Source organism: Pteropus medius, unplaced genomic scaffold (genome assembly GCF_902729225.1).
Source record: "Pteropus medius unplaced genomic scaffold, Ma_sr-lr_union100, whole genome shotgun sequence".
Classification (NCBI taxonomy): domain Eukaryota; kingdom Metazoa; phylum Chordata; class Mammalia; order Chiroptera; family Pteropodidae; genus Pteropus; species Pteropus medius.
Genome location: NW_024342471.1, coordinates 2,032,764 through 2,093,711, shown reverse-complemented (window position 1 = coordinate 2,093,711; position 60,948 = coordinate 2,032,764). Strand labels below are relative to the sequence as shown.

General features: G+C 35.6%; 1 protein-coding gene across 1 annotated transcript; it reads right to left on the bottom strand.

Annotated features, from left to right (window-relative positions):
- Positions 1-836: 836 nt before the first annotated feature.
- On the bottom strand, positions 837-47,804 carry GPCPD1 (glycerophosphocholine phosphodiesterase 1). Its single transcript, XM_039863773.1, has 20 exons — positions 47,736-47,804; positions 43,075-43,151; positions 40,097-40,193; positions 36,462-36,546; positions 30,642-30,717; positions 28,800-28,841; positions 27,000-27,123; positions 23,840-24,071; positions 22,186-22,348; positions 21,743-21,875; positions 20,618-20,672; positions 18,227-18,319; positions 16,001-16,078; positions 15,245-15,284; positions 13,827-13,888; positions 11,842-11,907; positions 10,241-10,377; positions 9,602-9,737; positions 9,050-9,210; positions 837-4,194 (listed from the first exon to the last, which is right to left on the bottom strand). The coding sequence occupies exons 2-20, from the start codon at positions 43,121-43,123 to the stop codon at positions 4,005-4,007; spliced, it is 2,019 nt and encodes a 672-aa protein (XP_039719707.1). The 5' UTR covers positions 43,124-43,151; positions 47,736-47,804; the 3' UTR covers positions 837-4,004.
- Positions 47,805-60,948: the final 13,144 nt, after the last annotated feature.

Below are 60,948 nucleotides of genomic sequence, written 5' to 3'. Positions count from 1 at the left end.
TCATGAGTGACTACCTTGGCCTGAGTTTACAAAGGCTATGCCCAAACTGGCTGCACACCCACTCTGACCTCCGTCTCCTTCTGTAAGAGCTTGAGAGCTTCATGAAGTCTTTGTTCCAACCCAGGATCTCTCCTTTTTACCTATAATACATACTCATATGGTCTTAATCACAGGCTCTTTTGCATTTAAACATTTCAAGTCTATTTCTCAAACTATATAAACCCACTAAGAGCTATTTGAATTTCTATTCATGAACACCAAAATAATGCAATATTTCTAATATACTTTGCTTTCTACCCAAAAAGTACATGACCCAAACCTAAAATGCAGATCAGCTGTATCCAAATCTAAATTCACAGGACTCTACTGTCAACCTAGAGTACCAACCTGGAGTGACAAAAGGAAGTAGTCAAGCTGTGAAGAGAAAGTGCCAAGGCACAAAGGGCAATGATGGTCCGTCAGGCCTAACGAGACAGCTACCCCACAGATCACACAAGTCCTATCCAAGGCAGCACATTTGCTACCAGCTGCGAGATTTGGGTGTACTGCCCCAGGAAGGAGCAACCAGGCCTGAGGGGAAAAACCACATCTTATCCCTATAATTGTCCCCACTTATTCCCACACTTGCCCTCATTCGGCATGAAAAAAATTGGTTTATAGCAACCCATCAGATATGTGACCCCAATGAACCAGGGCGCAGTGAGAACTCCATGTGTAAACATGCAACACATATGAACACACATGCACGTGAGCACACACATTCCAGACAATGTGGCCAAGCATGCCATACAAAATTGTATGCACACTGTGAAACAATCTGAATTAGGAAACTAGGATCATTGCCACCGCCATTTATTTATCTAGTTCATAACGAAGTATAGAACACTACAGTCGTGCTGGAAATGCACAGAAGTCCCTGCCCTTAAGGGGCTTACAATCTTATTAACAGGCACATAAAAAGTTGGACTATAAGAAAGCACATGCTAACAAATGCCACAAGAATTCAGAAGGCAGTATAGTTTAAGAACACAGCATGGTCACGAAACCCAGTTCTAGTCCCAACATGTCAGTCAGTTAACTTCTCTGGGTTTATTGCCTCAGCTGCAAAGTGAAGCAGTGAGATTTAGAGTGTCTGCATTCATTTGCATCATGATTCTAATCAAAAGGTGAGGAAAGTTTTATGGAGTAGGTGGCACCTGAGCTGGACACCGAAAGAAGACAGAAAAGCATTTCAGACAAGGAAAGCGGGACTGAGGTAGGCCTAAGCATGGGGTTTGGAGGGGAGAAGACGAGCATCATAAAGAACAATGGGAGTGAGGTAAAGGGGTGGCCGTGGTAACCCCCAGGCACTACTGACACAGCAATGAGCTGCATTCTTTGCACTTATATCCAGTCAACAGTACATAATTCCAGAGTGTAGAAAACACCATAGAAGAATGGCGGTATTTTATCAAGCATTTCACTCTGTTTCCAGAAGATACAAAATAATTTAACATTATACCTCTATGACACTGATAAACTATTCCAATTGTCAAAATGCAAACCATTTCAAAGTTTACATTCTTAGTAAACATTAACTAAATCATTTAATCCAAAAGGACATTTGATATAAATTATATTAGCTCAATAATTCTAACATTTATTTTCTACTGTTCTATTTACTGTGGAAATAAAAAAGAGTAAGACACTAAGTCCCTGCCCTTGAAGGGTTCTCATCCTCGTAGGCGAGATGAACATCAACTATGCCTACCTAGAATGTACTATGATGCATGGTATGACCAAGGTGTAACTATGTGGCCATGGAGTACAAAAGATGGATTCATCCCTTCCGAAGAAGTTTTGGCAAAGGCTCAGGGGAGAGAGGTCAACGGCTTGAAAATAAATGAGATGGGTGTAAGGAGGAAGTGTCTCCAGGGAGGAGAGGGCTTCTACACGGAGGGCGCCTGGTGACAGAGAGGGAGTAGTGTAGAGTATGGCATGGCCAGGGCCTAGCACAGATACAGCGTGGCCGGAGCAGAGTATGCAGGGCAACAACTAGTGATACGGACGCCGGAACTTAGTCCTATAAAAATGGGGAGCCACTGCTCGCTATGCTTTAATCATCTACTAACTCTGGTTTATAAGGTCAGGAAGAGACAGAAAAATAAAGTGAGGAGTGAGGTTCTGGCAACAGTCATATAAGAAGCTCCTCTTAGCAAATCGCACTGTTCAGGAAACCCACCTCCACCTCTCTTCTTTCCCTTTATGATCGGAAGTTTTCAAAATGGAGCTAAAACCTGAAAGGCATAGGGGTGGAGCAAATGAACAGACTATAAATGCACACATTTGGCTAATCAAGTTACCGTAAGATAATGGTAACTGCATTGTATAAGGTCTGCAAATGAAGAAAACTAATTATTTTTCAGTTTTCTTAAAGTACCTAATTCACACCAAAGTGTTAGAGAATCTCATTCAACATGGAAAAAATATACAGAACCCTTGCAGAAGACTCCATTTCAGAAACTATTTTCTATTAAATATCTGTGTTATAAACACAATACCACAGGATTTCAAAGCTGAGCCTCACACAATTAAGATCTGACCAAAACTGCACTGCTTGGCTTAAAAAATAAAAAAGCTACAAAGTATAATTCCAAGTCTTAGGTTCTCAGCTACTACCAAAATATGTCAATACATGAATAATCTATCTAATGAAGAACATGCAGTAAAAGGTAGATGAAAATAAGCCATCCCTTTAAGTTTGACCTTAAATTCCAATTTCTCATAGAACCCATTCTAGAAAAGTAACTTTCTTGAAATTTCATTTTATAATGAAGAAAATAAATGTGTATTTTATTTAACATTCATTCTTAAATTAGTTATGCCAAAATAATTTGCTTCTCATGAAAGAAACAGCATAACTCTAAAAAACGTGCATATACATTTAGTAGGATCGTCTACATTTCTAAATAAATTACATGCATGATATACATTAACCAATAAAGAATACCAATATGAGAATTCAGGACATTTATTTTTCTGCATGGAGGTTTAACTACTGTACAACACACACAAAACAAACCTCTAAAGCAACGGTGTGTAATAGGTAGTGAGAGATACTTAAAATAAGCGTATTTAAAATGCCAACAGGCTTTTTTTAGGCAACAAAATATTTTCAGTCCTTGACACCTTCTCACACTCACCTAGCACCACAGATGCAAGGACTTACAGTAAACGTGTACAATCTCATGCTTAAAACCTAAAGCATGCATTGAATAGAATTTATACATAATAATCTACTCTACTAAGTATGAAATACATACGTCTAATGTTTTATACATTAAATTACCCTGCAGCATTTTGAAATTTTAACATTTATGCAAAACAACTTTTGAAAGACTCATGAAACAAGTTTTCAAAGATCACCTCCAGGCTGTTTACACAGGCACTGGTTTGGTTAAGTGGGGAAATGGCAGCAGCCTCAAGGTTCATACTGAATGAGAATAGTAACGTGCATGTCAATCCATGTAAAAATACATATATACACAGATGGCACAAAGACCTGTGCAGTTGGAATCACCAGTGCAAATGCATGCATTTGAGGTACTTATTTTTTCCATGGTCAGGTATAATTATGCATAGTCATGTTCCTCAAGTGCTAAATATCAGACCTGATTGAATGAAAAGATGTAAGAAGTGTAAGTGTGAGATATTAATACAGTTAATTTCAAGGTGCTATACTTTCAATAAACATTTGTTTAACATTATATGTTTAACATATTAGTTTAAAATATTTACCAACCAATACATTTTCTCATTGTAATGACTGGTAATTATACCTGGCCAAGTGATTTAAATAGCATACTTGAAATTTTAGCAAGAACTGTAGTGAACAGTTAAATACTTCATTATTGCTTCATTGGACAGAGAAACCTAAAAGGCATAGACAGACAATGCTCAGTGATGAAAAGTGAATACCCAGAAGAGTGGTGCACGCCTCCAAAGTGGCCTCTGCCCAATAAAAACTAAGCACTCTCCATGTTATCGATGCCATTGGCATCCACGTGGATATCAGGCTCCCCACACAAAGCTGAGGGAACAAAGCGGCTAACAGTGGGACACAAACAGCTCTTAAGCTCTGGCAATTCTTGCTTCAGGCGTTCCAATTGCTCCACTTGGAATATATTTGGCTGTTCAGGCATCCAATCATAAATCCTACAATGAAACAAACAGAAAACATATAAAATAGGGTAACTTTATAATTTACTTAAGACCTGTCTGACTTAACCTTTTTAGAAAAATTTGTTTACAGAATCCCACATTACAAGAGTCTTTTCTAAAGATGTAAGCGTCAGTCCTATAAAAATATTTCTCTTCTCCCCAGTCTTTCCAATAATCCAGATTAACAGCATTACCTTTTGTACCTCTGATGCAAAAGAGGTGATTAGAAAGCAATTGAATCAGAAAATGAAATCTGCAGTATACTAGTGATTCTACATGTTTCTTCTTTCCAAGTCAATTAACCGATGTCTTATTTTACAGATAGGAAGCTATTTAGAGCAGAGCTGGAATTCATACCCAGTTCTGACTTCAAAGCACAAAAGGTCAAGATGAGAAGAACCTCTCACCCGTGTGAAAATTATCCGAAAGCTGTGTAGTATTGGAAGATGAACCCAGAGTCAAAAGCACAGAAAAAGTCCCATGTGACAATGGCAGCACTGGCACTGCAAATCTTAGCAAGGGAAGGATGACATTTCATGCCTAAATGTGGAAGTCGGGCAATTCATGTAAGGCACTACATGAAAATCTTTATGGCATCACAGTAGGGAAGAATTTCTTAAACAAGATAAAAACATGTATTGATTCTATTAAATATGTGACTATATTAAAACAAAGGCTTTCTGTTATGAAAAGTGATCTCTCTGGCCAAGGTATCAGACTTAACAGAAGCATCTAACTTCACTCTCCCCATATATCTCGTTAAAAATAAAGCGACGAGATTTTTAAAAATCCACGAGTATGGGAAAAATCAGAGACACGGCAACAAAGTTTTGGAAGCTAGAAAGTAGATGGATAAGTAGTAATGAAGTGTTTCAGTTAACAGAATAGAAAAGGCCAAACCACAAGCCAATAATAGAAAAGATGAAAAGGCAGAGTTAAAAGTAGCACCAAATTCCTCTAGAAATGGGAGTGAAAGGGAGAGAGGCTAAATCAGGGAGGGTAGGGTGAAGGCTTTGAGCAACTCTTCCTCCTAATTCCTTAATTTGGAGGCTGCCCTTCCCCACCCTGCCTGAGATTATTTTGAAAATTAAACAGGAAATCTCTTGGAATGGAGGACAAGACCAGGTGCCGGTCTGGGCATTAATGCAAAAGCACCACCAGCACCAGAGGAATTAGAGACTGTACATATATAACCAATGCTACATAGAGACGTGCCCTCCCTTCTCCAGCTCTCTTCCCTTACTTGATTCCAAGAACCCCGGCAGCCAGACCTGGATCCTCTACGTAGTTTATACAGATTCTTCTGAGCAATCTGAGCAGCCAAAAACTGAAGTTCTAAATTTACTGACCTCAGAGGTATGACCAAACAGGCCACCCAAATTATCCCATAGTGAAATTCAAGTTAACACTCAGAGCTTCCAACAAGCTTTTTAGATTCCAATTTCTTATCATGAGAAGCAGCTAAGGATTTCCAAACATCTGAGGAAAGCATCTAATATGTAAGAGAGTGAACAAAAGAGAAAAAAATTCCAAAATAATACAAAGTCATAAAGCCCTCAGAGAAACAGTACTTTCATTGAACAAAAACAGGATATTACATATACAGAAAAAAAGAGCACTAAGAGAGAAAAAAAGACAGTTCCTGGAAATTAAAAACACAATAGCAGATGTGAAAACCTCAATAAAATGGATGAAAAATAAAGTTGAGGAAATTTTTTGAAGTGGAGCAAAAAGACAAAGATAGAGAATAGGAGAAAAGATAAGAAAGAGAAGTCTGGTCCAAGAGTGTCTAATATGCAAAAAAAAAAAAGTAATTTTATACAGGAAAAAAAAACCAAACAGAAAAATGGAAGGGACGAAAATCAAAAACAGTTCATGAAATATTTCACATCTTCAAGGACATGTATCAACAGACTAAAAAGGTTACCAAGTGCCCAGCACAATAGCTGAAACCAGATCCCCAAGACCCATCTCTATAGAATTTTAGAACACTGGTCACAAAAAGAAGACTCCAAGCTTCCAGATAGGAAACAAATCACATATGAGGGAAGAGGAATCAGCGTGGTTTCACACTCCTTAACAGCAACCCTGAAATTGCGTAAGTGATGGAGAAATGCTTTTAAAATTATAAAAGTAAATGATTTCTCATATGGAATTTTATGCCCGGCCACAATGCTTATAGATATACTTATCTGTGTGCACTGGGTTGCAATATAAAATGCATTTCTAACTGGGTTGGGGTCAAAAAGATTTGAGAGTCATTGCCCTAGAGATACTTTACACATAAATTCTAAGGAACCAGGTCAACAATGTTTATAGAAAATGCTGTAACAGGAAAAATGTGGCAACCACTTAAATGTTCTCAAATAGGAGGATATATTGTGGTAAAGACATGCCAGCCATGAATATTATACAACCATGAAGATATACAGATTATAACTACATGCAACAGAAGTACAAATAAAGATTAAAGCCATGCAAAACTAGTTTGTTAAGCAACAGAAATTAGAATTTTAAAAATTTTAAAGAGAATAATAATTTGAGAAGCAATTATGTCTAAGGGAGGAGGATAAGGGAATAGAGTTAAGGAAAGGCATATGGGGGACTTCAAAATCTAATGATAATGTTCTTTAAATGTGGGTGTCTGTCATTGCATTTTTTAAAAATCATTTGAGCAGACACAGTAATTTCATAAAAGAGGGCAGATTGCCCAATTTACTCTATGAGACAAGTATTAGCCTCATACGAAAATCAAGCCATTCTGACAGGTAAATTAAAGGCCATCCAATTCATTATCATAAGTGCAAAAATCCCAAACATCAGCAAATCAAACATACCAGTATATATAATATACCACAAAACCATGATGAAATGGAAATCTACTGTTGTTAATAATGCCTTTGTAAAAAAAGAGAACAAATTAGTTTTTGATAAACTAAAACACGCAGCCTCATCACAATTCTTCCCAATGTAAAATGAATCAAAGGCTCTGAATCACTAATCATTCAAAACTGTCCATATGTCTAAATTTGATAACGAAAAAAGTATAGCATAAACACATTAAGGACAAGAAACAGCTGAAAAATTAAGGGCATAGGAACTCGACTAGAGACAATGAAAGAGACAGGTATAGGAGACTAATGGTTTTTATTATAAGCCTTAAAAGAACTATTTAAATTTAAGATATAGATATACACAAATATATATACACACACACACAGTTATGTGTATATATATGTACTTCTTTGATTAAAATTTAAAAACACTTTCAAGGGTAAAAATCAACTAAAATAACCCACCTCACCTGCTATTGGACCCTAGTAGGAGCCCAGTGCTGGGTGTCTCCTCAAAACCCTCCACACCTTCAACATAGTCCTGCCCTGATTCATGCTCTAGCCTTTGCCTAAAATGCAATTCCTGTCAAAGCAAATTTAACCAGACCCTCAAATCCATCTCAATGATTCCTCTTTAAAGTTATTCTTATTGATCCCAGGCCAGGAAGAACTCATACAGCACCATCACTTTCTCCATGACATGTCAGTACTTGGCTCCAACCAAGCTAAGGCCCTCAAGATGAAGGATCTGCCGAAAATCTGTACGCCCTACAAAGTTGTACATGGTATAACCTCAAAAAGCGGGCCTGGTAAGAATTTCATCACTTACTCTTCACATGATGCCACTCAAGTATTACCAGAGTAAATGGCATCCTTTCTAACCCCCAATTTCTTTATACTAAGCAACCTTTTCCTCTCTCAGTGGCTCTCAAGCTTATAAGCACCCAAAAAGCATACATATATATATAAAAAGATTTGTTCAACAAATATTAGAGCTCTTACTCTGTATCGCATATGGTTCTAACCTCTGGAGATACAGCAGTGAGAACAGGCAAAGAACCTTGCCCTCATGGAGCTTATGTTTGTGTAGGTGTATGGAGGGTGGTCAGGAGAAAATAAACAAGTAAAATATTACATGTATATGGATATATCAGATAGTGTAAATGCTATGGAGAAAAAAAACAAGTGAGTGCACTGTGGGTAGAGGTTGTTATCTGAATTAGGATATTCAGGGATGGCTTTACTGAGAAGTTGACATTGGGGTATGAAAGGGGGTGGTTAAGGACCTGGAATTTTATTCTAAGTGACACAGAAAATGGTGGGAGATTTTTAAGCAGTAACATGATCTGACTTCCATTTTAACAGGCTCACTCTGGCTGCTGTGCTGAGGACAGTCAGCAGGATGTAGGCAGTCACCAGTGAGCAGGCTACTTCAATAATCCACATGAGAAATGAGGTAGCTTAAGGGAGAATGACAATAATAAATGTGGTTAGGAGACAGATTCAGAATATATTTGTAGAATCAAAAAGATTTTGTTTGACTAGATTTGGAAATGAGATAAAGAACAGAGCCATGAAAGACTCCAAGGATTTAGCCCAAGAAACTGGAAAGACAGTTGTCAATTATATTGAAATCAGGAAGTCTGTAGGAAAAATAGGTACTGATAGCTGGATATAAAGTTTAGAGGTCAGGGGAAAGGTCTGAGTTGGAGATATAAAAATTTAGGAATATATAAAATTATAAAAAGCCATAGAATTAGATGAAATCACCAAGAAAGCTGGTTTAGACAGAGGAGAGGTCTGGGGCAGACAGCCACCCCCACCCCTACCCCCAAGATGGCGTATACATCTAGTTAGAGCCCAGTCGCCAGAATTTTTAACAAGCGTTTAAGATAAATCTCAGGAGGAACTACAGAATTTTAACTTAGCTAAGTTTAATATTATTTATAATTTTATAAGATGAAAGCTAGTTTTTTCCTAACAGTCCATGAAAATTCTTCATGAAGAACAAATACCTATCATAAATTAGGCCATTTACTCCAAATTCCTTCAATTTCTTCCTGTTTTCAGGATCATTGGTATCATCACCCCAGCAGAATATGACTAATCCCTTAGCTTTTGCCTCTTGAATGTAGGATGGGTTTCTGAGCAAGTCTTCAGTATGTGCATTTATCCCCTAAAAGAAGAAAAATAAGTTATTCATGAAAAAGTAACTTATTGACTGCAAACGGTCATACTCTAGATCAGTGCTCTCCAAAACGGAGTGCACAGGGAAATGCTACAACTTTTTCTTACACAACTAAACTTATCAAACAAGTTTACAGTCTAACCATTTTAGATGACTCACTAAATCCACTAGGAAAACAAAACTACAAAACTTACTTATCCTAGGCCTGCAAGAAAATATATATTTTTTTGTTCATGTAACTACTTTTCACTCTGAGATATAATACCTTCATTTTTAGGTTAAAACTAACCAATGAGATGTGTAATGTAACATGAAACTTTATTACTGCTCTGAAACATTTTTTAAAAAATGAAAGTTAAAAAATTCTAACAGAATTTACCAGTAGATTTTCAAACTGTGCAAAGCTCATTGCGATAGCAGTTGTCCGAGATCTGAGGTCCATGAGTTCAGGGTAAATATCAGACTTTCCTTGAGTCAAAAATAATATGGGATATTTGTTCTGCTTGTGCCGAACCCTAAAAAAGACAATTTAAAAAACACTTTTCATTGGGGAAATAATTATTATGCATTCTGTTTGGAAACTTTAGAAAACACTAAATATATAAAGAAAACAACTCCCCTCCCCCAAAGCATAATCCCATTACTGATATAACTACCACTGACATGTACATATTGTCTTTCAGTCAAAAAGGAAAAAAAAAATTGTTTACTCTATACAAGAGCTAAAATACATTCTCAGAAATGGGAAACAAGAAAGCCCATGAGGGCTTACAATTTGGTAAAGAAGATGGTATATGCAACACAGGCATGAGGTGCTCGGACCTAGTAGGTGTGGGGTTCATAGGAGTGGAGGGCACCCCAGCAGGTTCTCCTGAAGGGATGTGAGAATACACATAATCTGACTGTGAGGACCATTCAAGGTTAAAGTCTGGACACTTCCTCATCTCCAACCATAATCTTTGTATTCTAAGTTTAGCTACAATCTAAGAGTATAAGAGAAAAAAAAATGAATACTCACATTGTACAGATATCTGCATCAAATGAAGAAAACACTATTCTCCTCTTCCCAGAATTTTCTAAGACGGTTTTTAAAATGATATCCAAAAACAGATTCATGTCAAAATATGTTGATAAGTTACCATCCCACATGCCATCCTATGCGGAAGAGAAATAAATAGGAAAATGAAAGCCGTTAAATACCCTGGAATCACAGTGCTAGAAAAAAAAATCTTGTGAATATCTACTTCAACTCTTATTTTACAATAAGGAAAGCAAAATCCTGAAAAGATGAAATGCCTTGTCAAGGCCACACAGCTCCTTGGTGACAGTGCAACTATTATAATTCAGATATAGAGACACTTAAAGTAAATTACACCATCAATAGACTTGCTTTAATCAGTTAACAAAATGAAAACTAAAACTCTGGAAATTTGCAATCTGGAAATATTTAAAAATATTTTTATTTATATATTCTTGGTAAATAAATATGTAAATATTTATTTATATATACTATAGGACAAAAGGACTCCACTTCATTTGCTAACTCATTACTAAATTAAACCAACAACAACAACAACAAAAAATCCTAGTAATTATGAATTACCAGTTAAAAATCTCATTCTTTAGGCCTTGGGCGTATCAAGCACCCTTAATGAATAATATAAAGAATTGTATAAATATAGCTAAGATACCAAGAGCCCTGTTGATATTCAAATATTAAATATTTTAAATGTTAATTATTAATATAAATCTAAAAGCTCAGAAAACTAAAACTTACTTATTAAGAAAACCTTGGTTGAGCACTTATGTTAACTAGGACCAGCTTATCAGGAATAGTTACTTAGAAAGCATGGTTTGAGGACAGCTATAGATTATTCTGACCAAAACAAATTTCAGAATATCATTCTGATTGTCCAATCATTGTATCTCAATTAACTACTTCCAACGCCCACCCCACCTCAACCAACCCTCTTAACATGCATCCCCATCCATTTACACACGTCCCCATCTGATACACTCAACAGTTAACTGTTTTCCTTGACTAGAATATAAGTTCCAGAAAAGCAAGGCTTTATTTTGTTTTGTTCACTACTTGACCCCAGGAACCAGAAAATGTCTGGTCCATAGCAGCTTTTTTATATTTAATTATTGAACAAAAGAATGATAAAATCTGGGACTGATTTAAAACACATCTGTAGCAATTTCTTTTTCTGGTTAATTATTACTAGCTACTACCACTTAACAGAAAACTACTTAGGAAATTATTTAAAATATGTGCTTATATGGGGGATAAGAAAACAAAAACATATCAGTTACAGAATTCTGACTATCCAGAGTTCTCACTGTTCACTTTATAAGTATGCCCAGAAACCATGATATAAATGTGAAAAGACACTTATAAATGGAATTTCTACTATAATACATTCATCACAAAGTTTAAGTACTCACATATAAGTATAAAATATGCTTTATTTAAAAGATCTAACAAGCACTGCTTGCTAGAAAAAGCCACAATAAGTTTTCAGTTTTACTTATTCCATTAAAATAAAGATAGGATTGAATGCATTTAAAGAAATGTGGAGAAAGGAAGAAGAATGTCTTACATAGAGAATTACTTACCCTTTGTTGGCAGATCCACTTTATTTCTATGTTAAACCCTACCTCTTCTGGCAAAGACTCTAAAACCTAGAGTAGTTTTGTTGGTTGGTGGTGAATTGTGGTTTGTTTTCAGTGAGATGAATGGTAGAATAAGAGAAAAAAAGAAAAAATATTACAAAAAGCAATCTGTAAGAAAACATATTACTAGTAAGAATAAAATGTTTTGTGCCTTCAGCATAAACCATTATCTTTTCTCATACTCAGACTACCTGGTTGATTAAGTTAAATAAGAAAGACAAGAGAAATTAAAAGCATAGTAGTCTTAAGGCAATATCCATGATAACTGATCACTACTACTACAACGATGAATCTTTGACCCAAAATCCATTTCACCATTACTACTGGACATCCACAGTGAGTTGTAATAAGTTAGGCAACCTCATGTATTTAAGAAGATATTTATAGTATTTTCTGAACTGCATTCAGGTATCAATCCACTATGTGAAGATATGGTTATATGAAAAAACCATGATGTCTAGCTTGTTCTGAAGGTGGTGATGCTTAACAAATACTACATTGTTACTCCCGGAATAGATGTTACTCTCCAAGTGGAGGATCATAAATAAATAAGACTGATTAAGTAACTGAACAAGTAATATGGTGTCAACTTATCTAAACTAAATTATCTAGACACTTTGCAGTAAGACCATTTTGGCAACATAACTAGAAAATCAAACTGAAAATATAAGGCCTGGTTATTAACCTATAAAGAGCTGACTTTAGTCTTCAAACATGAAGGCCAGGCAAATACACAAACAAGCTCAAGGAAAAATAAATTTGAAACAGATATGTTTTAACTTTTTTTATTTCAAAAGTTTAAAAATCATTTAACATGTATAGTATATATAAATCTGATTTGGTAACAGCAAATAAAGCATACTAACAGAACAATATAATAGTAAGAATATAGCCTGGGAGCTAGCCCTGGGTCTACATTAACCAGTTGTATAAAAAGTGCAGTACCTGAAAGTGTACTCAGTTTCATGAGGGGCTTTGACTTTTTTTCTCTATCTTTAGCCACATTTAACATACCTGTCACATTTTTACTGAACTAACGAAAAATTAGAAAAATGAGAACAATGGTATATATTAGTGTTGAGGCAGCTAAATATCAAATCTGCAGATTCTCCTTTAGAGAGATTGTATTTGACCTCTTTTGGTTTTAAAATTTCTCTATGATTCAATTATATTTGATGGCAAAGTGAGTGAAATTATTCAAATCATTTTAAAAGTACTAAGACAATGTCCATTTTAGGAACTCTCTTGTAGCATTCTTTTTGTAGGGTGAATAATCATGATAAACTGAAATAACCTATTTTTCCCTAAGAAATCTACTCTACCTGATGTCACCAGAAAAAGACAATGGAGAAGAGTACAAGTTAGGAAATGGAAACAGTAAGAATAAAAGCCAAGGAGAGTGTCTGGTATCCAGGCAGGCTTGCCTGATGCTGTCAAAGGGATTCCTATATGAATTCTGTCTACTTTTTTTATCTTCATGCTAGTTTTTGTTATACTTTTTCAGAGTAAATTCTTACAATTTGTGTCTCATTTTAATTTCTTTATAGGCTCTCATTTTTCTTCAAAAGCTAAGAAACAGTTTAAAATATTGTAAAAATGCCTCCCAACATCACAGCTCCTTCCTACATCCTGTTCTGTGCTCTCTCCTTCCTGTTTATTATATACATGTGGGAATTTCCTAATTCTTATCAAACTAGCCCCTGGAAGTAGGAAATTTTATTCATATGAGCATATAAGTTACTCTTTTAAAAAAATAGCATAGAGATATCACATAAAAATTATATTTTCTGAAAAGTATTGATGATGACAAGTTTATATTAATATTGTCTTTGACACCTATCTAAAGCCATTTAAGAGACCAAAATTAATTATTCATATAAAACAGAATTAATGAGATAGCCTTGCCCTAGTTTTCCTAAGGAACTTACCATCTTAAGAGAAGGAAATGGCTGATTTTCAGAAAAAGAATTTTCTTCATCAACAACAGATTCTGAAATTTTAAATTACAAAAACTCAGTAGATAAAATACTATTTTATCACTAAAAACCTTTCCTAAATTCTTTGGGCAAAAAAAAGAGATAAATAATTATAAGATCCTTTTGTATGTAGGATTTTTTGAAGGCTCTTATATTTATTGCTTTTAACCATTAAACCCCCATTTTCATAAAGCATCCTTCACGAACTAGTTTGCAACATTCAATAGAAACACCATAGTCTGCAGTCCCTAGTGATTTTTTTTATAGAAGCTGTACTACTTTTCTAAAAGTAGTCACAAGCAGTGATTTCTTATTTCTCAACGAAATTAAGAGCTACGTTACCTGGCTAAGACTTCTACTTAAAAAATTAAAATTATCTAAAAAGTTAGGAATTAAGAGAATCTATAGCTACTAATGTTACCATTTGGTTACCATTACCAATTAAATCAAAATAGATTACATCTCGAGACACAAGAATTTTTTTCCAAAAGAGAAAAAAAAATACCAAGCTTTCCTTTTCTTTAAAAAAAAAAAAGCCCATGTAATATAAATTCAAAGAAAATCATGTAAAATTTTCTAGTTAAATAAGTTAAAGGTAAAATTCATTTTACTATGAATAGTCATGAAATATTTATAAGCCTATTAAATCACATTTATGCTCTGGGGATGGAGTCTTTAAGCACTTTATCATTTCTACATAAAGGCATCCCAACTATCTCATTATCACACTGCAGATGTAATACCTACTATATGCAGAGTACTGTAAATGTCTTGGGGAGTAAAAATTTTTCTCACCCTTGAGAGGTTTACATTTTCATTGAAGAGACAGGGCATATACAAAAATAAAGGGTTAAAAAAAGGACACACTAAGCTTCAAATGAATGGCACAGACTACTAAGTTCCATGGGAGTAGAAAATAAAATAAAATTACAAAGGGAGTTTGTAGGCAGACAAGCTTTGAAGAAACTGAGGCACAGAGTAGTCAAGTAAAGTAACTGCCCAAGGTCACAACTGGTAAATAAATGTTAGAGCTGGATTCAAACTCTTGGTTGTGGAGCCAGATTCTATGCTTGATATATTCTCGACTTTGTAATGGTAAGAATGTTGAAAAGATTGGTAGGTACAAAGTTATAAAGAACTTTGTTCATCAAGCTAAGAAAACTCATAAAAGTAACAAATCATGGTTACTACACACATGACATGCATGCATTTGAAGATTAATATATGTAAAGCCTTCACGTCTATAAATTACAGATGGACAGCTCAGTATTATATTCGTCAACATGACCACAGTATGTTAAAATGCCTTTGGAAATACTACATAGATGTTAACTATGAAATGAAATCAGCGTTTCCATATTGGTACATACCTTTCAGATCTTTAGATTTTAGTGCAGTCACATGAGCGAGCTAGAAAAACACGCACACAAAATGCAATCATTAAAAAAAGCCTTAGTTTATAAAGATATGGTGAACAGAACTGTAACCTGAAAAGCTAGCAAGTTAAGAGAAAATTATAAAATGTAGAATTATAAGTTTAATAAGAATAAGCACTAATGACTATATATTTTACATGTTTGTACATATATATAAGATCATAATCAAATGTCCAAGTAGGGAAAAAGAATATAAAAATTCTTAGGTTGGGAAACTACTGATACTCAATCGACCATTTATTTAGGTATCTAATGGAAATAGGAAGAGGAATCATGTAAAATTACATGGTATAACAAAATATACAAAGATCTTAAATAGTAACATAAGTATAAGACCAGTAATAGCATAAAAGGCCAACTGTAAAATAGTGACAGTTATATAAAGAAGGGCTAAAGCAGACCAGAGGCAACCTAAGATTATGAATGAGAAGGGCTAGCCTCCAAAGACTTATAACCTAGCCCTGTCACTTATGCAAAAACCAATGGGGTCTATGCAAACTGTTAGAGAAGACAGATATGGATTAGCACAAACCCATTCTTCCTAACAGAAAAGAAAACCAAAGCACACACTCTACGCGTGCTGAATATACAGTGACATCCATGTGCAAAGAGAACATTACCATATATAGACAAGTACACTAAGAGTCTTAAAACTAAAAGATAATTTACATTTTATGCTATTATTACTACCTTTAACAACTGGAGTTGGTCAAATGTTAATTCCTTTACTGGAATTTCAAATAATTCAACTGGATCAGCATCAAATTTCTAAAAAGGAAATAAAGAGAAAATGGGCCCCAAATTGTTACTGAATGTTTACCCTTGATAGGCCTAACATCTTAATTTACTGGATGAGAATAATTGTTTGCTGACCACCTTGAGCCCACGGAGGGGAGCCCTTCTTATCTAACACCACCTCCCACATCTTAAACTCTGGCTTTTGTTTTTAATGTAGGTGGCAGTGTGTGGAAGAAAAAAAACAGCTGGGAGGAAACTATGGCACTGAAAACACACTGACAACAAAGCCAGAGTCAGTCATTTCTCCTCTTTCCTGTCTCGCTGTACATATTTTATATGCCACATATTCATGCTACATGACTAGAAAAATCAATGTGCAAGTACTGTGCAAGCATTAATTTCTGTAGATAAGTTTCCAAACTTTTCTAAACTTTTTAAACTTAAGTTTGGTTAAAAACAGCCACAGCAGTCAACTGTTATGAAAAAAAGTATGATTGGCTATAAGCAGTAACACTTAACAGGAACTCTAACCTATTATAAACATTTTCCCCATAAGCAAATGTTTTATTAGACTTTAATACCATTATCGAATGTCACATTGTTTAGACACTTCTATCTTAATATAATGAGTTAATGTACCATCAATAAATCATTGATCCAACAAATATACTAAAATCCATTACTTTTAAATTCATTCATGTACATATGGTATGAGCATATGCATAAAGTTTTTCTGGGAGAATACATAAAAAGCTATTAAGAGTAAAGGAGTGCAAACAAGAAGAAAAAGGAAGGTTTATATTCATTTCATAACCTTCTGAACCATTGGTTTTATTGTAAAATACCAGCTTAAAAATTAATGGTAAAAATATCTACAATTTATCACTTTCATTCCCCAATTAACCCATCCAGATTCAATTTAAGAGCAATGCAAAGTCTCGTGAAAAAGGAGGATCAGTAATAGTAATACTTTTCGATGAACTCTCATAGATTTTCAGAAATTACAACTAGATTAACTTCTGTCTTGGTTAGTAAGATCCTTTACCACTGCATTCCTTCTCGTTTCACTTTACATTACTGTTTCCCCACAGCAAAAACCACCTGCTCTTTTTCTACTGTCACTTCTGTCATCTAAACAGGTGCATCTTATTCCTTCCCTTTAACACCATTCACAAAATGTAAGGGTCCTTTTCTATAAATCATAGTAATCCAAACCCATATGACTGATTAGAATCCACTAGCAGGCAGAGTCAGGTGCCTTGTCATCTATTTATACAACAGGCAGTGTCTGGTGCACTGTTACACATATTAGCAAACTACCCTTAACTTTGAATCAACTCAGTGGAAAATGATACCTAATACAGTTTTAAAGAAAATGCCAAATGAACTCTCCTACTTTAAGTCCCTGAGAAATCACTTGGTTAATTTGTATACTGAAATTTAGATGCTATATATAATTATTACAATTATGTTTGTATAACAATTATAATTTTTAAGCGATTATATGCATTTTCAAATCTCCTTCTGGACTTTCTCCTCTATCATGCCCTCTTCTCCATTCTCACTTTCTTCTCTCCAGTTCAGGCTTACCTTACCTTTGGCCCACATTACTACTGGGTCCCCTTGCCTCTATTCTTTGTCTTCTTAAATTCCCCTTACGTTGAGTATCAAAATATTAATCCGGAAATTTAGTTCTGGACACTTCCCTTCTTGGCAAAAAAGTCTTTCCTATCTCCCTAGTTCCTAAAACTCCACCCCTTCACTGAGGCCCTCCACCGTCTGGCTCCAAAGCATGTTTCCAATTTTATTTTTCACTGTAGCTCTTCCCACTTCAGCCAAATCATACTACTAACCTATTAATTTGAGAAAAAGCTTGAAGCAGAAATAGAAGGGAGTCTAGAAAACACACACTCTGATAGCTTCCTCTCCTGCCTCAATACAGTGGCAGACTGATACACAAACCATCTAGAATGCCCTTTTGTTAGATAATATGAAAAAGCTAATTGAGCAGTACAGATACCCTACTTGAGGACATTAATATTCCTGTCTCCTCACTCTCTCGATGTTGTAGGAGCTTAAGAGAGGAAGGGATTGGCAGCAACTCACGAAGAAAATGAATCAGCCGACTTTATTTAATAACTAATTCTATTTTTTTTTAATGAAAGCATTTCAACATACCTTTTTCATAGTCAAACAACAGGTGAGATCATGATACACCACAGGCACAAAATCTTTTGAAAGATGTACATCAAATTCTACAAAGGCTGCACCCTGACAGGAATAAAGAAAACAAGTATTTGAAAAACATTACCTGGCCCACAATACATCTAAAACTACAAGCATATAAGAAATTTGTTGTTCATTAGAAAATAAAGCTGTACAAAAAAATAGAACTTGCTCATGAATTATGTAATGTTACATTTTAAGCTTTTTCTAAAAAGTAATTTCTTCTTTTAAAACCAAGTATTTTCCTTTTTTAAAATAGCACAGCAATTATTTCCTGGTCAAAACAAAAAACAAAACTAAAGGGCACCGATTCACTTGAACACACTCTGTGGCAGCGGACAGCCTTCACAGGTATGGCACTTCTGCCACTGCTATTAGCAGAAATGGAGCTTAACAGAAGCCTGGAGCACAGGGCTACCTCACACCTTGTTGCTACCTCAAAGATGAAGTGGGAAAAAGAATAACTTGCAGTCTCTTGTTCTTGGTGCACTTGAGCAGCACACTACAGCCTTTCTTAGTAAAACCTCAGTAATCGGATTAAGAGGAAACTATAATTGCTGCAGAAATGGGCAACAAGAATGATGCACATGACAAATTCCCTAATAGAAGCCTGAAAAGGAAGGAGGACAAGAATTAGAGTTAAGGATATATTTTTAAAAGTCAGATCCATTCTGACATATGAATAAATCCAAACAAAAGCTGAGAACATAACCTGACATACAAATTTGTGTTCACTCAAAGAAAGCCAACTAGGATCAAAGGAAACAAGGTCGAGAATTCTGTAATGTTACTATGGCCCAGAGAAGTACTGGATAAGAATGGATGGATACATTTCCACCCCTTGCTCATCTTGTGAATAAACATGGATCACAGACTAGAAACAAATAAGCCAGAGTTACTCGATGATATCTGAAGCAGGAATAAGCTTAGCTTCTTCTATCATTGCAAATAAGACAATGACACAAACATTGCAACCTCTAAATAGCTGTAATGATTAAACATATTAAGTTATAGCTTTTTAGTTTAAATGTTTAATTTGACATGATCATAATCCTTTAGGAGTATAATTTTACTAAGAGATAAAACTTGATCCCAAAATTCATGTGTGAGCTTTAGGAAATAAGGCAATAACAGACCAATGCCTCTTCAAAGGTACATTTTTAACATTAAAACAAACCAGCCATTAACAACTAATATAAGACATTCTAAAATGTTATCCATGAGTTACAAAGGATTTCATCAGAATATAGAAGGGCTTAATGAAATCCTCTCTCAAAAAGCAGAGACCTTGCAAGTTCTTTAACAGGGTTCTTCACGTATTTACAGCTAAATAAAATAATGTTTAGTTTAGCTAGCTATAAAACTAACACTGGTTCCAAATAATGAACTACAGCCCAACATATGCATAGATTTAATATTTATAAACATTAAAATAATTACAATAATCAATCTAAGATGTCATGAATTATAAAATGCATTATTATTTTATACACCAAGAGGGAAAAAAAAATCACTGCTAATCGAACCATGGTGAAAAGCTAAGAAAGTTGTAATACTCACTCCAATTTTAGAGATGTTGAACTAAGAAAAAAGTATGTCTTAGAATAGATGTTTGCTTATTTATAAGTGATAAAATTAAACATCTGACAAATCAATTTTACTTGAACTATTTTTTAAAAAGCAAAGTTTAAGGCACGTGGAGGACATAGAAAAAGTGGAAATAAAATGCTGCATTTTATTTTCTCACTAGTTTAACTTTGGAACATGAGGTTTTTAATCAGGTACAGAGGAATGGGAGGAGGTGGGGGAATCTCAGATTCTTGGTTAAAAATGTCAAGTTGCACTTGCTGAAAAAAACTAAAAGCTAAAAAAAACAGACTAACCCTTTATAACTGGATAAAAGGAGTTAAGAATTTTAACATAATAAAGTTGGTATGCAGGATGTAAACTGGCAAACTTTTTAAAAGTCTTACCTAAAATCACTATCAAATTCTTCCATAAGCATTATTTCCAAAATGAGTTTTTGAATAAGCACACTGATGAAAATCAATGCTTAATGAGGAATGTTTTTCTTGCCCTAATCACTCAAAATTTGTCATTTCATAAAAAAGGATGCTTATGAATTTCATTGTTGTTTTCATCTCAGTCTTCATCATGAATCTAAATACAAATGCCTAGAGATACTTCACCTTCACTTAGAAACATATTCAGAAGAAGCATAAATATTACATGTGTTAACCTATTAATGCAGACTGGAGGAGACTGCCCAGACACACATTTCTCTACTTTTCTACCTTTGAACCAACAGCCCAAAGTTCTCTACAGAAGGAGAGGTTCACTTACATGACTAGCAGCATTTCTTAAAGAAGCAATAGTATTTTCTTGAACTTTAGCAAGCCTGAAAGAGAATATATTAAAATATATTTATCATATGCTATAAAGAAAATGAAGAAAACAAATGTAATAAAGCCAGCTATATATTTAACAATGGAAACAGTATTTATCCTCTATTTTGAGGCTAATTTTGCCATCTCCAAAATAAGACTCTGACCATCATTTGGTTGGTGCATGCATTTATTCCATAAATGTAAGCTCTAATGATTATAGGTATTTACAAGCTGAATATAGACATATCCTATGCCAACACAACCTCTCCAAGTGGGCTGACCAATTAAGGAAGATAATCCCTGCAATGACATGAAGTAGCAGAGACAAAGAAACTCGCTCCTTCCAATGAAGCCTCAGATGACTTACTATAAGTAGCCTAGGAGAATGAGAGAAGGCTAGCACACCAATGGGGTAGGAATATGGAAACTATACTGAGAACAAGTAAGAAAACCGAGACCCAGAGAGGGCAACATGCCAAAAGTCAGGACCCCAATACAGACAGACTGATATCAATCATGACGCTAACTCTGCAACAAGCTTTCCCTCCTGGCTAGTTTAACTTTGGAATATGTCTGCTTTTTGAAAAACTTTAAAATATAGTTGGCATATAGTATTAGTTTTGGGTGTACGACATAGTGATTCAACTTTTATATACCTTATGGTGTGATCACTACAATAAGTCTAATAACTGTCTGTCACAGTACAAAGTTATTACATGACTGACTATATTCCATGTGCTATACATTATATCCCCAATGGCTTATTTTATAACTGGAAGTTTATATCTTATTCCCCTTAAATTTTTTTACCCATTCCCCCATTCCCCTCCCCTCTGGTGGATGGCTTTCCAGTTTTAATGTCTCTCTCATCATCAATTCAGTAGAATATTAAAAAGACTGACCAGAATCTTAAGAGAGAGTTAGCATCTAATTAATTTAAATTACGAACCCCAATTATCAAATTACATTTAAATTCCAGGATATTAATAAAAGAATCATTTGACCTTTAGTAGGTCAAACAAATTTAATATTATCAAGTTTGAGCTACCAAATGCTAATACCGCTCAAATATTCAACCTACTGAGCAGTTGTTGTAGAATTCCCTGCACCTCGATGTCCAACATCCAATGGTATTCTTGGCTTCCAATACTTGGAAAATGAAGATTTCATGTCACAACTGTATCCTGGCAATGGCTTAATAATTATATAGTCAACTTTTGTAGAGGAAAAAAAAAGGGGGGGGGGAGACAAAAACAAAGACAATTAAAAAGGCCATTCATTATAAGCTCAATTACATTCAAATACCAAATAGGAAAAAAATCAACAAGTCAAAACTGATTTAAAGTAAAGCTTCCAGAAAATTCAATAGATATGTCCTTACTGTCATTTTATTAGTTAATATTCTAAAACAAATCATTATTTAATCTTTATCATTCTTGAAAGCTCAACTTGAAACTAATACAATTTTGCACTTAATCTTTGCTTATTTGTAAAGGGCCACCCACCCTGCTTCTCTAGGCTTACCTCTCACTTTGCCTATTGTTTTTCTGGAATTTCTGCTCATGATAGGAAGAGTAAGGATTCCAGCACTCTTCCCACTCTCAGCAATGGTGGATGATAAGAGGCACGCTGTACCCACGTGTCCAGGAAGGGCATCGCCCTGAACTACGTGTTCACTGAGATCTTCCTGAAAAAATGAGATTTAGAATAATCCAAATTCTTATACTCAATATTTTCCATTTAAAGATCAAGAGGAAGAAGATCGATAATACATTTTTAGTATATAATATTTTAAGATTTTGTTACTTTATTAATCATAGCTATGCTGATTTGTACTTCTGATCCTCTAACATGTATTAAGTGAATTTAAAGCACTGACTGAAAGTTACTAAGTACTTTTAGATTCACAGACTAAGCTGTAACTGTATGAGCTTTTAATATATATTATATTCTCTAAAAATGTATCCATGCAGATGACATAGAGGAACAGTAATTCTACAAAATTGAATACTTTGAAATTACACTGGGTATTATACCAGTCTACTCTATAAATAAAAGTGTTTCCAAAACCGCTAACCAAATGAAAGGAAAATAAGGCTGTTCATGAGATTATTAAAAGGTAGATCCTTAAAGAACAAGAAAACATCAACCAAAACTTCATATTTTTATAATAAAATCCCACAGATCTTATTATTTAGGGAAGATCAATTGTACTTTTAATATAGTTTTTTAGTTTTTTGAAGAGAAATACTTTAAATTCCACATAACAAAAGACAGCTATAAAGCCACCCACAAAGACTATATCTAAAGAAGTCATTAAATTAAAAGAATTCAAAGATTACAATTTTAATTATGTGTAACAAGTGTTACTCAATGGGTTTAAATCCATCCTGAATTCTGCCATTTTCAAGAAATTGTGGCTAGGTGCTACTGCTAGGCAAGGCTAATTCCTTACCTTCAGATTTCAACTTTAATCGAATGAAAATGAGTGTGGAAGTGCCAAAGAGCAAGAGCCTAAGGAAAGCAGTACACATAACTACCGAGCCAGGCACAATAGAGCAAGGACCTCAGGGGAGGACCTAGTATTATTTGTGGCAAGCATCTGAAAGCCAGTAAGCCAGAGAGCTCTAGCGTGTCATAAGTAGCTCTGGAAAGTTGGCAGCACAGATTTTGAACAATCTGTCACAATTTTCATAGCAACTTTTTTTTAACTACATATTTATAATATCAAGTAAAGTTGCAAAACGAGTCCATTGTTACAATGAATTCTTATAATAAAATGCCTCAATAAACCACAGACTTCAGTCATGGAGAAGACTCAATCATGCTACTTACGCTGGGCTGTGCACAAGAGTTATACAGCCTATCTGTCCCTCTATTTAGCCTGGAGGCTCCTTTTGATATAATTCATATATGTTTAAAACAGTCACAGAAATCAAGATATCTGGTCTTGATTTTAAACCAATTCTGCTGAAGTTCTCTTAATTATATTCTTAATAGTACTTGAGTCTCTCAACTCCAAGTTTTTTCAGCCTGCTAAAATGTAGAAGATTAAGCATCTAAAGCGTTTTACAAATTATGGGTTTATAAAAATTTGACTACAATAAAAATCTAAACATATGTAAAAATAAGTTCATGCCTGCATTCTTTCTTAACCCCAAGTTAAAGAACTACTCACCTCAAAAAAATCAAATATCAGTTCCAGGTTATCTGGTTCCATTGTCTGTATGCTATACTCTGTCCAACGATCTGGCTGTAAGCCATACCCACACTCAGGCTGTGAATGCCTGCACTTGAACTCATTGTCACTTATTAAGGATATCTCCAGGCTATTGGACATTTTGTGAAGAACAGTGGGAGACACCCTATCATCATCGTCTTCCTCCAGACCCTCTAATGTCAGCTTAACCCTACATGAAAGGAAAAAATAATGAAATGCAAAAAGTGGAATAGAAGGAAACTCATACAAATGTCACCTAAATGCTAAAATTAAAACAAGCTCCCTGAACAGGCAAAATTTTCAACAAAAATATTATACAAAAACTACATATACTACAGGTTAAAAGCATTAGCTATGTTTTATAAAAGATTGATATTTTTATCTACATATATTTCTGTAAACTATTAAACTGACATAAATGTTCATTATGCCTAAGGTTGTTTTCATTCTTTGTTTTCTTTTTTTAAAGTGAATTTTAAAAGATATTTACTATTATCCCATTTATAACTGGCTATCTCAATTTCTTTTGAGAAGTTTCACAAATGTACATATATACAACAAGCACAGAATTGAGCCATATTCTGCTGGTGTGCATTAAAGACTGTTAGAGTTGGAAGTTGTAAATTAAATACTGTATTAAGTATATGTCTTTGTATGTATGCATGTTTTTATGTGTGTATATATTTGTATACATGTACTTTTTAAATGAAACAAATGAACAAAAACATAAATTAAGAGTCTAAAACTCTTACAGGCCTCACAGCAATGAAAACAAAGACTAACTACCCAAGCCATAGGGCCACAAAAACTAGTCTACTCTCAATAAGAGGCAATTACTTGCACAGAGCACTTATAATGCCAAAAAGCATTCTATTCTAGAATGTTCCTTGCACCAATTGAAAGATACTTAAGCAATTTTAGTATTATGCATGTAGAAAGCAATGTCATTTCATACAGTAACAGAGCTACCAATAACAGAATCGTATTCATGGGGCCTGCTCTCTCTGCATGACCTCCTGACCTCAACCACTGCTGAGCCTTGTTTCACAACCACATAATTCTGAGGTCTCCCAGAGGGGACATCTATGTAGATTACTCGAATAGCAATACTGTTCTGTCATACTATAAAATCAAAGGTAGCACACTTCAATAATCCAAACAAAAACCATCGTCTCTTCTGAGAAACCACTCTTAGGAATAGTTCTAGACAACTGATTCTGTTGGTGAGCCTGAAAGAACAAACATTCTCTACCAGGATATATAAAAAGAGACCACGAATGGACAGCAATGAACAGGCAAGAAAGTCACCGAAAGATTAAAAAAAAAAAAGAAAGAAAACAGAAAAAGAAACTTCAAGTTTAAAGGAATTTATGAAAGAATTTGTTAAAGGTTTTCTTCAAATAGTTATATAAATGTTACAGTCTAATATAAAGAGACATTGCTTTCCACTTACTGCTGGAGTCAACTGGAAGAGAAACTTGTGTTTAAAATTTGGTGATAACGAGATAGAACAGAATGTCTAGTGTTTTATTTAAAATGCATAAGTTGTTACTAAGTTTTTAAAGTCCTTGTATCTTTGCAGAAAAATTTATTTCCTACCCAGTGAAGGTTTAGTCTATCACTAATATGAATCTCGGGAAAAAAGACGGTCAGAACAAACACTAGTTACTAGCTGTGCATGATTATTTCAACAGTAATCAGTTACTAATTTGTAGAACCCAACCAAGTATGGTTATATGAAAATATTCCAATTTAAGTGTAAGCAGCACAATAATATATACTCAAAATAATTTCTATATAAACAAGAATGGTATAGGACTCAGTATATATTTGCAAACCAATCAGAACTCCAACTATTAATATCTAAATATGTATTAATTTCTTTACTACGATCAAGGAAAAAATCCCTAATAAGCCCAACAACCAAGGCTTTATCGTCTACTGCTATCTTTATTTCAAGGTCTTATGCCAACAGGTAATTTAGAGTTGTTGTACCCTTTATTTGCTTCTTTTAACATGTAAATAAAATAGTCAATTACATATGACTAACTGGTTACAGAATCTTTGCAGTCAAATGGATCTTGCAGATCAGCCTTGCGGTCCAATAACCTGGATTTTTCAGGAGCAAAACAGAGGCCTGCAACTGCAGAGACAAGGTACACCCCAAACCCCTGACTAAAACCCTTGACTAGAACAGCCAAGGCAAAGAACCATGAAGTGTTACTTATACGCTCTTTCCTTTATGTATCTTGTGATTGGAATAAGTACCATAATATTTAAGCAGTTGTTATAAAACATTTATGGATTTTTCAAACTGTAATATCATTATGAATTTGATTATGAAGATAATTAAGTATTGTATTATTATAATTACTTCGGTTACTGAAAATGGCCCTTTCAACCCAGCCCTGACATTTTGTGAGAAAAGGCTGCATTACATAACAAGACGTAAAAATCTCTGTCCCAGAGTTATACATATCCAAATGATAGGGATGCCTGGGTCATTGAGAAGCCAGCTCACTCAAAGGTACATATGATGACATTACTGAAAAATAAAGTTACTCACTATGTAGGTACTCACACAAAGCTTGATGTCTATTTCTTAAATTAATACATGACTAAAAAGAAACTAACATGAAACTGCTATAATAACTGCCACCTTTCTTCACGGAAAAGTTTTCATTTTTAAGCCACAGGAAAATTTAAGACACTGAAAGATATTTCTGGCAATCACTTTTCTATTTATGTCATTCTCCCCTCATTTATTTACACAAAATCATTTGTTATATTAATTTTTTAAAACAAACTATTGCTACACTAAGAAATTTTAAAAGTTGTAAACTACAAAGATGCATAACCTTGGAAATCATTTATCTACACAAAAACGAAATTTTCTAGTTTCAAATTCGACATTAAGACTAACAATAAGTACATGTAACTGTAGCACTCTGGCTGGGAAGCAGTTCACTCTCACAAGACCCTGCAGTTATTAGGAAATATGACATTATAAGTGTGTTATTTTCTTGCTTACACACTTAAAGGCTAAAATCAAATGGATCAGAAATCTATAGCACTAGTGAAAATAAATAACCTAAGTAACAAATATACATGGTCATACCTAAATCTAGATTTTTTAAATTTCTTCTTGGTTATTGAGACAGGAGGTTTTTCAGAATAATGCAAACGCAATCTTATTTCAGTCTGACACGTCAACCATCCCGAATCCAGAGTCTCAATACCATCTGGCAAACAAACAGGGAAAAGAGTAATTATTATATATTATATATATATTATATATATTTTTAAAAATAATCCAGTAAGTATAATACATGCTGACAATTCTGTTCACAATCAGATTTTAATACACTCCAGTTATGTGTCACTGGTACTTCTCTTCAAAGCAAATATATAGGCAGTCTTAAAATTGTCATTGAAAAAGAACTTTCATATGAAAAAGGAGAAAAAGTTAATGTTAAGAATAGCCATAGTTTAACAACTTAAGTAAATAAAAATATTCTTATTGAATACATTGTCGAAGTAATACAAATCCATTTGAGAAAGAAATACATGTTCCAAAATGGCTTCTAATCTACAGTTGTTCCATTGGGGATCACCATTAAACTTCCAAAGCTTCACATGAGATATTTACTTAGCTGAAACTAGTTTAGACTAGTTTAGTGCTGGGTACTGAGATACGAGAAGGTAAGAATAAAACTGTGAAGTCAATTTTCTATTCTCATATTTACATATTCTGCCATAAACTGCATGACTTTGATAACACTGTGCTAGCACTGTTTAACTTGTAGTTTCCAAACACAGGTAATAACATTTTCATAAATACTAGAAAGCTATCAACTGTTTGAAACCTAAGTTTTTCCACAGAACTTAAAAAAAAAAAAATCGAGAAGCTTTTCTGCTTAGATATAAGTTTAAAATGTTTAATAATTAGCAAATTTTAAAAATAAAGACAAACCACTATTATTTAATTTTAAACTGTTTTCAGAAATGGACAAGTTGAAAAAATGGCTTTCCATCTAAAGTAAAGCTGAATTTTGAAAAGCAACAACAAAAAGGAAAGAAATGACATGCATATAATCATACATAGTAATTAACATATAATAGGGGGATATGATGTGATGATGTATTACAGCTGAAGAAATAAGAAAACTACTCCATAACAAAGCTCTCTAAAACATGTAGCATAAATATCATCTTTTGTAAATAAAGACAAGATTCTCGAATTTTAAACATTAAAGCTATTCAAGTGTTTTAGATTACTTTATGATCTAATATAAAAAAGTGAAATAAAATCAAGGAAGAGAGATTAAATTCCTATCCAAACATTGCCAAAGCATGTACATTTCTAAAATGCGTAAACTCATGTCCCTTGTAAAACTACAACCAAAAAAAAAACAAAACCATTCAGACCCTGTTCCTTCCTGTACTGGACAGGAAAGCAAACTGGTTATCAGCAATTTATCTCTGGTTCAGTCAGCACAAATACACATTCTGCCCACCCTCTTTACATCTTTTGACTCCTATACTATAGTATCTAATATGAAAATGCAAGTTAGCATGATAATGCTAACACATTGTGAGAATTCCAGTAATTGAAGAAAACTTGATTCCTCAAGATAAAGTACTTACAAATTCATAACATTTTCAACATATTCAGAGGTAAAAGGATTTTCTACTCTACTGTAAATTAATAATCACTAAATAAAAACCAAAAAGATAAAAATTTTAAAGCACAGGTATTATACTGGCAACTTTTATTTAAGAGAATGTATTTGTTTCTTGATTTTAGCCTCTATTTTTCAATATCATACTGTCTTATTTCCCTGTGCTGTTTCTAATGAATGTAAGGCAACATCTCAAACCACATCAGTAAAGATTTTCAAAATTTGGTCTTACTTACTGTGGATTCCAAATTGTCCATCGTCAATAATAATTTCACTTTCTAGAATTGAAGGAAAATAGAAAACCTAGTTACAATTCATAATGTATGCAGAATGAACAACTGAGAAATTATCCACCTTACACATTTTTTTAAAATATGCAATCTAAAATTTAAAACCGGCCCAAAGTGAATAAGCATATTTATTGTGGCCCTCAATAAAGAATTCGCTTTTAAGGAGGCTATCAAACAGTAACAGTTCTTACATACTTGGTGATTATTCATGATGTTACAAGAAAAAGAAAACTCCTCAGACAGGTGCTCTAGAGGCACTGGGACAAACTTCTACATCCATCGATGTGTGAGGCTGACAGGTTGCTGGACAATAATATCTCCTGGTTGATTTTTTAAACTAAAGGTCTTGGCACAATTAAAATGCTTATTCTTATGTAGTGCATATTCTGAACTTATCTAAAATGTAATTCTCCTCAAATCCCAACTATTCTCTATAGCCAGCTAAAAGCTTTACAGTGTAAACTTACCTGTATACACAGAGCTGTGAGGAACTACCAAAAGAGTAAGTGCTAGCACATGCCCTTCTAACAGAAATTTCAACTGAGACACGCTGTTAAGCCCCGCTCTCTGAGTAACAGGCCTTCCTGCTCCTTCCTTTCCCAGTTTACCTTAAACATAAGTCTGAAATATTTGTCAAAATAAGTGTGATAGTTCCCAAGAATCTGATGGATTTCACGCAACTCTTAAGTTTAGAAGTTATATTTTCCAAAAGTATTAAAGAAATTTTAAGACCAGAAACAAAATAATCTCACTTCTCACAATACGAAAACATATTTAACTGTAAGATGCTTCAAAACACAAATTATTTTTAAAATACTCAATACCTAATAATTTCCAACCTCATATACGACTATTAAAATTCTTAAGTACACTATCATAAAAATTCTAAATACACTATCAAAAATGTATTAAAGCATGTAAAAATCTATAAAAAGGATGGAATATTTGTTTAAACGTAGTGTGTCTTTGCTACAGGGTAAAGCAGAATCTCTTGCTACTTTCTAAGCTAGTAACTAACAAGCCATTTATTATCTTTACATTCAAATTTTCCCTAGAAACTAAAAGATACATTTCTCCACACCGAGTCCATTTACAGATGAATCCAAGTGGATAATTTAATGAATGTGAAATGAACTTCAAATTTTAATCTCAATACAGAAAAAGAAATTCAAAAATACTTGTATGAAGAGAAATGCCATTTTTAGGCATAAGAAAACTGAAATTAAAAAAAAATAACTGAATATCAATTTTAACATAGCCAGCAAGGATTTAAATTAGGGGGAAAATATGTCTGCTACAACCGAGAAACACGAATTCATTCATACAAGTTTATTCAAGTATTTACTAGTTTAAAAAAAACCACACACACAATAAATAGAATAATTTGTATTATTCTTACTATTCGAAGTTAAAAATTTAAGAATCTTTATTTTGGATTAATTCTCTCCTCAAACGTTCTCTAAGTTTTCTGAGCAAGAAATGAAATAAAGCCATGGATGCTCAGCCAAGAAGAATAAATATTCCACAATAAATTAATCTAACTCCCCAAAATAAAAATAACTAGGCAAGCATTTCTAAAAGTTTATAAAGCATTTCTGAAGTTTATAGAGAAAAGTAATTAAGAACTATTTAGTTTTGAAAGATCCATGAAATGCTAAGTGAAATTTGTAGTACTGACAATGCACTGACCTTAAACTTTAGAATAATAATTAAATCCCACTAAGCCATTGTGCAGCATATTAGTAACTTTATGCATATGCCTCAAACAGATGCAGTTAATGCCCATACCTAAAGGGGTTATTGATCGTGGTTGTAGATGAGTCTCCCACTTGTGAACTATGACTTGACATGGACCACCGATAGTCTGCAATTTAAAAGTTAAACGTCTGCAATAATTTCTTATATCTTATTTTCTACCCATGACTCCATTAGATGTTTGTGGCCTAAATCTTATACTTAATATGAAACCAAGAGATTCATCTTGTTAATTATCAATGTCATATGCCCCAAGTCGGGAATGTACCAAGTCACAAAACAATGAGTGCTGGAAGAAAATGAGGATGAGGCAATAAACAAACCAAAAAAAAAAAAGGGATGAACTGGCACACAAAACCATCTTAAACCCATTCTTAAATCTGCCTATTATACTCAGGTTTGTTTGTTTTTTTCCAGAGAAATTTTAATCTTTAACTGATATGCTGTCCTAAGCTAAAGTTAACCGCAAATATACTTTATGTTTGATATGTCAGCAGTCAATGAGGTGTTAGTGGGTAAAAGTATCTCAAGTTACTCTCCAATTGTTTGAAAAAAGCCTAAACTCTACGACAACAGGAAGAGTAGGAACAAGTAAGTACTTCAGGATCAATTATCACAAGTTCCTCAAGAAACCTGAAGGCATAATCAAGTTCTTTATTATATATATTTAAGAATAGTAAATAGATAACAGGAAGAACATCAGATTTCTCATATCACAGTAACCGGTCTTTCTAAAGGGCACAGGAAACCCTAAAAGAAAGGACACATGCATGGGTAAATGTGAAAAACTAATTTCATAAAAGGGGAACTAACATTCAGTTTCACTCTTTATTGCCTTAGAGTTTATAAATTTATAGTGTGACAATTACTAATATTGTCCTTTTATGAAGTTCTTACTAAGAAAATAAAGCTTTATGTGTTGTCGATAACATCTACAGCAATTTAAAAACAAGAATGAACCTACAAAGACTGCCTGCATTTAGCTAAAAAACTGAAATATTAAATGTTTCCTAATTTTCCTTTAATTATTAAAAAAAGACTAAACTTATGTGCCAAAATAAAACCCTTAAATATACATTGTAAAAGCAAAATTTCAAACTATAACCTTAAAAGTTAATTTTTTGTTCTTTACACATTTTCTGAAGAAATGTAGTAAAATACAGGAAAGCAAAAAGAAAAAACAAGTCACCCATGATTACCACACCACTTAGGGATAATCACTATCGACATTTTTGCACATCATCTTCAAGCCCCTTTCTAGGCATATAGTAAATATACTCTTTAAAAGCCAGGAGCATATTAGCTTCTCTCAATATATTACACATCTTTAGATGGCATTAAATACTCTTCTAAAACATGTTATAGGATTTTCAATATTGATTATATTTAATAAATGTGTCAAATGATAATATGTAACAAATTAATAATTAAACACAAAAGATTATTCTGCCACTTAAAATAACCAGAAGTTAACATATTTTTTAAAACTTGCAAACTTTTGAAATTTGTAAACAAAAATATCATTAGATATTCATGCAAATCATTTATCCTGGGATAATTCAGGAAATGCTCACCTTCTCTAGCCAAATACCTCGTTCGTTATAAGGGTTCACTTCTGAATTGGTAGACTGGGTAGATATTTTTAAAAATGTAAATGTGCAACCACTCATCCTAAATTATGGTGAATTTCATTTCCATTACAATTAAAAAATGGGATACATTTAATCCTACATCTCCTATTTTTTACAACTTTTTCATGTCACATTTTTCTGAATCTGTTCTTTTAAACATCAAACTTTCTAATCCTCGAGAGATGCAAATGTATACATTAAAAATAAGAACGATGTTTCTTAGCAATAATAAGCAGCCAGAAAGAACTAACCTATTCCCTTCCTCCAACTCTTCCCATGTCCCCTACATCCCCTACTTAAAAAAAGCTTCGCTACAAAGATGGTGTGGGGATCTATATTTCCACAGAAGTTACTAATCAAAAGTGACTTGAAAGGTATCCTGAATATTAAATATTAGCAAGGATAAAAAATGGGTAGAAAGAAAGAGAGTCTGTTTTCAATTCAGGTGTCAGGCAACTTTACTAAGTGTTGACTATAGCATCTATAGATAATTATTTAAGAATAGTCCTGTGGATTAATATTTAATAGGAGACATATTTTACTAGTGATTTTAATAACTCCATGCTCATCTGTTTTAGTTACAAACCCACCATTTGCAAAAATAACAGAAAGGCTGCTTCCAACAGATGACTTATAATGTGTCTATCAGCATTCACACTGCAAATCCATGTTGGTTGGTATACAGCATGTTATAATAGTGAAAAAAATGAACCAAGTTTTAAAATACAGTGAATTTCTAAAATTGTTATGACTACTTTATTAAAACTTTAGAAGGTATTCTTAAAGTTTAGCTTACTAAAGTTCTGAGCATTGATATATTAAAAAAATTTAAGACCTGAGCATTGATATATTAAAAATCTCAGTAATGACTCCAAAGCATGTAATTCTTTTTAAGGCTCTATTCCATGAATAACATTCTTCAAAAACTTAGAAAAAAGAACAGTTCCATTCTGTAAAAGGCTGCCATATATTTAAGCATTTTGGAGTCAAGAGGAAGGTGGATCTTTGGAGGAAAAAAAGGAACACTATTAGTCCAAGACAGTACTCCATTAACAGTACTGGTAAAGTTATTTCACAATTTAGCATATATTAAATCAGATGATTGCTTGAATGTTTCTGAACATGTACACAACAAAAACACAAAAAAATCTATGTTTCCACACACACAAGTCTTAATGACTGCTTTCTTAAACAGTTAACATCACTCAGCTACATCAAGCACTGAGAGAAATAAACAAGATTATCATCCAACACGTAGGCTGGAGGTTGTTTTAACGAAACCACCAAGCAAAATTACAACGTAGTCAAGTAACATCACTGCTTTTAAATACCATGAAAAATGTAATTGTGAACATTAAAATTTTTATTTTCTTTCCAATTATAAAAAATAAAGTGCATGTAAAAGGATCTCTTAGGAATTTTCATCTATGCTGTCAGAGGCCAGACTCATAGTAATTTTAAAAAAATCTTTATTTTTAATAAGACCAATAAAAAAAATGGTCATCTATGAGCGAGTAGGGCTAAGAAATCTAGGTTGACAGACATCTATGAGATTATTCAAATTTGAAGTTAACAGCTGAGGGTATTTAACATTTAGAAGAACTTTATTATATTAAGAAACTACTGACAAAATGACAACCTGGGCTATTCTGAAAATAAATCATCTGCCTATCACAGATGACTGATTTTCTTGTTAAAGGATTTAAGTGAAAATCAAGATAGATTAAGAATAAAGTAAAAGAGTGCAATGAATCTAATTATAAGTGAATGTTAACACCTATAAAAATTACAAATAGACATGTTACTGAAAAATAAAGAGGTATTTCCACTGAAATGAAGGAAAAATTTCAAAGACAATATAATTAAAAATTGGCTAACATTTCTGCATGAGATAACATCCCAAATTTTAGTCACAAGAGGAGTGGACATGGATTTTAAAAATATTTAAATTACACATTAATTCAAAAATTATCTTTGGTGAAGATGCAAAATTAATGGACTATCTGCAGGCTCACACCACTGTTTTCATTGCAAGAATATCTACTACTTTGTTTTCTATGTTTAAGTAAGTTAATATTTTGATTTGTCACCTGCAAACTTATCTTAAAATTCAATGTATCAACATTTTAACCTAATTCTACAACATGTGTAGCTGTGAAAATTAAGAGAAAAAGGACTTCAAGACTCAACTTCTAAACTAAAAGAAATATGCCAGGAGGTGCAAAATATGAAAGAGAAAATATGAATGTAAACACTTTACATTATTTACAATAAAATTTTAGCTATGGAAAGGACCTAGGAAATTTATAGTTCAAATCATTCATTTTACAGATGAGGAAGCTGAAGTCTGAAGGTCAAATGACGAGATCACAAGATTTTTAGCTTAGGTAGACTACCTCCTAAAACTTCTGATCCAGTAAAATTAATGTTATTACCCATTTCGGCTTTTCAATGCTTTATTTCCTTATTATTCTTTATATTCGTAAAATATATATTCCAATAATTTATATCATTTCATAATTTAAGATTCCTTGAACATCAGTTCTATCATTTGACAATGCACAACTGAGACAGTTTCATAATTATTTCTATTAAAAACTGTTTCATTTAAAAAGCGCCACCAATTTATTTAAAAAATGTCACTTTAAGCTGGCATGTGGGAAAAAAAAACCTCTAGCCATATGCATGGGATTTTATGTAGCTATTTACTCTATTCCATGAAAAACATACTTACCATGGCTGCCCCTGCATCACACGGTACATGTGTACACGATACAGAGCACCTACTTAAAGAAACACACTCACCAACACATACCGTAAACTTTTGCAAGTATTACAAGGGGAAAAACTTGTTTTTTTACTGTAAGCAGATTTCTTGCCAATCTTTTCAAAAAGGCATTTTGGACTGATTTGCTGCTTTTTGTTACATTTTCAATTAAGAGGGAAAATACTGTAAGTTGGCTTGACTTGTGTTGACAATAGTCTTACTTTAGAAAACTATGTCCAAAGGACTCATTACGATTTTCTTGTCTGAATGTTCCTGTAAGTAAAATTTAGTTGATTTCACATGCTACAAATTTCACATACCAGGATCCTCAAATAAGCTATCAATATCATGTGTGCTGTGACCTATATATCTATGCACATATGTTTAATTCATACTGAAGAACAATGCCACGATGCATAACCCCTATACCAAATAAATGATCTTTTCTTAAGTCATTAAAGTGAGACTACTGTCAAGATAAGCCAACACAATTATCAACCATAACGTAATTTAAGTTTAATTACTGAATATTTACAATGTATTTTCAGAATAAGAAACGTAATAGGTGCAAAAGACAGCTGAAGTGGGTTTGTCAGTTTTTTCTTTTTTATAATGGTGGCTAAGAGAATGAGGTAACAGTGGCTGCTTGCATTTTTCACATGTAACAAGTATTCAATGACCCCAAAGGGAAATACATTTTTTTTTTTTCAAAAGTCTAATCCATGTTTTGCTTTCTAGATTCCTGCCTAAGCCCTTGTTCATATGCAGCCCAAGTGTGCTCAAAGGTAACAATCTGAAGGAAAAGAATCCTTTCAGCAAATTAAAGTAAGAGGGAAAGAACCAACTTTTTTTTCTAAATATGAAAATAATCTTCAAATAATAAATCACTGTGAGCAAGCAGATTTAGATTTGATACTCCAAAGGTCTTCAGGAAAGATCCTGGTCTATTAACACCATTGTTGAAAAAAATCTCAGAGAGATGACCTCAGTTTTGATAGAAGGTAAATGATGCAGCCAATAAGAGTGGCTGCTGTAAAATAATTCTTAAAGATAATTACTCACTTAAAGCTGGCTATATACTTCTCTAAATGTATTCATACCACATATGGATTAACAAAATGAAACAAAAAGAGAAACTCTTGCAACTGGATACTAACTAGTTTACAAATTACAGAGAATACATACCCATTGAGAACATTTATCATTAAAACCAATTTTATAACATTGCAGAATATACTTACTATTAGTCTTTTAAAAATTTCACTGCAGACACCGTCTGCCTTTGAAGTGGATACTTCTTTGCTTTTTGGTACTAAAATGTTATTAATCAAGAGTTCTAATTTCCTTATTAGATCAAAACAAACTCAATTTTGCTTTTAATGTTTCCAAACATAAATTAGTTGCTTTTGAAAGAAGTTGGCTAAGAAAACTGGAAACTAGATGACGAAAACATACCTTTGGTTCTAAAAAGCACCCTTTGAAGTAGCGATATTGAACTGACGCTCCTCTGCTGAGCACAATGGTTGCTTTCCACAACATGCTGTGAGGAAAAAAAAAATTAAAGCAGCTGCATCAATATCAAACTAAAATGCATAAAAAAAAAGAATAAAAATAAAATGCATAAAGATCTCATAATTCATAAAACTCCTCAAATAGGGTCTGTGACCAACACCATTTATTTATTCCTATACAGAATGTTACTACAGGCCTCATCTGTACCACGCAGGCAGTGGGAATGCAATGATAAGGCAGAAAGAGCCCTATCTTTAAGATTTCTTTCTTGCGTAAGTAGACAAATAACCAACTTTCTGAAGTGACAAGAAGTTTGGGAGAAGGCTTTTGGAAGGGAGGTGCCTCAATGAGGAAGTATCTGAGCTGAGAGCTAAATGATGGGAAGGAACCAGTCACAAACAGAAAAAGCAAGTAGCACAGAGATGAAAGCCAGAGTCAGAATCTTCTCTGACTTCCCACTTGGCTAGAGATGTTACATGGCTGCTAAGAGGCTTTGGGACCAAGACTGGCAAACTACACTCATGTTCTCAACTGTCCCTTGTTCTGTCCTGCCCAGCTTCTGACTATTCCCCTAGCCAAGCAATCAGTATCTGTACATTACTTGTTTCAACCGATGTCTTCTACTGAACTATACTATTCTAACATATTCTACTGCTATTCTAAAACTTTGACTCAACAGTGAAAAAATTCACAATTCATGATTATAACTGATTTTTAGCTTCAAATCACAGACCAGTAGTATCCAAAGTGGAGTCCTAGGACCATCAGTATCACTTAGGTGCTTGTTAGAAATGCAGATTCTCAGGCCTCACCTAGACCCATTTAATTAGAAATGCTGGGAGGGGGGCCCAGCTTACCGTAATTTAACAGGTGACTCTGTTAATAAACACTTAAGTTTGAAAGCCATCACAGATCATTACCTAAACACTATTTCAGCATGAACAGTTAGTTCAGTATATAAATGGTAGCTCCAAATGTTCTTCTGTGACACCAGATGGCTAGCACCGCACTCCACCTGGCTTTGCCAAGATAGGCGTCACGGAATTATCCTCACTCTGACTTAATCCTGGTTCCTAAGAAATATCCACAGCCAGCTGTCACCCGTGGTCCTACCTTCAGCAATCAAATTAATTTGGTAGTAACAAAATACATATGCCCTGGCTCCACCCTTGGGAGACTCTAATTTCATATGTCTGTGGTAGAGCCTGGTCATGTGGAGTTTGATAAACTTCACAGGGCACTGGATGTGAATGATTGGTTGAGAATCACTGCTGTAAAGCAAGGATAGCAAATACTTGGCATATGTGCTCCCACTTTTCCCTGATAAGCCTCAAAATCATTTTTAGCATAGGACTCTCGGCAGATTCTACTAACTCTAAGGTGAAATTTATTTCCTATGTCTGTTAAAAAAAAAAAAAAGACAAATTTGTAGAACTATTACACACATAAACCAGCCAGCTAAAGTATATGAAACTAGTTCCAATTGTGCACACTAAAATTAGTGGGAAGCTTTGAAAAATGTGCTGGGACCCCTCTCTAATACACAATTTCTCAATCTCCAAGAACAGGGACTAGGCATGTGTATTTTTTAAAAGTCCTCACAAGTGATTCTAATGTGAGCCCCTGGTAAAAAAAAAAAAAAATCACTAAATGAAGAGATGGAAAGAGGAAAGCAATGAGTCTTTTTATTCCAGTTCTCTAAGTAAATGTAGCCAAGTTAAAAATGAACCAGAACTGCTCCGTGACGTCGAGCATGAACATAAGCTGATAAAATTCAAGATAAACCAGGAAAGAGGCGGTGAGAAGGTTTAGTGCACCTGCCTGATTTTGAATCACCTTCATATCCTTCCCCAAAATACAATAAAATCTATAAGGAGAGCAAATAAAACCACAAGTGACCCACATTTTCTGCATTATTAGGGAACACTACACCAAGACCTTTGAATTATCTGTAAGTAGGAAAAAAAGTCCAAAAGAGCTCTTGTCACCAGAAGCCTGTATGTATAGAGAGGTTTAAAAGACTGAAAAGGGAGCACAGAAGACTTAGATGCAGAGTACACTGAAATCCCAAAGAACGTCAAATCTAAAACATAAGAAGTTTGCCTTTTGTATCATCATGTATCATCTGCTTGGGAAGCACTGTTTGTCTGCCATTCAGCGGTCTCCAACCTTTTTGGCACCAGGGAACGGTGCTCCTATGAGAATCTAATGCCTGATGATCTGAGGTGGAGCTGAGGCGGTGATGCTAGCGCTGGGAAGCTTCACTTGCTCGCCTGCGGCCCAGTTCCTAACAGGCCACAGACCAGTATTAGCCTGTGGCCCTGGGGTTGGGGACTCCTAATTATATTTCAGTGTACATCAGCAATGTAAAAATGGCTGGTCCCGTTAAGTGTTACTTCATTCTGTTTACATCACTTTGATGAGGCTGGATGAAATGAACTTAAAACAGGTGACAGGGCACCTCAAGAGTTCAGAGCAGAGGCATGTTTTAGAAATAAGTTCAGAAAGGTTAGGTTTCACTTCGGAGAGAAGTGGCTCATCTGAAAATCAAGGAAAAAATAGCCACTTGAAGGGAATAAATGTCTTGTTCCTCCGTGATCCCAGTTCATTTATCAAAAGAACTTTACTTGTGGCTGAGAAAATGTGCACACCAATGACAAATAGGGGAAAGGGTGTCCTGTATATGGTTTTTGTTTATTTTTCTTGGCTTATATTATGGTATTGTTTTACTTTCCTTGTTATTTTCCTTTGCTCTGCCATCAGTGCTTCTCAAACTATCTGCTGTGAAGGCCCAGTTTTGTTTGCTTGTTTGTTTTACCTAACCTGTCCTGCAACCAATACATTTGGTATCCATACCCATGAGGTTCAATAAAATGAGTCCATGGTGACATGCATGAATGCCCCAGCAATGTCAAACTGCTATAAACATTTCTAAATGTTTGCTCCTAATGTTTGTATTTCTCCCTGATAAAAAAGGTTTTTGTCTAGCTTTGGTCGACGGGCCACATTTTCAGCAGCACTGCTACATATATGCACACACACATACGCGCACACACACAAAATTAGAATTTGAGCTTCATAATCACTGAATCTGGTGCTTCTCCCAAGGTGCATTTCCTCCTCTCTCCTCATCCCCACAAATACATTTGGACAATCCACTTCCAAATTTCCCCAAGTGGAGAAGATCCACCTACCTTTGTTGATATTCACTGATTCTGTCCTAACACCTAATTTTAGATCTTTTATCAAGAATTATGTACTGAGAAGCCAAAAGATAGTATTTGAAAGGCTTTTTTAAAATAAGAAATAGCAATATCAGCCTATTATTTTAGAAATATGGTGGTAAATATCAAAAGAACGAGCCAAGAGTTGAAAATGATTGTGAGAGGCAGAAATTGAGGAAATGGGAAACTTGTTTTTTTCCACAACAAACTTTGTAAAACTATTTTAACTCTTTATGCACATATGGTAACTTTGATGAAAAGAAAAAAGAAAAAGAAACCAAGGTATCTTAGTAGACCCCAAGTTTGTAATCCAAATGTCACAATTATTCTGTCACCTGACATTCCCATGCTTACCTTTCACCTGTCTCATTCTCTGGAAGAAGAGCCACAGCATTTTGAGGACGCCAGTTTCCCAAAGCATCACAGCTTCCACATATCGCAAAAACTTCTCCTAAAGAAACAGACCCAGTTACAGCAGCATAAGGAAAGTTCTAAATTTTAGTTTTAGGAAGCAAACCGTTGTCAGTGGCACTAGTTCGACTACATGCAGGGTCCCTTTCAGCAGAAATGGAAGACCCTCACTGGAAGCAAGGATTTGGACCCAATCAGCACAGTAGCATCTGTGTTATTAATTGAATTACACCTCTACGGAATCAAAGCGAAAGACAAAAGGGATGCGTAGGGATGAACTTCATTCATTCAACTACTCAAGCCAATAAGAAGCAACAAAAAGACAAAGTGATTAAACCACAGTCACTGCCTTCAAGGCAGCTTCCAAGTTAAAGCAGCAAACACTAAATGCATAGAAGTATTCTTAGTAACTGATATTTTCCAGGAACTCAAACACTAGCTATTGACAAGCTAAAGATCAAGAAAAGTATCAAGGGGACAGGAACAATTTAACAACAAAAATCCTCAACAACAACAGAAAAGATTTATATAGTGAAAAATCTAGTACTCCTTATGAAAATGACTTGTTTCATCAGAACACTTCTTATCAATAGACAAACCAACATATAGCTATCACCTATATTTGCCAAATGTCATATATTTAGCAAAAGTCTATACCTTCTTGGATATAAGTATGCGGAAATCTTTGACTTATAAACCAATACATCCTGAGTTAATATAATTAAAATTCATGAGGAAATAATAATGAATTGAGCCCACATGACAAAGTTCAAGACAAACTCCTCTACATTCTAAAAGTAACTTGGTTTCTAAGCTTTAGGCACTACTCTTGAAAGACTAGAATTATAGTGGGCTTTAGCCACCTGCATGAGGATTTTGTAGGCTTATACTAATACTTAAACAAAATTCCAAGTGATAGTCATTCAGGAGTTTTCAGGGTTCTGAATACATGTGTGTGAAGCACAGGGTGGTTTTGCAGAATGATTTCATGTCAAAATATTTTAAATATTTAAATTCTTGAGAGTAATCAGACTTTTTTTTTTGTAATTAACTTAGGTTATCACTACCTTCTCTGATTTTCTTTTAAAAGGATAAACACTGTTGTTAAATACAAGGCACAGATATTCATTCCCAAGATTGTACATGTCGCTATGCATATTATAGCATATTCTCTGGCTCCTAGCTCAAAGTACAGATCAGCAGAAAATCAGATTCAGGCCCAATACACTTCCTTTATAAAGGAGTTGGTCATTTCTTAGCCCCACAGCAGCTACTGTTTGCTCTGGAAAGACTATATGCCCCAAATAGAAAAAGTAAAGTTGGGCAATCAGTCAGTGGTTCATTCTTTCCTTCTATAAGTATTCCTGCATTTTACCAATTCCCTTTTGGCAATGTTACTTCGTCTTTCTGCTGATTGCCTGTGAAAATGACTTCTATGAGGAGAAAAAAAGGGAAACTTTTTAATAGACAGACCTCTTTGTTTAATTGGCTTTCATTTATAAAAGATTATAAAGACTTGAATGCTAACTAAAGGAATCTGCAAACAGCTCTCTGACATATTTTTTTCACTTGTTTCCTCTAACCTCACCCCACTCTGTACTCTCTACTCTCTACATTCAGCACACTTCCCATTTCCTCCTGATTCAGTGAGGAAATCAAGGTGATGGTGGAGTTGAAAGTCTCCCCAACATCTCCTCCTCTCCTTCCTACCTATAGATTCATCTGCATTCACATCTACCATTATCTTCCCTCTAGACCTTGAGAGTAAGAATCCCCTCTTTTCAAGTCGACCCATCTATGGCTAATGCTGTCATCAGTCCACTTGCCTGACATGGCCAGCTCCTTCTAACTAGACTGCCTATGTACAACTCCCTAAAAGATACAATATAGCTCTACAGTCTTCTCTCAGCAGAGAAGGCTGCACAATGGACTGGAGGTGAGTGCTTGACCCACAGGAGCCAACTTATTTTCAATCTGTGGAATCTTGCCCAGAGGATGAGCTGAACCAGACCATTTCCACTAAGACTTTGCACCTGAACAGACATACATTCTGTCAACTGCTGTATGGCTGCTAGAATAAAGATTCTGGATAGACAGAGTGAATCATTCATTCGTTCTTTGAACACATCTTTACCCCTGCTCGGAGCCAGGCACTGTGCCAGATGCAGGAATTCATCAAGAACAAGACAAAAGTCACATTTTCACAGAGTTTATAATGAACAAAATTACTCAAATAATTCTAAGAAATCTGTAAGAGGTGCTACAAAAAGTCCTGAAACTTGAACTTCATAGAAACCTTAACCTGGCTGAATGTGGGAGATTGTAGTAAGGAGAGCTTGGGTGGGAGGAGTGGGGCACAGATTTAGGCAGAGGAAATAATCTGAGGGAGTCCCAAAAGTGAGAAGGAATGCAATATATTTGAGGAGCTGGCCAGTATAACCAGAGTGTACTAAACAAGGAGGTATCAAACCCAGGTGGGATACTGTTTTGACATGCTATCATACACTAAAATTATTTCACAATGTTACAGTATACAGCAAAAAATACAATAAAGATAAAAATAAAAATTTACAAGTAGGGCTCAAAGTTATCTTAGCCAATATTTGACCAACTTCTTGCACTAACGAAATTTCACCCATTTTCATGCTACTTAGAAATTACAGCCCAACTCTCTGTCATGTGGCACATTAAATAAAGTTACAGGTTTCTTAGAAAACATGAGAATCAGATACTATTTGGGGCGTTTCCTCTCCACCCCCTTGAATTTATCATGTTTCAAACACATTTCTGGTATTGGGCGAACTATAAAGATATTAACATCTGAAAACTCGGCCCACTCTAATAACAACTCCACATTTAAAATAAGCCAGATGAGAAAAATGCTAATTTAAAAATTGTTTTAAATTAAAATTTTACAATACCTGGTAACAGATTTCCTCTTATTTCAAAAGTAACCTGAGAAGGTGTCATTCTGATGGACTTATTTTAGAATGTTGTGCTAGAAAAAAAAGAGATGTCATTTATAGTATATGAAAATATCAGCTCTAGATCGCTACTCCAAGAAACAAATTAAAAACTCAAGTATCACCCACTGAAACAAATTAGTTATATTCTACAACAAATTTGAGAATGTGCTTCTTAGTAATTAATGACTTAAAGAAAACCTTTGCCCACAAATCACTCTTTTCAGATTTCTCTTTATTAACCATAAGACCATCATCACTCCAGTTCTGCAGACTTGAATTTAGAGTCTTAACTCTGCTATCTATTACCAAACCCTGTTGATTCTAATTGATCTCACGTACATGCCTTTCTTTCCAAAGTTGGAACTTCATTCAAAACCGTAAGTCTCCTACCTGTATTTTGGCTTTTAAATCTCTTCCCAGTGATACATTTTATGTCATTTAGAATAGTCCTCCTCAATATTATTGGAATCACTTCAATTACTTACAGAACTCTAAACCCTTAAAACTTTAATATCCTTTACCACTTATCATAACTTCAAAAATTTTCATTTCTTTGCTGTTTTCCCCAGCCAAACCAGTCTGTTTACCATCCCCTAATAACTACCTGAGGGAAGATAGAAAATAGATTTCTTTTTAAATATACAATGCCAATTCTCAAGGTTAGATAATTTAGGTATAGAAAGAACATATATTCCACACAAGGACACAACATAGTCCACATAACTTATCCAATACACCCTAAAAACTTTTGCACCCCAATCCATAAATGTTCCTAAAAAAACTTCTAATCACGTCTTTACTCTGAATCATTTCTATTAATTTACCATTTTAAATTGCATTTGTTTTATACATTATTTCACATTTAAAAAGTCCTAAAGAATCTTTCATTGCTATTCATTCTTCAACTCTGCAATGGTAATTTAATGAACACTGCTACAGTTGACATTCAATATTATATTAGTTTCAGGTGTACCGTATAGTAGTTAGACATTTATATAACTTATGAAATGATCCCTTCAATAAGTTTAATACCCACCAGACACCATACAGTTTTTACAATATTATTGACTATATTCCCTATGCTGTACTTTACATCCCCATGGCTATTCTGTAACTACCAATTTATACTTTTTAATCCCTTCACCTTTTTCACCAGCCCTCCAAGGGAGATTAGGCAATATCGCATTTGGGGGTAATGCTCCTAGCATCTAGTGGGTAGAGGCCAGAAGTTCTGCTAAACACCATATAATGCACAGAACAGCTCTCCACACAACTGTCCAGCTCCAAATATCAATAGGGCTGAGGTTGTGAAACCTGATCTCTAATTTATCTACCCACAGAGGGCTGCTAAGGGGATCAAGAGCCCAGGCTCAATGTTAGCTATAAACTATGTATCATTCCATTTACAGCAATTAAAATGTAAATGTTTAATACACACAAACACACACACAACCGTCAGTCAATGTCTGAGACTTCCCTATTTTTCAACTCTACCATTTCAGTTAGAAAACCTAAGACTGCACTGGAGAAAAATCTGTCCTTGATCAAAATCATTTCTAAGATACCTTAATCTACTCTCTAAGAGTAAACATGATCTAGTTAAAGCACATACATCCAGTTCTAGCACTGCCAAAGAATGTCCTGAATCTAAAAGAACCTCTAGATTGTTATCCCCCCAATAACCTGTCATTATCCAAATATCTTAATAGTTCTCTTTTGACATGACACCTGCTACAAATGACTTGTAACCCTAGGAGTACGAATATTTCCTTTTCTGATAAATAAAAGTTAATTACATTTAACTGTATCTATATTGTATCAAGAAGAAATCTGAAGGCTAGCAAAGAAGCTTGCCTTAAATTACTGAATTTTGAGACACAACAAAAAGCCTTGTCATCCAGTAAAAATGCTGAATAATAAATGACCTCAATTTCAACCTGTAACTTGTACTTTCACCCACTGTTTACTACCACAGTTCAACCAAAGACAATGTTACCTACGTAATTAACATAGTACTCAACTATTTGTTGATCAATTTTAAATAACTACTTTAACCAATTTTAGGGAAATCAGATGTAATTATTCAGCTATATTAAGATTAACAGCTGATACAAAATTATATCTAAATTTCTACTGCATTGAATAGGAAACTCATCGGAATTTAATATAAAGAAAATCAACTGGTTATTAAAATTGAGCCTTTCATTCTTAAGGTTGTTTGTAAGAGTGGTTATAATAAACTGGGTTGTACACAGCTGCAGTAAATGTACTATGTATACAACAAAGCTATCCATGCAGCACAAAAATACCCCCCAAAACCCTTCCAGATGTCAACAAAGAGCACTGTCATCCACTTAGTTTGACAAAAGTCATATAATCTGGTTTCATTTCCACCCCACACCCCCAATTTACTACCATACTAAATAAAAGCCTGGGGAGCTGCTGCTACAGCAGTTTACTTGATTGTGGACAGAGGCCAAAATTCTGGTGCAGGATTTAAGCGTATAATTCTGGCACCCTACCACTAAAACAGTGGTGACTAAGTAAAATACTGTTTCTGTGGTGGAATGCAAAATTTACACACCCACTTCTAAATATACATAAAACAAGAGTAATATGAAATATGCGTCATTTTTATATACATGAGCTGACTGTATATGTAATTTACCCAACTCACCTATTACCTCGTGTATGGACTATGCTTCCTGAGACAGGTTTTTGGTTTTGTTTTTTAAATATAACCTCCATTTTGTGCTTTTTGAAGATAAATATTAAACAACATTCTCATGCGACTCTAGCATTTAACACCATTTTAATATTTTTTTGACTCAAGCAATTATCAAAATATGACACTGTAGTTTACATTTAAAAATATTTGAGTTTATACGATCTGACAAAATAAATGTTACTTAATTTTTCTGGCAAATAAACTATTCCAACACTAGCTTACCATCTTAAGGGACAAAGGAGAGATTTAAGAAAACCAAGGTACAGTAACATTTAGTTTAGAGCTAAATTGAAGTCACAGATATTTTTAGCTAAAATGTGTTTCTCTAGCCAAAAAGAACATCTCTGTTTTCCTCCAAATAATTTCAAAGAAAAAAGTTGTTTCCAAATCTCCTTGCTCTTTATTAGATTTCCAACAGCCTTGCGTCTCATAACTAGCTGTAAGAAATACATGAAAATGAGTTTTCCTGAGATAATTTCTCTTCATTCTGGTAGAGGATCATTATGACCCTACTACTCTGACCCCAGTATACTTTGAGTCAATATTTTAATCAAATGTATGCAGACATAAATAGATTTTTATTAAGAAAGCATTTCTGGAAATTTCATTAAGCCAAGTTAATTCCTTAACCAACTTTCTAAACAATGCAGTAAAGTTTTCCTAAATGTTTTCCATTTCATGTTATCTTCATAGCATTTTCATATATTTCATATATTTTTCTTAGTTAAGTTATACACAAAGATTTAATTCATCAACCTACTTAATTCATCAATTCTACTCAGCTACTGTGAGATTTTTTTTGTAGTCACTATTTCTCTGAATATAACTTTCCTGAGTCTTATTTGGTCTATAATACTGGTTCTCCCTAGTTCTTAAATCAAGAACGGATAGAGGCCGTGTGCAGTTTTACCTGTTCATACTGTGTTACTTTTTAGCTAAGTAACAACTGTCAGAAATGTAGCAAGATGGAGAAACATGAAGGGGTGGAGTAGTGGGGTAGCAGCTGGGGAGAAATAGGCAGCGGAAGAGTATAAAGGAAAACATTAGCCGGTCCAAACATCCAGCTAGGTTCCATCAATTCCCCTAAGTTGCTACATTAGACTCAACAGCTGCCTCAAGATGAAAAAATTCTCTACCATTCACGACTGAATTTATGGTATATTTCCTTTACAACCGGGCAGTGGGATAAGAGGAGGGGCTGATGAAGCACCTAACTGACTGAAGCTTTCTCCCAGAAGTCAACAAGGCAAATGCAAGCGCTTTGGAAAAAGTAGAGCTTTGGGGGAAAAGAGGGCAGCTGTTTTAAAATTGTACCGAGAGCACTGATGTCTATTCCTGGAACCCTTTCTTAGGAGAGTGGGCGCTTTCGTTTCTTGGAATAACTGAGTTATCCAAGCCCTGGACTACGTGGTTAGGCGATTTCAGAAAACGAGCAGTTGTCAAAACACAGAGGGATAGATGGAGAAAGTGGCGGTGGGAAAGGGACATGCTGCGGGTTAGCGCACGCAAACGACTTCTGCATTTTTGTTTCTTCGTCCCTTAACTTGGTACTTCCTATACTCGTGGTGGTCCTCTGCTCTTTGCATTCTGGTATATCAAAAATATTTCACAAGATTTTCAGAGGGGAACTAAGCACCAGGCAGCCCAGCGGAAACGTGGCAGCAAACAAAAAGGTCGAATAAATAGGTCTTATCCACCGACTCCCCAGAGCGAACATCCAGGCCGCCGTCCCCCCGGCGGGCAGTGCCCGGCCCGGGCTGCGCGACCTCGCCCATCCCTCGGCCCCGCCGCGGGTCCCGGCGCCCCCGCCGCCACAGCCCAGCGGCCGCGTGAGCGCCCGCCGAGGTGCCCGCACCCAGCGCCCGGGCCGCCCGGCTGCGCGTCTCACCTGCCGGGTCCGCGGGTCCGCGGGTCCGCGCCGCCGCCACCGCCGCCGCCGCCGCCGCCGCCGCGCCGGAGGGCGAGTGCCGCGGGCCGAGGTGCCGGGCTCCCGCCGTCCACAACTCGCCAGCGCTCCCTAAGGCGGCCCGCGGCGGCGCTCAGAGGCAGGAAGCCGCAGCGCTCAAACCGGTTTCAGCTGCTCCGGACCAAACCGCCAGGCCACCCCGCGGGGCGGGGCCTGAGGGACGGCGGAGCGGGGATGACGTCACGCCCGGCGCCCTCCCGGCCAATCGGCGGCGGCGCGGAGGGGGCGGGCCCTGCGTTGCTGGAAAGGCCCCGCGGCCGAGGCCGAGGGCGTCCCCGGGGACCCCGAGCTGCGCTCGACCCGCTGAGCTGCACCCGCGGCGGGTGGTCAGAGACACGCACCGTGGTCTCCTAAGCCCCCTTAGAACAACCGAGAGTGCAGGCTGGAGCTGCAATTCTGAATCGCATATTTTCCCGTTCGAAAGTGAGGGAAGTTAAACAGACTAGATGTTTTCTGGAAACTTTCTTTCTTTACAAAACAAGCACACCAGATCACAAGTTTAAAGTTAATAGCGAGAATTAAGAGAGTTAAGATGGTTGAGAGTTTATACCTTTGCTACACAAAGGATGGTGTACAGGTCAGGGGCATCGTTTGGGAGCTGTCGGAATTGGAGTCTCAGGACTGTCACAAACCTGCATAATCAAATTTGCGTTTAACAAGATCCCCAGGTTATTAGTATGCAAATTAAAGTCTGAAGGAACTTTTCTGAAAGCTAGAAAGACCCTCTCTGCAAAAGTCGTAGTCGTTTATTTCCTCTCTTTAAAAAAAAAAAAAAAAAAAAACTGTCCCTACCCCCCCCTTAAAAAAAAAGTCTTTTCTCTCCTTTGATGGTTCCAGAAAATCTAATCAGCATTTGCTAGATACCGAACTTAAACTTATTTTTCCAACATCAAGGTTAACTTTTGGTTAACCACTAACATTAAGTTATGTTATCAAGCGAGATACTGAAAAAAAGAACCGCTCTTGTAGGGAATGTCGAGCTCAATAAGAGCTAGCTTGAGTTGTAAATTGGTTGGATTGAGCCTACTGAGAAGGTGATTGGATGAGATGAACTCTAGGTTTAGACATAGCTTCCAGTTTTATAAATCGGATTGTTCATGGCCACATTTGATATCTAAGCTTGGATTAGATCCCAGGACATTTCTGACAATGTCATCCATTCAGTTAATAAATAATTATTAAGTGTCTACTTTGCGCTGGACACAGGATGCAATGAATTTTGATGGCACTCATTTTAATACCAAATTTCTTAAAGAATTAAAATTTCCTCTTATTTTGCACCATTATCTGCTAAAATCTGCTGTTGTACGTTTCCTAATAGCTTGGAATTGATTTCATTCCTCTGCAGTTAGTCATATTAAAGTGATGAATTTCTTTCATACGCATTTACTTCCTTTAAATGTTTGTTATAGGTCTTTATTTTCCTGTAATCACAGTTTAGTCAAGCAACTCCTTGCCTAATGTTCACAGGTCAAGTTGATGAACCTAATCCATACTCCTTCCTTAAACCTCATCGAAAAAGACAGAAGAGTTATACATATTTAAAGGATGCACCATCTTTGTTTTGGGCTGATTCTTCTCCCAGAAATAATCATCATGACTTGCATAAGAGATCATTTGTACGTATTTCTTGATCAATCCACGAAAATACTGTTAGTATTCTCTCCTGAGATATTCCACAATTGCTCTACTGTCAGAATCATGAGACTCAAAACACTATCAATTTTGTGTTTCACTTACCACACTAGTGGCCCTGCTCCTCAAAGGTACTATTCATGCCTTTTGTTTCCTCTGCATTAGTCCATGAACAAATTACACTATGAACTACTTATTGTGGCAAAATTGTTATAGTTTAGTTTTCGCTATTGATTTTTCTTTCACAGAAAGATCAATCCTATTTGGGAGAAACCAAGGAAATTACTGGTTTCCAAAGCTACTAGGTGCCTCAAATGTGAGCCTTTAAACTAATTACAAATTGGCTGCAGGTTTTCTGGTGTATTGCTTTTTAAGTTCTCAAATACCTCAGGATCAAAATGTCTGGAACAGAAAAAATTCAAATGGTAAGGTCAAAACATCTTTCTTGAACTGTTCCTTCATCAGCTCGATGAGAATTTAAACACCACAGATATTTCAGGAGAAATTTGAGAAGGCACTGAGCACCTAACACAGTACCCACTGCTCCCTAATGCTTATGTCCCTCCCAGGCCTCCTCTGAACTTCAGTTCCATTAAGGAACTATCCGTTTTATAATATATCATTCTTGTGCATGCATATAAAGGAACATAAAGTGAAATAAATTGTTTAGGTATTCCTCAAACTACTTCACATTTGTAGTTCAACCCTGAATAATATCGTAATGTTCTTGTTTTTCTAAACAATATTATTCAGTAACATTAGTGATGTAGCTCAAATATTATCCCCGGGATTTTCTCCAAGTCACCGATACCCATCGGGCAAGTTTGGATGCCATTACTCTTTTTGATCCTAAGTGAAGATCTACAGACAACAGCCAGGACATCGGCTCCATCTTTAAAGGGTCCTCAAATGGTTTGTACACTAAAACACCCAGGCTTTGTAGCCATTAGTCACGCTGCCAGGCAAAACAACCACATTCAAGAGAGCACAGGGAATGACAAATATGTTAGGACTGCTGCCTGGCCATCGGCGATTTCAGAGGTTAAAATTATAAAAGGAGGACTTTAGAACAGGTGAAATACGGTAATACCCACCTTAACTCACAGAACTGTGGCAATTAAACGAATTGCATAAATAGATAATCTACCATTATTGGCCCATTAGATTTCCTTATCCATGTTTGAAATCTATATAATTGAAAAGAAAGATCTTTAAAATTTGTTTTATTTAATAGAAGAGTAATCTAGAAAGTTTTGTCAGTTACTGTATAGAGTCTCCTTCTTTACAAAAGGGACAGTGGAATAACCATTTTTCATAACTGATTACGAAAATATTTCATTTAATGTTGACTACAGTAACTTTTCATCTCCAAAGAAGTCATTTGTTGATCACCAGCCCCATGCAAGTGTTAGTTCAAATTTTCATGTTTAGTTAGTGTAGCATTCTATAAAAACATCTTGAGTAGTGAGATACTGTTTATAAATTACTAGTATATTGGTGAAATCAGATATCATAAAGTAGTCTCCAAAGAAAAACTACCATGTGTAACATAACTGCAACTCTGGAAAGTGTCTGTCCTGTGGACTCTTGAGGAGTCAAGACCTTGTAAAACTATGAAACAAAAGCTATATCAGAAAACACCGAACTGAGTCATTGTGTTTTTAATCTGTTTCACTTATTATTTTTTGTCTTTTCTAATGCCTCACAGTCCTGGGCATTCTGCATTAATGTGAATTCCCCAAGGGAAGTCTCTTTCCTGCTCAAATTGTTCAATGGTTGACTGGCTACCATTTTATCATTTTAGTGAAAATATTGATGACTATCTGCAGAATGAACTCCTGTTTTCAGGGCATAGCTTTACTCTGCACAAAAGAACTATAACAACACTCCTACACATGCCAGGCTCACAAACCCGGCTGCACACGCCAGGCTGGCAGTGGGCCTAAGAGAGCTGGAACTGGAGTCAGGAAGGCAGAGGTTCTTGGCAAAGGTGGTGCATTTATTATGGGAATGATTTAGATGGGGAGGTTAGAGGCAATGATCCTGCTCTCTGCTCCACTGTTGACTTGCTGGCTTACCCCATACTTTTGTTATTTTACCTGTAAAACGAAAATGAGAGTGAGAACTAACACTTGGTTGCTTTTATCTGTTATATCTCTATTTTTCTCCCTTATAATCAGGCCTTAAGGGCAAGGACTATATATTATTAATCATCACATCCCAGTATATGCCTGGCACATAGGAGGTATAAACATGTTTATAGATACCACTGAAAGTTTCAGGGAAAATTATTAAGTAACTGTCAATTCTAGATGTCACTATTTAATAATAAACGATGCTGCATGTACGCATTGGAGAAGCGGGATTCAGTTGCTATGGGTTCCACTGCATGGCTTCTGGTTGCACCCACATCACCTTACCTTACAGGTGTACTGGCCTGAGTATCAGCAACAACATTTAGTCAGATGACTTATCCAATTCACAGCTGTGGACATATGGCCAACACAATGAGTTTTAAAAAAATTTAATTTCAGTGCATACCCTAACCCAACACAGAACCCACCACTCCCTATTACCCATCCATTGACCCAATCATACATTTCATATGTTCAGCCTGGCCACTGAGTTTGGATTCCAAGACAACAGAACAAATTCCTAATTATTTTAGTCCTAATGAGTTAAAGGGAAGCTTGTCTTCCTTTTATGAAAATAGATGGACATCGTGGCTATGTTCCTTACTGCTTGGAGGGAGGATGGGAATACCCAAACCATTTGGGATTCATCAGCATTACCATGAAATCAATTAATGTGCCCATAGGTAAAAATGCTAAGACATCAAAAATAAAAATAATCAAAATATTTTCCTACAGAAAAGGAAGAAAACCCAAAGATCTATGAAAGTGATAGTATTTAGAATTCTGATGCCATCTTTTATTTTCCAGATTTAACTAACTATTAGTTATTTGTTTGAAATCTGAATAAGTGGTCTGCCTTTATTTAATACAAATATTACATTTATGATTCATAGTTAGAGGACTAAGTTATTTAAAAGAAGTCATTTGTTGATCACCAGGGTGTAGTCAATAAAACCCCATCTGAAATGGAAAATAATCTCTCAAGTTATTTATTACCCAGTCAACTATAGCCATGATGTAACAAACATCCAAACCTGTAGAGAATTTTTATGAGTTTATTTGAACCAAACCGATGACATATGCCAGGGAGCAAGATCTCAAATATTCCAGAAAATAACAGTTTTTCTACTTTCTTAATGCATTTGAAATTAAAGAGGGAACATAAGGAAGGTTACATGGAGTTGGGAGAAAGTAAGGCAGGGATCAGATTATCAGATAGTTAACAAAATTATTTGCTATCTTGAGGGTGGTTATTTCAAAGGTGTGTTAACTTAGACGCACAGAAACAATGGACAGGGCTTGTTTAAGGCAAAGATAAACCTTTCATTAAAAAGTTATATATCTGGACAGGATTACCCACCATGACCTGCCCAGTTAGGAATTTATAACCAGATCACCTGATCATAAATTTCCATAGAATCCCTTTTTTTTTCCATCCATAAATATGAGCATTGATAAGTTCAACAATTTAGTTTGTTTTAGAAGTGTTTATTTTACTGGGTTTGGGGAGAGAGGTTGAAAGTAGACAGTTTATGATAGAAAAGTTCTATAGGAAAATGACATCACAGTCTGGTAAAGCTTGTCATTAAAATGTAATTATTTTCTTAGATCCTAGATCACAGTCCAGAGAAGACACTGTCAAGACATCAATTTATGATTCAGTCATAGAATTATGGCAAAAGCATGAACTCATTGTGTAAGACAAACAGCCAAAATTCCTTTTGTAGGAGGTCAAAACTCGTTTTGGAAATGTTAATGAATTCAGAGTCTTAAAAATCCTGTAATAGCCAGAGTCCTTTCTGTCTTCAAAATAGTGCTGATTCCACAGTACGCCAAAATCCGCCAAACCAGGAACCCCCTCAAGGATATCTCTCTTTTTTCACCCCTCTTTTGAAATACTGTTGGTGTATGTCGTCTGCGTTCTACATGCCAAGTTCACGTCATAAACTATATTATGTATCTACAGTTTCAGAAGTCTTGCTTTAAGTAATTCTCTACTTATACAACCAAAATGCAAGATGATGGTGGTGGCAAGGAGAAAGAGGAAAGGGGGAACAGGAGTGGTTAGGAGATTTACTCTCCATAGTCTGCCTCCCTGATTAGATTTCATCACCTCCCCTGAATCATCACTCAGCTTTCTAGTATCCCATTGGCTCTCCGTAATTATATAATTATTCTTTAGCTGGCTCTCACCTGCCTCTCAAGCTTTCTCTCTCACCCAAGCTGTCCCCCTTTCTTCCCAGCCATACTAAAGGATTTAGGGCTCCTCCATCTAGAACTTTGTCATTCAAAGTGTGGTCCTTGAACCAGCAGCATTGGCATCTCTTAGGAGCTTGTTAGACATGCTGAATCTCCAACCTCATCCCAGACCTGCTGAATCAGAAACTGCATTTTAACAGTATTTCTAAGGGATTCACATGAACACAAAGTTTGAGAAGATCTGCTCTAGAAGATCCTTCTCCCCTGGCCTCCCACCCACCATAGTAAAATTAGCTCCAAGAAGCAATCAGGTGATCTGCAACTCATCTTGGAAGCATTTCCTTACAAATATCCTCCTCCCTTCTCCATAGTTCTTCCTTTGTGGGTGTGACGACAATTTGTGTGGGTAAATTTACACAGACAAATGTTCACCATATCCGGATTGAACTCTTTAGAAGGTACTGGTTTCTGGTTTTCAATCTCCCCCACCCTCCCCAACTAGATTGCAAACTCCTGGTAGTCATGAAATTTATCTTATTTCTATTAGAAACACCAGCATCTAGAACAACGCTTGTAAAATGGATTTGATAAGTTCTGTTGCCTGAAGAAATAGCGAATTAACATCCAAAGTGCACCCTCTATTGTGACTAGACTCAGCCACCTGAAGGATTCTTAAATCTTTAGTAGGGCTTGAAGGGATTTCAGAATCACATATATTCAATCTCACTATTATTTAAATTTGGCACAGGACTGAGCATTAAACTATTCTTGGTGATGCAACCCCTCTGATCCTGTTTCCTGTGAGCCAAAATGAAGAGGTCTGTCCCCTTACTATGCCACTCTACTGCCACCTCAGGCTTGCCCTGTGTGTAGTCTTTGGTCATTCAGGTCTTCAGAAATTGTACTTCTAGAAATGCATATTTACAGAAATACTAACATAGGCACATAAGTATACCAAGAATATTCATGTCACATAGCTTGAAACTGAAAAATTAAAAATTCAAAACTGTGTAAACATACCTCAATGTGTTGCTTGGCAATGGTTCTACATAAACAATAGTTATTTACTTACACAAGAAATACACAGCCACTAAAAGAATGTGATTACTCCTAACGTACTCACTTGGAAAGATGTCTACAGTCTATTGTCAAGTAAAAAAGCAAATAGTAGAGTGTATAGTATGATCTCACTTTTTAAAAAAGTCTATATTGATATATGTATGTATTTATAGAGCTATATGTTAGTATAGCATTTTTCAAAAGGCTGAAGGAATGCACAAAAAGGTAGTGGGGATATGTGAAGTTCTTGCTTTTTGTATTTTTCTCAATTTTTCAAATATCCTATGTGAATGTGTTAATTTTTTAAATGCACCTGAGAACAATAGAACAGACTTTTCATATACAAGCAAACTAAACTACAAGCCTATCTTCAAAATGCTGAATTATTGTAACAAAGGAAACAAAAATAAGAGTATGCGGAAACTTCAAAACAAAAATATCACTTCTTGTTTCCACTGAAAATTTCACTCAAATCAAGCAGAGATCTGCTATCTCCTGAAGACAGCATATACTTGGCCTGTAACCTATTGTTGCCCTCACTGTTCTTCTCAATTCAATGCTCCAGGGAACACTTTCGAACAGACTGGGCTTGTAAGAAACACATTAGCTTTCTCTGTGTAACTGAATTTGTCCAATTCGGTTCTGCCCTCGTCTCTGTTGCAGCATTCGTGAGAAGTATAATTTACCACGAGAGCATCCCATAATGGTTTTTGAATGCCCTGGGCCTTGCCTGCATCTCTGTTCTTAGGACTCCCACTCCGGAGAGAACATTATAGCACACTCGAGTGACGATGACATTATTATTCCTGCTCTAACTTATTTTTAAAAGTAATTTGCATACATTGGTATGCAACCTAAGCTTTCATCATGATCCAAACAGAACTGCATTCAACAACTGCTCAAATGCTTCATCACTGAAAAGAGTATTTTGTATGCTTGGACTGCCCTTCATAAATCATATTAAGCAAGAACCAGAGTTCTGCACCAAGATCGTTAGCAGTCAGAAGTATTTAAATTTTTTTTTTTTTTTTTGCATATTGGTACTTTCTAGTGTTCTACAATGAATATTTATTGCATTTAAAATAGAGAATGACTACAAACCAGGCAATGGGCTAAGAATCTCACATGCATTATCCTGTTAGACCTTCCCGACCATCTTTGAGGTACTATTATAACCCACTTTGCAGAAAAGGAAATAAAGGCAATTCAGGTTAAATAACTCGCCTGGTTCAGCTCAGCTACCTGGATGTATACAAATCGCTCATTTTGTTAGACTCCTGATTCTACAGCCTATAAAATTTAGATAGTCTCTACCTCATCAAGTGGAAGGATTTAAAAAGAATTTCAACCGTCAAGGAGATCTTATGTGAAACACTTGGTATAAAGAAAACAATTTGTTTTAAGTTTTTTACAGATGTCAAGTACGACTATTAAAACAGATGCCCAAGCAATAGCATGCAGAAGCTAGCTTGAGTGTCAGTTATGCACATGTCCTTCCAACTTTAAATTCACTGTCCTCAGGTTGGTAACTTGAAATTAGTTTTGTGGGAGTTAAAAAATCCAAAAAACACTACAGACCAAGGCCTTTCTTCCTGGAGAGTTGGTTGTTGGGTATTTATCAGCATACCACAGCTCCCAGACTGAAAGATAATGGATTTACTTGGTCTGGCTCAAATTCAGGTTCTATTTATTTATGTAGGGAGAATGATTTATAACTTGGCTCTGCAAGTCACAAGGCCAGTTTTCCCAGCTGCATTGAGAAAGAATTCTAAGATTTTTCCCATTTCAGCTATTTCAATCTGATTAGGGAAACATAATACACCACACACCACATCTCTGGGTGCTGATGTGCGTTTTTCTTCTTTTTAAATTTCTACCCTGCCATTAAGAGCCCCGAGTAATAATTTTATGAATAGCCCATTTTGTTGGCATACTTGTACATTGGAGTAGCTAGTTCATTAACTAGACAGTGATTCTTCTCTTGTGGAACCATATCTTATAAGAATGCCTGGCATGGAGAAATTAAGATATTTTATCAAAATAAGGTAGTATAGGTTACCATTATTTTAGTGGTTGGTGTTCAATTATGGAAAGCTACCCTTTCCTCCATAATAAAATATCTAGACTCCCTCATTATGGCTAAAGAAATGGCAAACTTTCTGTTGGAGTTTACTCTGCTCTCCCAAAATTCAAGCTTCACCCCTATGAGGGACTGAAAGTGAGTCTTCCTTCCCCTCCATGTCTTCAAGCCTCTGGCCACACTCACTGGGCTTTTCCCAGTGGGTCCTAGTCTGCCTGCTTTCCTGTGTTAGACACGTAGGTTAGACAAACTGCCCTACACATAGTTGTTCAAGCTGAGAAGCAAAGCTAGGCTGGCCTCTGATTGGACCAGGGTTTGACGCTTCCTCAGCAGCTTCAGCCAGGATGCTATATTAGTTTCCTAAGAGTCTTGTAACAAAGTATCACAAACTTAGTGGCTTAAAACAACAGAAATTTATTCTCTCATAGTTATGAAGACCAGAAGTACAAAATCAAGGTGCCAGCAGAGCCATGCTCTCTTCGAAGGAACTAGGAGAGAATCCACTCCATACCTTTCTCTTAGCTTCTGGTGTTGCCAACAATCCCTGGCATTCCTTCACTTGTAGAATCATCACTCCAACCCCCGCTTCCATCTTCACATAGCATTCCCTCTGTGTGTCTATCTTCACACTGTCTTCCCTTTGTGCATGTCTCTGTCTGTGTTTCTTCTCTTCTTCTTAAAGACACCAGTCATATTGGATTAGTGACCTCATCTTAACTTGATTACATCTGCAAAGAACTTATTTACAAATATGATCATGTTTGCAGAGAGGTTAGAATTTGACCATATCCTTTTGTGGGAACCAGTTCATCCCATAACAGGCACTGAAAAGGAAGTTCTCAGTAAATGCTTATATATTTAGCGACAGAGGCTATAAATTATCAGGGCAAGTCCCAGATGAATCAACAGGGGAAGGCAATGGGAAGAGAGAGAAACAGGCAGAATAGACGAACAGAGGGAAGCAGAGGAAACAATCCCAAAAGATGGGAACTGTGGTTTATGCTGCATTCCTTCCATTAACTCACTCATTTCCTTCTTTCATTTTTGTTTACCTGACATACTTTCTCTTTCTATACTGTAAAACCATTAGAACTCTGACCAGAAGAGTGACGTCCCCCAAAGTCCACGTAGAATGAGTGATAATGACTGAAGACAGATTTACCAGCCACAAGAAAAGTGAGAAATACAAAGGGAATGTCATAAGTTCTCCACGGAGCCAAATTTATCCCATAAAAAGATATCTTACGATAAATGTCATTTATTTCTACTTTTTTAAAGGCTAAAATATCCATTAAAATTGAAATGATAGTTTTTAAATTTTGTTTTGTAATGTTCTATTTGGAATAATTGAAAGCTGGCAATCCTAGGTCTAGACACAGAATTATTAAAATTTTACTTTGCTGGGTCAAAATTTCTAAAATTTTGATAACCACTGACCTAAAGCATGCTGAAGCCCATGAGTCTCATACAAACATCATACCCACAAGTTTTGCTCATTCAATTCCTTTCTTTAATGAATTTCACACGTGCTTCTTTTCCCTCTAATGTCTCCATTTATATAAATGTTCATAAGCTGAGAATTCCTTCAGGCTTCCCTTGCAGTGGTGATTGGGGCTCACAACAGTTATCATGGCTTGGAAACTGTGCTTATCTCTAAGAGTGGATAAGAACTGGCTGGCTCTGTGCTAAGAGGCCCAGCCTCCCTGGATATAGCTAACTGATCCAAAGGTGAGAAGCAATGTCAGCTTGGAACAATTAGATTTCTCTCTCATATTATTTTAGTTTGCACTCCTCTAAAGCAAAACTCTGAGACAAGGATTTGTATGCAAATAGTTTATTTATGGGGTTATCTCAGAAAGGATCGGGAGGGAGTGAGAAAGGGGACAGAGAAGGGAGAAAAGTCAGTAAAAAATGTGCAACTCAGTGGTAAATGTTTAACAATTGGCTCTCCAGAAAAAATTCTGATTTTTAGCATTTGCCAGTTTTCATAGTATAAGTACTCCCACAATAGCCATTTTTTAGCTACCAATGTGATATTACTGAATGTGGAGTTGGGAAGAGATGCACAGTTGTGCACCATTATATAGTATCGCCACCATACAAACCTAACAGGTGTAAATAACCTCAAAAGCAATTAAGGACCGAATTTTGAGTATCGATTACCTTTGTTTTCAATATAACTTATTTTAATAATGACTCTGGGCTTGCAAAATTTCTGAAAATCTAACAATTGGCTCTTGAGAGCCAGTACCAGATAGCTTCAGCATGCCACACAAGAGAAAGTTACTGCTGTGGTCAGCTGGTACTCAGTCCTCTGGAGCCCACCAAGAGGCTGTGTAAAACACAAGGCTGTTCTGCTGAGGGGTGAGGAAGCTGAAGTATTTATCCACTGACTCTATCTCTAATTCTTTGAGGGCTGCGTCTGGGGGCATGAACTTTGCAAACTGCTGGCTTGCCCCACTTGAGGTGGTGGCCAGAGAACCCCACTGGGTAAAAAGAAGGTGCAGGAAGCCATAAAGTTATCAGGGAATTGTGCATAGGTAATCTCCAGAGCAGGCTGAGGGCTATGGGTAGGGCACCAACAGAATCTACTTCGCTTGGAACCGGGAATTTTGAACTCAGAGACCAGCGCTGGACAGTACTTACTCTGTGTCGTGTTAATAGTGAGCTCAAACAGGAAGGGTTGTGTGCTCCTGCAGCTCTGGAGCTGCACCCTGGTTCTTGCTTCTGAAAGCTTTGTTTGCAGCTATTTCCAGTTCCTTGAGACTCCCACCTCACCCCATGTCAGTGCTTCTCATTTCAATGTGCAGATGAATCACCTGGGTATTTTGTTAAAATGCAGATTGCCTTTTAGCAGTTCCAAGGTGAGGCTTGAGTTTCTGCTGTTCTAACAAGCTCCCAGGTGCTTGTTAGATGCTATTGGTCCAGGCACCACGCATTTGAGTAGCAAGGTTTCGGTATAGTCCTATTAGTATATTTCAATATATCCCCTTTCTTACAAGGTTAAGAGAGTAAATTTTCTTTATTTATATATTAATTTTAATTTTATTTTATTTTGGGGGGGAGGGGGAGTCAGGTTATTTTTTGTTATTTGTAGCCCAAAAAACATTAACTAATACCAGGCCTATCCTTTTTGACTAATCCTCATATTCCTCTTCCCAAAGCACCTCCTAAGAGGCCACTGCCCAGACATGGCTTTGCCGAGTCCTGTCTTTTGAGAGTCTGGACCCACAAGTTCTCTACATTTCCCAAGTCCATGCCGATGCCTAAAAGGCAGACAATTTTCACTGCTGCACAGAGCTTCTTTGCTCTTCCAACCTGGGTGGGAACGTATCCTACCTACAGGAGAAGGAGTATTGGGATTGAGAATCTGAAATTTGTATACTGAGTCCTTAGTCTTAAGCCTATCAAAAATATTTCTTGCATGAGCCTCTGCAAATTCACCACTTGTAGTTTAGAAAAAACAAAGACAACTAAAAAATAAATAAATAAATAAACAAATAAATACATAAATACATAAGAAAAAGAACACACACACACACACACACACAACCACATAAAAAAAGAAGAAAAAAAAGGTAAAAACGAAGGCTAAGGGCACAATAGTACATTGAATATTCAAGCCAAAAATATATAATCTCAATTGAATAAATTATGGTTGGCTTATACTCTTCAAAAATATCACTCCATTTTTCTTTATTGTTGGAAGACAAAGAAAAACTGAAGAAATGTTCCAAATTAAAAGATATTAAAGAGACATGACGATTAAATATAACATGTGCTCTTGTACTGGATCCTGTACCAGAAAAAAATTCCTATAAAGAACATATTGGGACAAGTGCTGAAATTGAAATATGGACTGTAGATTAGATAATAGTATTATATCAATGTCAAATTTCTGAATTTGATAACTGAATTGCGATTACATAAGAGATCTTTGTTCTTAGGAAATATACATCAAACTATCAAAGGGTAGGGGGTGTTCGAACTGAGGAAACAGAGATTATAGTGTGCTTGGAGGATGCGG

Excerpts from the sequence above, each read along its gene's own strand:
- GPCPD1 (XM_039863773.1), bottom strand. The coding sequence starts at position 43,123 with ATGACACCTTCTCAGGTTACTTTTGAAATAAGAGGAAATCTGTTACCA. Across the intron at positions 30,718-36,461 it reads GGTGCTTTTTAGAACCAAAG|ACTATCGGTGGTCCATGTCA; the intron begins GTATGTTTTCGT and ends TTTAAATTGCAG. Across the intron at positions 28,842-30,641 it reads ACGATCAATAACCCCTTTAG|AAAGTGAAATTATTATTGAC; the intron begins GTATGGGCATTA and ends CTTCAATTCTAG.